The sequence below is a fragment of the Syngnathus typhle genome, unplaced genomic scaffold (genome assembly GCF_033458585.1).
Source record: "Syngnathus typhle isolate RoL2023-S1 ecotype Sweden unplaced genomic scaffold, RoL_Styp_1.0 HiC_scaffold_178, whole genome shotgun sequence".
Classification (NCBI taxonomy): domain Eukaryota; kingdom Metazoa; phylum Chordata; class Actinopteri; order Syngnathiformes; family Syngnathidae; genus Syngnathus; species Syngnathus typhle.
In genome coordinates this window covers 50,266-122,354 of record NW_026872084.1, presented here as the reverse complement: position 1 = coordinate 122,354, position 72,089 = coordinate 50,266, and the positions used below count along the sequence as shown (strand labels likewise).

At 36.4% G+C, this 72,089-nt stretch overlaps 3 protein-coding genes across 4 annotated transcripts; 1 reads left to right on the top strand and 2 right to left on the bottom strand.

The window, feature by feature from the left end:
* Positions 1-23,741: 23,741 nt before the first annotated feature.
* LOC133148831 (cGMP-dependent protein kinase 1-like) lies at positions 23,742-29,506 on the bottom strand. The gene is given in 21 exon segments (XM_061271727.1): positions 23,742-24,102; positions 24,437-24,503; positions 24,575-24,637; positions 24,955-25,077; positions 25,163-25,326; positions 25,415-25,556; positions 25,687-25,776; positions 26,581-26,720; positions 26,789-26,885; positions 26,957-27,031; positions 27,091-27,092; positions 27,440-27,503; positions 27,588-27,682; positions 27,831-27,908; positions 27,994-28,057; positions 28,125-28,230; positions 28,356-28,469; positions 28,535-28,634; positions 28,731-28,797; positions 29,039-29,180; positions 29,284-29,506. Coding segments are annotated over 21 exon segments (2,115 nt in total). The 3' UTR covers positions 23,742-24,003.
* Positions 29,507-30,070: 564 nt separating this feature from the next.
* Positions 30,071-33,544, bottom strand: LOC133148828 (WD repeat domain phosphoinositide-interacting protein 4-like). Of its 2 annotated transcripts, none has more exons than XM_061271725.1 (10): positions 33,243-33,544; positions 33,073-33,177; positions 32,908-33,013; positions 32,731-32,825; positions 32,575-32,654; positions 32,290-32,498; positions 32,098-32,199; positions 31,855-32,000; positions 31,579-31,778; positions 30,071-30,186 (listed from the first exon to the last, which is right to left on the bottom strand). In XM_061271725.1, the coding sequence occupies exons 1-9, from the start codon at positions 33,370-33,372 to the stop codon at positions 31,669-31,671; spliced, it is 1,083 nt and encodes a 360-aa protein (XP_061127709.1). In that variant the 5' UTR covers positions 33,373-33,544; the 3' UTR covers positions 30,071-30,186; positions 31,579-31,668. The 2 variants fall into 2 exon arrangements, with proteins under 2 accessions (XP_061127709.1, XP_061127708.1); XM_061271724.1 differs by having other exon boundaries at positions 30,072-30,189.
* Positions 30,500-31,499, top strand: LOC133148829 (EKC/KEOPS complex subunit LAGE3-like). The gene is made up of 3 exons (XM_061271726.1): positions 30,500-30,616; positions 30,803-30,931; positions 31,007-31,499. The coding sequence occupies exons 1-3, from the start codon at positions 30,573-30,575 to the stop codon at positions 31,209-31,211; spliced, it is 378 nt and encodes a 125-aa protein (XP_061127710.1). The 5' UTR covers positions 30,500-30,572; the 3' UTR covers positions 31,212-31,499.
* Positions 33,545-72,089: the final 38,545 nt, after the last annotated feature.

Sequence of the window (72,089 nt, the reverse complement as noted above, 5' to 3'; positions counted from 1 at the left end):
ACCAGTAACGAATTGACTCTAATTGACCAGAATTAAATATTTTGTTTAAACCTAATGTGATGGCTAGTTTAACTATGAAAATAAATTGGAAAACGCAAATTTAAACTTAAACAATGTAACATTTCTAAAACGAAATTTCGAAAAACAAAAAAGATTTAGAAAACAAAAACGATTTAAAACTTCAACCAAGCTGAGGATATAAAAAGAATCCGCAAAGAAAAAAGTCTTTAGTGCGAAATTGGACTGCAAGCAAGACACATTGTTGCACCTCATAAAACAAAAAAATATATGTTATTTTCTTTTATTTCATGTGTGCCAGACCTGATGAAGGCTTACAATAGCTGAAACGTTGTCAGGGCACACATTGCATATTGGCCAAACTAAATCAAATTTGACACTTTATTAAAAACAACTTTATTGATTTTATTAAAAACAACTATATTAAAAAACAACTTTATTAAATATATAACAAAGGCAAATTCTGAATCCACAGCCATGGATCAGGGTTGGACGACGGTCCATTATGGCCGGCGCCGCCGCGTTGCCCGTCAGAACCGTGAGCTGGGGGCTGATTGGGGTCCTGGATGGATGGACCGTGCACCTACCTTCCCTCCCTCAAGGAGGGGGGTCTCTTACCACAAACCTAACCAGCCTGTGCCTCCTCCGGGTCCCTTCAGACCACCCGGCTCCGGATTCGATTCATATGCGACAGTGGTTCGCCAAGGCCGCGGGCAACCAAGTCAGGACCAACGTGGTCCCCCTCGAGCTGCAACCCGGACCTCCAAGTGGAGACCGGCAGAGGCCACATTTGGTTGCTTGGTCCGCAAAATCTTTAACTTGATTAAGGTCAACCACCACCTGAACAATGTAGACCCCCAGAGGTGGGCTACACAACCTCGGATGGTCACAAGGATGGAGGAGGTGCTGTCCACAATGATCAAGCCGGCATTCCTTGATGGGGGTGTTGTGCGGCAGATTGTGGACAATGCCAAGTCCTGGGGCAAGACCACCTGCCAGATCCTCAAACGCCATTACGAGCTCCACCTAGATGCCTGCCGGAACGACATGGAATTGGCACTCCAGAACCACAATCTGGAATGGGAGGCTGCTTTCCAAGTGGCGGTTGGTTGGGCCAAGCGAAATTTTCCGCGCATACTACCAAACACAATTTCGGTGGTGGAGTGTGACATTTTGGACTTTTTGCAAGACCGTGCTGACCTGCTGCGCTCCGCTCCCAAACCTAAGCCTGGCCCCAAACCTGTTCCTAACCCTAACCCTAACCCTCTCACACCTGTCGCCGATAAGGGGCCCCAGGTTCCGGAGCCAGGGGGGGAGGTTGAGATTCAGAGCCAAAAATTAACGCTGTCCCCACGCCCACAGAGGAAGATCACGGTGGTGGCCAGTAAGCCCAGCCGCTTCCCTCCCAACCAGGACCGCCCAAGAGGGGTGTCTGCACATGGGGATCGGGCTTTGTCCCCTGACCCCACCCCTGACCCTGCCCCCAACCCTAACCCTGTCCCCAACCCTAACCCAAACCCTAACCCTAACCCTTTCCCCAATCCCAGTCCCTATTTACGTCCCACCAGGAACAGACCTTCCATACAGTAGCACAATATACACAATTAGGACAAATGAGTATTAGTTAATTCGAACCCATATATTTGATACCTACCTGGACACTTACCTCCAATTGGAACCATGCGTCTGGTCCTCGGACCACGCCCACCTAAAAAACTGAGTGAAAAAAGAATAAAAAATAAATAAAAAATGAATCAATAACAAAATAAAAAAGGAATTAAACAAAGGTCACCAAACATTCTCATTCACATAATTATAAATTTGCAAAACCCCAATACACATATATCATCCACCTACCTGTGCACCACTTACCTGCAGTTGGAACCTCAATTTTGGATCCTGGACCACGCCCACTTGAAAAAACAAAAAACAAGAAAAATATAACACCTTAAAAACAAAAAAACAAAATTAGTATGTTAACATGTTTCATGCAATACCAGTAACGAATTGACTCTAATTGACCAGAATTAAATATTTTGTTTAAACCTAATGTGATGGCTAGTTTAACTATGAAAATAAATTGGAAAACGCAAATTTAAACTTAAACAATGTAACATTTCTAAAACGAAATTTCGAAAAACAAAAAAGATTTAGAAAACAAAAACGATTTAAAACTTCAACCAAGCTGAGGATATAAAAAGAATCCGCAAAGAAAAAAGTCTTTAGTGCGAAATTGGACTGCAAGCAAGACACATTGTTGCACCTCATAAAACAAAAAAATATATGTTATTTTCTTTTATTTCATGTGTGCCAGACCTGATGAAGGCTTACAATAGCTGAAACGTTGTCAGGGCACACATTGCATATTGGCCAAACTAAATCAAATTTGACACTTTATTAAAAACAACTTTATTGATTTTATTAAAAACAACTATATTAAAAAACAACTTTATTAAATATATAACAAAGGCAAATTCTGAATCCACAGCCATGGATCAGGGTTGGACGACGGTCCATTATGGCCGGCGCCGCCGCGTTGCCCGTCAGAACCGTGAGCTGGGGGCTGATTGGGGTCCTGGATGGATGGACCGTGCACCTACCTTCCCTCCCTCAAGGAGGGGGGTCTCTTACCACAAACCTAACCCTAACCCTAACCCTAACCCTAACCCTAACCCTAATATATGTATTTTTGGTTTTTCTCATTTGTTTTGTTTGTTAGTACCTGATGAAGACCGATTAAGGTCGAAACGTCGTATTTGATTCAGTTCATTTAAAAAGACATTTATTTGATTTATTTGTTGTTTTTGGCACATAAGACTGGGTTTGGACTATTAATTGTTTTTGGGGGGTTTAAATAAATAAGGGAATAAATAAGGGGATTGAATTGGATTTCATTGGCATATTTCGGCAAATAAATAAATTTAACAATACATTCAAATTTTGATAATAAATAGACTAAAAGACAACAATGTCGGAGTGGACGGTGGTTAGTCGTGGTCGGAGGGGACAACGTCTACCGCCCAATTTTTTGGACAGGGAGGGTAGGGGATCCTGGGACCGGGAGGTCCGTGCACCTCCTCGCTCCTTTTGGAGTGGGTCTCAAAACCCAAAACCTAACCCTAACCCTAACCCTAACCCTAACCCTAACCCTAACCCTAACCCTAACCCTAACCCTAACCCCTAACCCCTAACCCTAACCCTAACCCTAACCCTAAACCCTAACCCTAACCCTAACCCTAGCAGCACTTTGAGCAAAACAACAGCACTTTGAGCAAAACCCTAACCCTAACCCTAACCCTAGCAGCACTTTGAGCAAAACAACAGCACTTTGAGCAAAACCCTAACCCTAACCCTAACCCTAGCAGCACTTTGAGCAAAACAACAGCACTTTGAGCAAAACCCTAACCCTAACCCTAACCCTAGCAGCACTTTGAGCAAAACAACAGCACTTTGAGCAAAACCCTAACCCTAACCCTAACCCTAGCAGCACTTTGAGCAAAACAACAGCACTTTGAGCAAAACCCTAACCCTAACCCTAACCCTAGCAGCACTTTGAGCAAAACAACAGCACTTTGAGCAAAACCCTAACCCTAACCCTAACCCTAGCAGCACTTTGAGCAAAACAACAGCACTTTGAGCAAAACCCTAACCCTAACCCTAACCCTAGCAGCACTTTGAGCAAAACAACAGCACTTTGAGCAAAACCCTAACCCTAACCCTAACCCTAGCAGCACTTTGAGCAAAACAACAGCACTTTGAGCAAAACCCTAACCCTAACCCTAACCCTAGCAGCACTTTGAGCAAAACAACAGCACTTTGAGCAAAACCCTAACCCTAACCCTAACCCTAGCAGCACTTTGAGCAAAACAACAGCACTTTGAGCAAAACCCTAACCCTAACCCTAACCCTAGCAGCACTTTGAGCAAAACAACAGCACTTTGAGCAAAACCCTAACCCTAACCCTAACCCTAGCAGCACTTTGAGCAAAACAACAGCACTTTGAGCAAAACCCTAACCCTAACCCTAACCCTAGCAGCACTTTGAGCAAAACAACAGCACTTTGAGCAAAACCCTAACCCTAACCCTAACCCTAGCAGCACTTTGAGCAAAACAACAGCACTTTGAGCAAAACCCTAACCCTAACCCTAACCCTAGCAGCACTTTGAGCAAAACAACAGCACTTTGAGCAAAACCCTAACCCTAACCCTAACCCTAGCAGCACTTTGAGCAAAACAACAGCACTTTGAGCAAAACCCTAACCCTAACCCTAACCCTAGCAGCACTTTGAGCAAAACAACAGCACTTTGAGCAAAACCCTAACCCTAACCCTAACCCTAGCAGCACTTTGAGCAAAACAACAGCACTTTGAGCAAAACCCTAACCCTAACCCTAGCAGCACTTTGAGCAAAACAACAGCACTTTGAGCAAAACCCTAACCCTAACCCTAGCAGCACTTTGAGCAAAACAACAGCACTTTGAGCAAAACCCTAACCCTAACCCTAGCAGCACTTTGAGCAAAACAACAGCACTTTGAGCAAAACCCTAACCCTAACCCTAACCCTAGCAGCACTTTGAGCAAAACAACAGCACTTTGAGCAAAACCCTAACCCTAACCCTAACCCTAGCAGCACTTTGAGCAAAACAACAGCACTTTGAGCAAAACCCTAACCCTAACCCTAACCCTAGCAGCACTTTGAGCAAAACAACAGCACTTTGAGCAAAACCCTAACCCTAACCCTAACCCTAGCAGCACTTTGAGCAAAACAACAGCACTTTGAGCAAAACCCTAACCCTAACCCTAACCCTAGCAGCACTTTGAGCAAAACAACAGCACTTTGAGCAAAACCCTAACCCTAACCCTAACCCTAGCAGCACTTTGAGCAAAACAACAGCACTTTGAGCAAAACCCTAACCCTAACCCTAACCCTAGCAGCACTTTGAGCAAAACAACAGCACTTTGAGCAAAACCCTAACCCTAACCCTAACCCTAGCAGCACTTTGAGCAAAACAACAGCACTTTGAGCAAAACCCTAACCCTAACCCTAACCCTAGCAGCACTTTGAGCAAAACAACAGCACTTTGAGCAAAACCCTAACCCTAACCCTAACCCTAGCAGCACTTTGAGCAAAACAACAGCACTTTGAGCAAAACCCTAACCCTAACCCTAACCCTAGCAGCACTTTGAGCAAAACAACAGCACTTTGAGCAAAACCCTAACCCTAACCCTAACCCTAGCAGCACTTTGAGCAAAACAACAGCACTTTGAGCAAAACCCTAACCCTAACCCTAACCCTAGCAGCACTTTGAGCAAAACAACAGCACTTTGAGCAAAACCCTAACCCTAACCCTAACCCTAGCAGCACTTTGAGCAAAACAACAGCACTTTGAGCAAAACCCTAACCCTAACCCTAACCCTAGCAGCACTTTGAGCAAAACAACAGCACTTTGAGCAAAACCCTAACCCTAACCCTAACCCTAGCAGCACTTTGAGCAAAACAACAGCACTTTGAGCAAAACCCTAACCCTAACCCTAACCCTAGCAGCACTTTGCATGAGCAAAACAACAGCACTTTGCATGAGCAAAACAACAGCACTTTGCATGAGCAAAACAACAGCACTTTGCATGAGCAAAACAACAGCACTTTGCATGAGCAAAACAACAGCACTTTGCATGAGCAAAACAACAGCACTTTGCATGAGCAAAACAACAGCACTTTGCATGAGCAAAACAACAGCACTTTGCATGAGCAAAACAACAGCACTTTGCATGAGCAAAACAACAGCACTTTGCATGAGCAAAACAACAGCACTTTGCATGAGCAAAACAACAGCACTTTGCATGAGCAAAACAACAGCACTTTGCATGAGCAAAACAACAGCACTTTGCATGAGCAAAACAACAGCACTTTGCATGAGCAAAACAACAGCACTTTGCATGAGCAAAACAACAGCACTTTGCATGAGCAAAACAACAGCACTTTGCATGAGCAAAACAACAGCACTTTGCATGAGCAAAACAACAGCACTTTGCATGAGCAAAACAACAGCACTTTGCATGAGCAAAACAACAGCACTTTGCATGAGCAAAACAACAGCACTTTGCATGAGCAAAACAACAGCACTTTGCATGAGCAAAACAACAGCACTTTGCATGAGCAAAACAACAGCACTTTGCATGAGCAAAACAACAGCACTTTGCATGAGCAAAACAACAGCACTTTGCATGAGCAAAACAACAGCACTTTGCATGAGCAAAACAACAGCACTTTGCATGAGCAAAACAACAGCACTTTGCATGAGCAAAACAACAGCACTTTGCATGAGCAAAACAACAGCACTTTGCATGAGCAAAACAACAGCACTTTGCATGAGCAAAACAACAGCACTTTGCATGAGCAAAACAACAGCACTTTGCATGAGCAAAACAACAGCACTTTGCATGAGCAAAACAACAGCACTTTGCATGAGCAAAACAACAGCACTTTGCATGAGCAAAACAACAGCACTTTGCATGAGCAAAACAACAGCACTTTGCATGAGCAAAACAACAGCACTTTGCATGAGCAAAACAACAGCACTTTGCATGAGCAAAACAACAGCACTTTGCATGAGCAAAACAACAGCACTTTGCATGAGCAAAACAACAGCACTTTGCATGAGCAAAACAACAGCACTTTGCATGAGCAAAACAACAGCACTTTGCATGAGCAAAACAACAGCACTTTGCATGAGCAAAACAACAGCACTTTGCATGAGCAAAACAACAGCACTTTGCATGAGCAAAACAACAGCACTTTGCATGAGCAAAACAACAGCACTTTGCATGAGCAAAACAACAGCACTTTGCATGAGCAAAACAACAGCACTTTGCATGAGCAAAACAACAGCACTTTGCATGAGCAAAACAACAGCACTTTGCATGAGCAAAACAACAGCACTTTGCATGAGCAAAACAACAGCACTTTGCATGAGCAAAACAACAGCACTTTGCATGAGCAAAACAACAGCACTTTGCATGAGCAAAACAACAGCACTTTGCATGAGCAAAACAACAGCACTTTGCATGAGCAAAACAACAGCACTTTGCATGAGCAAAACAACAGCACTTTGCATGAGCAAAACAACAGCACTTTGCATGAGCAAAACAACAGCACTTTGCATGAGCAAAACAACAGCACTTTGCATGAGCAAAACAACAGCACTTTGCATGAGCAAAACAACAGCACTTTGCATGAGCAAAACAACAGCACTTTGCATGAGCAAAACAACAGCACTTTGCATGAGCAAAACAACAGCACTTTGCATGAGCAAAACAACAGCACTTTGCATGAGCAAAACAACAGCACTTTGCATGAGCAAAACAACAGCACTTTGCATGAGCAAAACAACAGCACTTTGCATGAGCAAAACAACAGCACTTTGCATGAGCAAAACAACAGCACTTTGCATGAGCAAAACAACAGCACTTTGCATGAGCAAAACAACAGCACTTTGCATGAGCAAAACAACAGCACTTTGCATGAGCAAAACAACAGCACTTTGCATGAGCAAAACAACAGCACTTTGCATGAGCAAAACAACAGCACTTTGCATGAGCAAAACAACAGCACTTTGCATGAGCAAAACAACAGCACTTTGCATGAGCAAAACAACAGCACTTTGCATGAGCAAAACAACAGCACTTTGCATGAGCAAAACAACAGCACTTTGCATGAGCAAAACAACAGCACTTCGCATGAGCAAAACAACAGCACTTCGCATGAGCAAAACAACAGCACTTCGCATGAGCAAAACAACAGCACTTCGCATGAGCAAAACAACAGCACTTCGCATGAGCAAAACAACAGCACTTCGCATGAGCAAAACAACAGCACTTCGCATGAGCAAAACAACAGCACTTCGCATGAGCAAAACAACAGCACTTCGCATGAGCAAAACAACAGCACTTCGCATGAGCAAAACAACAGCACTTCGCATGAGCAAAACAACAGCACTTCGCATGAGCAAAACAACAGCACTTCGCATGAGCAAAACAACAGCACTTCGCATGAGCAAAACAACAGCACTTTGCATGAGCAAAACAACAGCACTTCGCATGAGCAAAACAACAGCACTTCGCATGAGCAAAACAACAGCACTTCGCATGAGCAAAACAGCAGCACTTGTGGCACATAGAAAATAAACAGCAGCACTTGTGACAAGAAAATAAACAACCGCACTTGTGGCACGTAGAAAATAAACAACCGCACTTGTGTAGAAAATAAACAACAGCACTTGTGTTGAAAATAAACAACAGCACTTGTGGCACTTGTGTAGAAAATAAACAACAGCACTTGTGGCACTTGTGTAGAAAATAACCAACAGCACTTTTTGCACTTGTATAGAAAATAAATTACAGCACTTGTGGCACTTCTGTAGAAAATAAGCAACATCATTTGTGTAGAAAATAAACAACAGCACTTGTGGCACTTGTGTAGAAAATAAACAACTGCACTTGTGTAGAAAATAAATGACAGCACTCGTGGCACTTGTGTAGAAAATAAACGACAGCACTTGTGGCACTTGTGTAGAAAATAAACAACAGCACTTGTGTAAAAAATAAACAACAGCACTTGTGGCACTTGTGTAGAAAATAAACAACAGCACTTGTGGCACTTGTGTAGAAAATAAACAACAGCACTTGTGTAGAAAATAAACAACAGCACTTGTGTAGAAAATAAACAGCACTTGTGTAGAAAATAAACAACAGCACTTGTGTGGAAAATAAACAACAGCACTTGTGTGGAAAATAAACAACAGCACTTGTGTGGAAAATAAACAACAGCACTTGTGTGGAAAATAAACAACAGCACTTGTGTGGAAAATAAACAACAGCACTTGTGTGGAAAATAAACAACAGCACTTGTGTAGAAAATAAACAACAGCACTTGTGGCACTTGTGTAGAAAATAAACAACAGCACTTGTGGCACTTGTGTAGAAAATAAACAACAGCACTTGTGGCACTTGTGTAGAAAATAAACAACAGCACTTGTGGCACTTGTGTAGAAAATAATCAACAGCACTTGTGGCACTTGTGTAGAAAATAATCAACAGCACTTGTGGCACTTGTGTAGAAAATAAACAACAGCACTTGTGGCACTTGTGTAGAAAATAAACATCAGCACTTGTGGCACTTGTGTAGAAAATAAACATCAGCACTTGTGGCACTTGTGTAGAAAATAAACAACAGCACTTGTGGCACATAGAAAATAAACAACAGCACTTGTGGCACATAGAAAATAAACAACAGCACTCGTGTAGAAAATAAACAACAGCACTCGTGTAGACAATAAACAACAGCACTCGTGTAGACAATAAACAACAGCACTCGTGTAGACAATAAACAACAGCACTCGTGTAGACAATAAACAACAGCACTCGTGTAGACAATAAACAACAGCACTCGTGTAGACAATAAACAACAGCACTCGTGTAGACAATAAACAACAGCACTCGTGTAGACAATAAACAACAGCACTCGTGTAGAAAATAAACAACAGCACTCGTGTAGAAAATAAACAACAGCACTCGTGTAGAAAATAAACAACAGCACTCGTGTAGAAAATAAACAACAGCACTCGTGTAGAAAATAAACAACAGCACTCGTGTAGAAAATAAACAACAGCACTCGTGTAGAAAATAAACAACAGCACTCGTATAGAAAATAAACTACAGCACTCGTATAGAAAATAAACTACAGCACTCGTGGCACATTGGAAAAAAAACAGCACTCGTGGCACATTGGAAAAACAACAGCACTTGTGGCACATTGGAAAAACAACAGCACTTGTGGCACATTGGAAAAACAACAGCACTTGTGGCACATTGGAAAAACAACAGCACTTGTGGCACATTGAAAAAAAACAACAGCACTTGTGGCACATTGAAAAAAAACAACACAACAGCACTTTTGGCACATTGAAAAAAAACAACACAACAGCACTTTTGGCACATTGAAAAAAAACAACACAACAGCACTTTTGGCACATTGAAAAAAAACAACACAACAGCACTTTTGGCACATTGAAAAAAAACAACACAACAGCACTTTTGGCACATTGAAAAAAAACAACACAACAGCACTTTTGGCACATTGAAAAAAAACAACACAACAGCACTTTTGGCACATTGAAAAAAAACAACACAACAGCACTTTTGGCACATTGAAAAAAAACAAAACAACAGCACTTTTGGCACATTGAAAAAAAACAAAACAACAGCACTTTTGGCACATTGAAAAAAAACAAACACATTACTTTTGGCACATTGAAAAAAAACAAACACATTACTTTTGGCACATTGAAAAAAAACAAACACATTACTTTTGGCACATTGAAAAAAATTAACACATTACTTTTGGCACATTGAAAAAAAACAAACACATTACTTTTGGCACATTGAAAAAAAACAAACACATTACTTTTGGCACATTGAAAAAAAACAAACACATTACTTTTGGCACATTGAAAAAAAACAAACACATTACTTTTGGCACATTGAAAAAAAACAAACACATTACTTTTGGCACATTGAAAAACAACACATTACTTTTGGCACATTGAAAAACAACCAGCACTTTTGGTACATTGAAAAACCAACCAGCACTTTTGGCACATTGAAAAACCAACCAGCACTTTTGGCACATTGAAAAACCAACCAGCACTTTTGGCACATTGAAAAACCAACCAGCACTTTTGGCACATTGAAAAACAGCAGCACTTTTGGCACATTGAAAAACAGCAGCACTTTTGGCACATTGAAAAACAGCAGCACTTTTGGCACATTGAAAAACAGCAGCACTTTTGGCACATTGAAAACAGCACTTTTGGCACATTGAAGAAAAAAAACAACAGCACTTTTGGCACATTGAAGAAAAAAAACAACAGCACTACTTTTGGCACTTGTGTAGGAAATAAACAGCACTTTTGGCACATTGAAAAAAACAACACAACAGCACTTTTGGCACATTGAAAAAAACAACACAACAGCACTTTTGGCACATTGAAAAAAACAACACAACAGCACTTTTGGCACATTGAAAAAAACAACACAACAGCACTTTTGGCACATTGAAAAAAACAACACAACAGCACTTTTGGCACATTGAAAAAAACAACACAACAGCACTTTTGGCACATTGAAAAAAACAACACAACAGCACTTTTGGCACATTGAAAAAAAACAACACAACAGCACTTTTGGCACATTGAAAAAAAACAAAACAACAGCACTTTTGGCACATTGAAAAAAAACAAAACAACAGCACTTTTGGCACATTGAAAAAAAACAAAACAACAGCACTTTTGGCACATTGAAAAAAAACAAACACATTACTTTTGGCACATTGAAAAAAAACAAACACATTACTTTTGGCACATTGAAAAAAAACAAACACATTACTTTTGGCACATTGAAAAAAATTAACACATTACTTTTGGCACATTGAAAAAAATTAACACATTACTTTTGGCACATTGAAAAAAAACAAACACATTACTTTTGGCACATTGAAAAAAAACAAACACATTACTTTTGGCACATTGAAAAAAAACACATTACTTTTGGCACATTGAAAAGAAAAAAAACACATTACTTTTGGCACATTGAAAAAAAAAAAACACATTACTTTTGGCACATTGAAAAAAAAAACACATTACTTTTGGCACATTGAAAAACAACCAGCACTTTTGGTACATTGAAAAACCAACCAGCACTTTTGGCACATTGAAAAACCAACCAGCACTTTTGGCACATTGAAAAACCAACCAGCACTTTTGGCACATTGAAAAACAGCAGCACTTTTGGCACATTGAAAAACAGCAGCACTTTTGGCACATTGAAAAACAGCAGCACTTTTGGCACATTGAAAAACAGCAGCACTTTTGGCACATTGAAAAACAGCAGCACTTTTGGCACATTGAAAAACAGCAGCACTTTTGGCACATTGAAAACAGCACTTTTGGCACATTGAAGAAAAAAAACAACAGCACTACTTTTGGCACTTGTGTAGGAAATAAACAGCACTTTTGGCACATTGAAAAAAACAACACAACAGCACTTTTGGCACATTGAAAAAAACAACACAACAGCACTTTTGGCACATTGAAAAAAACAACACAACAGCACTTTTGGCACATTGAAAAAAACAACACAACAGCACTTTTGGCACATTGAAAAAAACAACACAACAGCACTTTTGGCACATTGAAAAAAACAACACAACAGCACTTTTGGCACATTGAAAAAAACAACACAACAGCACTTTTGGCACATTGAAAAAAACAACACAACAGCACTTTTGGCACATTGAAAAAAACAACACAACAGCACTTTTGGCACATTGAAAAAAACAACACAACAGCACTTTTGGCACATTGAAAAAAACAACACAACAGCACTTTTGGCACATTGAAAAAAACAACACAACAGCACTTTTGGCACATTGAAAAAAACAACACAACAGCACTTTTGGCACATTGAAAAAAACAACACAACAGCACTTTTGGCACATTGAAAAAAACAACACAACAGCACTTTTGGCACATTGAAAAAAACAACACAACAGCACTTTTGGCACATTGAAAAAAACAACACAACAGCACTTTTGGCACATTGAAAAAAACAACACAACAGCACTTTTGGCACATTGAAAAAAACAACACAACAGCACTTTTGGCACATTGAAAAAAACAACAGCACTTTTGGCACATTGAAAAAAACAACAGCACTTTTGGCACATTGAAAAAAACAACAGCACTTTTGGCACATTGAAAAAAACAACAGCACTTTTGGCACATTGAAAAAAACAACAGCACTTTTGGCACATTGAAAAAAACAACAGCACTTTTGGCACATTGAAAAAAACAACAGCACTTTTGGCACATTGAAAAACCAACAGCACTTTTGGCACATTGAAAAACCAACAGCACTTTTGGCACATAGGGGAAAAAAACCAACAGCACTTTTGGCACATAGGGGAAAAAAACCAACAGCACTTTTGGCACATAGGGGAAAAAAACCAACAGCACTTTTGGCACATAGGGAAAAAAACCAACAGCACTTTTGGCACATAGGGAAAAAAACCACAGCACTTTTGGCACATAGGGAAAAAAACAACAGCACTTTTGGCACATAGGGAAAAAAACAACAGCACTTTTGGCACATGGGGAAAAAAACAACAGCACTTTTGGCACATGGGGAAAAAAACAACAGCACTTTTGGCACATGGGGAATAAAACAACAGCACTTTTGGCACATAGGGAATAAAACAACAGCACTTTTGGCACATAGGGAAAAAAACAACAGCACTTTTGGCACATAGGGAAAAAAACAACAGCACTTTTGGCACATAGGGAAAAAAACAACAGCACTTTTGGCACATAGGGAAAAAAACAACAGCACTTTTGGCACATAGGGAAAAAAACAACAGCACTTTTGGCACATAGGGAAAAAAACAGCACTTTTGGCACATAGGACAAAAAACAACACTTTTGGCACATAGGACAAAAAACAACACAGCAAATGAAGTAACATGAGATCTATTCTCATCTACACATAGCACACACAGACTGTGTTAATACTAGGTATAAACAGAAAATCTCCTGCACAAAATGCCCAGTTTACTTGTTTGAAAAGGTGTGTGAACAAGTAATCTATCTAATTTAAGACAATTGTAGTTATCTCTAACAATGTGTTACTTTAGCTATTGTTGTCTTTCCCGTGAATAAAAAGGAAGGAAGGACTCACCGGAGACGTCTTCGCCAACGTGCAAACGTTGTACTTTGTATTTGTATCCTTCAAACATACAGGCAACGAACACTGTGGAACCTAAATGGAATGAAAGAAAACTTTATCATTTGGCCTCAACCAATAATCGCAGATACGGCACCAATGGCACCAATGCGCCTTTAGCTTGCTATGTGCTAAAGGTGCTTTTTATAGCGCACCTTTAGCAACATAGCAAAATAGCGCACCTTTAGCAACATAGCAAAATAGCGCATCTTTAGCAACATAGCACATAGCAAAATAGCACCTTTAGCAACATAGCACATAGCAAAATAGCACCTTTAGCACAAAGCAACATAGCGCACCTTTAGCAACATAGCGCACCTTTAGCAACATAGCGTACATAGCAACATAGCGCACATAGCAAAATAGTACACATAGCAACATAGCGCAGAGCAACATAGCGCAGAGCAACATAGCAAAATAGCGCACATAGCAACATAGCGCACATAGTAACATAGCAAAATAGCCCACATAGCAACATGGCGCACATAGCAACCACCAACACCGCATCACTGACAAAGAAAGCCCAGCGCCGCCTGTACCTCCTGCGGAAACTCAGGCGAGCGAGCGCTCCTCCGGCCGTCATGACTACATTTTACTGCGGCACCATTGGGAGCGTCCTCTCCAGCTGTGTTGCTGTTTGGGGTGGCGGCTGCACTGATAGTGAACACGGCTGGTAAGATTATTGGTGCTTCGCTCCCCTCTTTGAAGGACATTTACACCTCCCATCTCACCCGCAAGGCGACCACGATTGTGAATGATGTGAGTCACCCCGCTCACTCTTTGTTCGAGCTTCTGCTTTCTGGGAAGAGGTACAGAAAAAGCACAAGAGCACAGCGCGCAAGGCAGCACACAGCGCGCAAGGCAGCACACAGCGCGCAAGGCAGCACACAGCGCGCAAGGCAGCACACAGCGCGCAAGGCAGCACACAGCGCGCAAGGCAGCACACAGCGCGCAAGGCAGCACACAGCGCGCAAGGCAGCACACAGCGCGCAAGGCAGCACACAGCGCGCAAGGCAGCACACAGCGCGCAAGGCAGCACACAGCGCGCAAGGCAGCACACAGCGCGCAAGGCAGCACACAGCGCGCAAGGCAGCACACAGCGCGCAAGGCAGCACACAGCGCGCAAGGCAGCACACAGCGCGCAAGGCAGCACACAGCGCGCAAGGCAGCACACAGCGCGCAAGGCAGCACACAGCGCGCAAGGCAGCACACAGCGCGCAAGGCAGCACACAGCGCGCAAGGCAGCACACAGCGCGCAAGGCAGCACACAGCGCGCAAGGCAGCACACAGCGCGCAAGGCAGCACACAGCGCGCAAGGCAGCACACAGCGCGCAAGGCAGCACACAGCGCGCAAGGCAGCACACAGCGCGCAAGGCAACACACAGCGCGCAAGGCAACATAGCAAAACAGCACCTTTAGCACATAGCAAAACAGCACCTGTAGCACATAGCAAAACAGCACCTTTAGCATTTTTAACACATAGCAAATTAGCACCTTTAGCACATAGCAAATTAGCCCCTTTACCACATAGTAAATTAGCACCTTTAGCCCCTTTAGCACATAGTAAATTAGCACCTCTGGCACCTTTAGCACCTAGCAAAATGGCACCTCTGGCACCTTTGGCACCTAGCAAAATGGCACCTCTGGCACCTTTGGCACCTAGCAAAATGGCACCTCTGGCACCTTTGGCACCTAGCAAAATGGCACCTCTGGCACCTTTGGCACCTAGCAAAATGGCACCTCTGGCACCTAGCAAAATGGCACCTCTGGCACCTTTAGCACCTAGCAAAATGGCACCTTTGGCACCTTTGGCACCTAGCAAAATGGCACCTTTGGCACCTTTGGCACCTAGCAAAATGGCACCTCTGGCACCTTTGGCACCTAGCAAAATGGCACCTCTGGCACCTTTGGCACCTAGCAAAATGGCACCTCTGGCACCTTTGGCACCTAGCAAAATGGCACCTTTGGCACCTAGCAAAATGGCACCTCTGGCACCTTTGGCACCTAGCAAAATGGCACCTCTGGCACCTTTGGCACCTAGCAAAATGGCACCTCTGGCACCTTTGGCACCTAGCAAAATGGCACCTCTGGCACCTTTGGCACCTAGCAAAATGGCACCTCTGGCACCTTTGGCACCTAGCAAAATGGCACCTCTGGCACCTTTGGCACCTAGCAAAATGGCACCTCTGGCACCTTTGGCACCTAGCAAAATGGCACCTCTGGCACCTTTGGCACCTAGCAAAATGGCACCTCTGGCACCTTTGGCACCTAGCAAAATGGCACCTCTGGCACCTTTGGCACCTAGCAAAATGGCACCTCTGGCACCTTTGGCACCTAGCAAAATGGCACCTCTGGCACCTTTGGCACCTAGCAAAATGGCACCTCTGGCACCTTTGGCACCTAGCAAAATGGCACCTCTGGCACCTTTGGCACCTAGCAAAATGGCACCTCTGGCACCTTTGGCACCTAGCAAAATGGCACCTCTGGCACCTTTGGCACCTAGCAAAATGGCACCTCTGGCACCTTTGGCACCTAGCAAAATGGCACCTCTGGCACCTTTGGCACCTAGCAAAATGGCACCTCTGGCACCTTTGGCACCTAGCAAAATGGCACCTCTGGCACCTCTGGCACCTCTGGCACCTCTGGCACCTCTGGCACCTCTGGCACCTCTGGCACCTCTGGCACCTCTGGCACCTCTGGCACCTCTGGCACCTCTGGCACCTCTGGCACCTCTGGCACCTCTGGCACCTCTGGCACCTCTGGCACCTCTGGCACCTCTGGCACCTCTGGCACCTCTGGCACCTCTGGCACCTCTGGCACCTCTGGCACCTCTGGCACCTCTGGCACCTCTGGCACCTCTGGCACCTCTGGCACCTCTGGCACCTCTGGCACCTCTGGCACCTCTGGCACCTCTGGCACCTCTGGCACCTCTGGCACCTCTGGCACCTCTGGCACCTTTGGCACCTTTGGCACCTTTGGCACCTTTGGCACCTTTGGCACATAGCAAAATAGCACCTTTGGCACTTTTAGCACGTAGCACCTTTGGCACCTTTAGCACATAGCACCTTTGGCACCTTTAGCACATAGCACCTTTGGCACCTTTAGCACATAGCAAAATAGCACTTTTAGCACATAGCACCTTTAGCACATAGCAAAATAGCACTTTTAGCACATAGCACCTTTAGCACATAGTAAAATAGCACCTTCGGCACATAGCAAAATAGCACCTTCGGCACATAGCAAAATAGCACTTTATAGCACATAGCACAATAGCACCTTCAGCACATTGCACAATAGCACCTTCAGCACCTAGCACAATAGCACTTTTAGCACCTTTAGCATCTAGCACAATAGCATTTTTAGCATCTTTAGCACAATAGCATTTTTAGCATCTTTAGCACAATAGCATTCTTAGCATCTTTAGCACATAGCACAATAGCACTTTTAGCACATAGCACAATAGCACTTTTAGCACATGGCACAATAGCACCTTTAGCACATAGCACAATAGCACCTTTAGCACATAGCACAATAGCACCTTTAGCACAATAGCACCTTTAGCACCTTTTGCACATATGCACCTTTAGCACAATTGCACTTTTAGCACCTAACCACATCAGACCTTAGCACCTAACCACATCAGACCTTAGCACCTAACCACATCAGACCTTAGCACCTAACCACATCAGACCTTAGCACCTAACCACATCAGACCTTAGCACCTAGCCTCTTAGCACCTAGCCTCTTAGCACCTAGCCTCTTAGCACCTAGCCTCTTAGCACCTAGCCTCTTAGCACCTAGCCTCTTAGCACCTATCCTCTTAGCACCTAGCCTCTTAGCACCTAGCCTCTTAGCACCTAGCCTCTCGCACTTTACTTGTTTGAAAAGCAGTGGGAAGTAAGACTTATTTCATTTATTTAAAGGGAAGAAGACGTCTTTATTTAATGGGAAGAATGGATTTGCTGGGATTCCAAATTTCCAAAATGGTTGAATGAAGTAATTTCAAATGTGATTTCTGATAAATACTAGGTGTGAACACAAAAACTACTGCACAGGATGGCCAGTTTAATTGTTTGAAAAGGACTGTGCAGAAGAGAGACTTATTTCATTTATTTAATGGGAAGGAATAAGACTTATTTAGTTTGTTTAATCTATTTTTGTTCCCAGGCAAAATTGGATTTGCAGCAATTGCAAATTTCAACAAAGCACAGTGCCAAGCCTTGACTTGAGACCTGATAGGACGTATTAAACGCTTGGATAAATTGATAGAAGTTGGTCGTATGAGCGAATGGAGTAACATGAGATCTATTCTCATCTACACATAGCACACACAACTTTGGATATTTTGAATGAATGAGTGAGTGAGTGAGTGAGTGAGTGAGTGAGTGAGTGAGTGAGTGAGTGAGTGAGTGAGTGAGTGAGTGAGTGAGTGAGTGAGTGAGTGAGTGAGTGAGTGAGTGAGTGAGTGAGTGAGTGAGTGAGTGAATGAATGAATCTTATTTGTTCATTTAAATGATGACTGTATAAATACTAGGTATAAACAGAAAATCTGCACAAAATGGCCAGTTTACTTGTTCGAAAAGGTGTGGGAACAAGTAATCTATCCAATTTAAGACAAATGTAGTTACCTCTAACAATGTGTTACTTTAGCTATTGTTGTCTGTGACTTTCCCATGAATAAAAAGGAAGGAAGGACTCACCGGAGACGTCTTCGCCAACGTGCAAACGTTGTACTTTGTATCCTTCAAACATACTGGCAACGAACAGCGTGGAACCTAAAGGAATGAAAGAAAACTTTATCATTTGGCCTCAACCAACATTCACAGATACAACACAATGTGACGTGCGAGGTTAGGGTTAAAGATTGAGGGAGGGGCCCTCGTTTTAAACTACTTTTTTGAAAAGGAGTGGGGAATAGCAAGACTTATTAATTTATTTAATGGGAAGAAGTAAGACTTATTTAGTTTATTTAATTTATTTTTGTTCCCTGGCAAAATTGCATTTGCTGCAATTGCAAATTTCAACAAAGTATGGTGCCAAATCGTGACTTGAGACCTTATAGGATGTATTAAATGCTTAGTTTAATTGATAGACGTTGGTAATAAGAGCGAGTGGAGTCACGGTGGTTGAATGGATGAATGAATGTTGAAAGTAATTTAAATTATGACTTTGTATAAATACTAGGTATTAACAAAACATCTACTGTGCAAAATGGGCAATTTACTTGTTTGAGAAGGAGTGGCAAGAAGAGAAGTAAAACTTATTTAATCTGTTTGTTCCCAGGCAAAATTGGATGTGCTGCAATTCCAGATGTTACCACATGATGGTGCCAGATTTTGACTTCAGCTCTGATAGGCCATATTAAACACTTAGTTGAATTGATAGAAGTTGGTAATAAGACCGAGTGGAGTAACATGAATGTTCTGAATTAGACAGTTTGAATATGCTTTTGAATATTTTTAGGTAAACAGTTTAGGTTCGCTTTGAGCATCATTTGAGTAGTCTGATAATCAACCAAATCTTTGAATTGAAGAATTTAGGATTTAAGAAATAGCTTGTTATCATGTTCAAGGTAATCAGATTTGTTGACAATTCGAATGGCCTTCTTTTAAAAACTATTCTGGATTACTACTTTGGGTCTTTCTTGAATGGATGAATGAATGTTGAAAGTAATTTAAATTATGACTTTGTATAAATACTAGGTATTAACAGAACACCTACTGCGCAAAATGGGCAATTTACTTGTTTGAGAATGAGTGGCAAGAAGAGAACTAAGACTTATTTAATATGTTTGTTCCCAGGCAAAATTGGATGTGCTGCAATTCCAGATTCCACCACATGATGGTGCCAGATTTTGACTTCAGCCCTGATAGGCCATATTAAACACTTAGTTGAATTGATAGAAGTTGGTAATAAGACCGAGTGAAGTAACATGAATGTTCTGAATTAGACATAGTTTGTATATGCTTTTGAATATTTTTAGGTAAACAGTTTAGCTTCGCTTTGAGCATCATTTGAGCAGTCTGATAATCAACCAAATCTTTGAATTGAAGAATTTAGGATTTAAGAAATAGCTTGTTATCATGTTCAAGGTAATCAGATTTGTTGACAATTCGAATGGCCTTCTTTTAAAAACTATTCTGGATTACTACTTTGGATCTTTCTTGAATGGATGAATGAATGTTGAAAGTAATTTAAATTATGACTTTGTATAAATACTAGGTATTAACAGAACATCTACTGCGCAAAATGGGCAATTTACTTGTTTGAGAAGGAGTGACAAGAAGAGAAGTAAGCTTTATTTAATCCGTTTGTTCCCAGGCAAAATTGGATGTGCTGCAATTCCACATTTCACCACATGATGATGCCAAATTTTGACTTCAGCCCTGATAGGCCATATTAAACACTTAGTTGAATTGATAGAAGTTTTTTGAATATTTTTGGGGTAAACAGTTTAGCTTCGCTTTGAGCATCATTTGAGCAGTCTGATAATTGACCAAATCTTTGAATTGAAGAATTTGGGATTTAAGAAATAGCTTGTTATTATGTTCAGGGTAACCAGATTTGTATATAATTATAATGGCCTTCTTTTGAAAACTATTCTGAATTACAATTTTGAATCTTTTCTTGTATTACTTTGCAACAATATACTCGGTGACAGATTACACAGTATAATCACATATGTTCATTTGAGAGTGCCCACACTCAATTTACTTATGGTTATGTGTTACATTAATTACTGTTAGACATGAAATAGTGTTGAACATAAATGGAGGAAGAAAGGGGTACTCACGGTTGTGATCAATGAAGCAAGCCTCCAATTGATTTGTATAGTCATTCTTCTTACATTCTTTTTCTTCTTCTTACAGTGGAAAACATACAGCAAACAACGTTGAACCTAATGGAATAAAATTAAACGTTAACATTAAACCTCAACCAACATACGCAGATACAACGCAACTACGTTTCAAATAGGGTTAGCTACTCAGCTACACATAGCTATTACACTGGACGCTAGCTACATCGACAACTTTAGTCAAACTACACAAGAGTAAATCTCTTTAAACACTACGGCCATCTGCTCCTGGTTCGGCCCTCCGATCCAAATTTAGAACCCGGTTCGGCCGGCGAGTCAAAAAGTTTGCCCACCCCTGCTCTAGACGGTCCAGTTGCAAGCAGAAATTAAAGATATTTCTGTGGATAATCGCCGAGTTTGTATTCGCGCCCACGAATTATAATCTCGGCGGGAGTAGCGCCAATTGAAGTCACATAGGCGTCACATGACTGCAACGTAATATTATCTAAAACGGTAAATTAGAGTTAAATAAAGTTCACTTTTTTATTCAACGCGATCATTTACAACCGTTGACCAGGGAGAATCGTCGAAATTCGGCCTCTGTGGTAGGCCGCAGACGCAGAGTTCGACGTAGCCGGCGCACTCACTCGCTTTTCAGGGCAACAAAAGTACTTCTTTTTAAAACCAATGAGTTGTATTTACCGTGTACGCTCTAGACGGTCCAGTTGCAAGCAGGAAATAAAAATATTTCTCTTGTTAGTCGTCGCTGTGTCGCGTTTCTCGGCATTGCCGCCTTCCTACGTCCAGCTGCAAGCCGCGTCCTCGGATTTGAATTTTGGCGGAAGCTCCACCCACCAACGTCACGTCCGCGTCACATGACTGCGGCGTAATATTATCTAAAACGGTAAATTAGAGTTAAATAAAGTTCTCTTTTTTAATCAACGCGATCATTTACAACCGTTGACCAGGGAGAATCGTCGAAATTCGGCGTCTGTGGCTGAAAGCAGACGCCGAACTCGACGTCCCCCCCCAACCGCCACACTCACTCGCTTTTCAGGGCTACAAAAGTACTTCTTTTTAAAAACAATGGGTTGTATTTACCGTGTGCGCTCTGGACGGTACAGTTGCAAGCAGAAAAAAAAAATATTTCTCTTGTTAGTCGTCGCTGTGTCTCGTTGCTCGGCATTGCCGTCTTCCTGTCGCGAGCCGCGCGCTCGGATTTGAATTTTGGCGGAAGCTCCGCCCATCGACATCATGTCCGCGTCATGTGACCACAACATGGCTGACATCCTATAGCAACCGCTGTTTTGTTTAGTAGACTTACAGTTGTTATGCGTTGAAATAATGGCGCAAACTCAAAATAGATTTAAATACATTAAAAAAGTCTTCCTATTTAATGACCAGCTCAGTGGCAAGATCCGCCCTTCAACGTCACGTGACCACGGTGTGGCAGACGTCATGACATGAAAAATGATGAATCATAACACACACGACATGTCATATTGTACCAATACATCAGAATGATGAGTTAAAAGTTAAATTCCCAATGATCGTCACACACACATCTGGGTGTGGTGAAATTTGTCCTCTGCATTTAACCCATCCCCGTGTGATCTTAATCCATCCCCGGGGGAGAGGGGAGCAGTGAGCAGCAGCGGTGCCGTGCTCGGGAATCATTTGGTGATCTAACCCCCCAATTCCAACCCTTAATGCTGAGTGCCAAGCAGGGAGGCAGTAGGTCCCATTTTTATAGTCTTTGGTATGACTCGGCCGGGGTTTGAACCCACAACCTTCCGTCCGTCTCAGGGCGGACACTCTACCACTAGGCCACTGAGCTGGTCAAATAAGATGATCCTTTATTATTCCCTCAATGGGGAAACTCCTGTGTAAGCAGCAGTACACTTAACATATACACACACACACGCATGTGGAGAAGGGGGTAAAAGATTTTAAAAAGTAAAAGATATATATAATTAAAAAAAATATGGACAGTATATACACAATATAAATAAATATTAGATAGAAAAATAGTGCAAAGGAAGAAAAAAAACTGTGCAAAAAATAAAGCAGGTAAAAAGAGTATGAGGTAGACAGATATTGCACGTTAATATTCTTTGTGTGTCTTGACATGTGAAGAGATTGACAATAAAGCTGACTTTTGACTTTTTTGACTTTTTGATTATTGCACGTAATTATTGTCCGTTAGCTACAGTGATAAGCCTGGTTGTCCAGTCTGATGGCAGCAGGGAGGAAGGACCTGCGTGCGATGCCTCTCGGTGGGTCATCGTGGGTGACGAAGCCGGTCACTGATGGAGCTCTCCAGGGCTCTGACAGTCTCATGAAGGGGGTGGGAGATGTTGTCCATGATGGAGGACAGCTTAGCCACCCTCCTCCTCTCCCCTACCACCTCCACACGGTCCAGACTGCAGCCCAGGACAGAGCCGGCTTTTTTCACCGCCTTGTCCAGCCTCTTTGTTTGCTACTTGGCACTATGATCATTTAGTAACTGCGTAGCTAAATTCCCTTGTCTCCTAAACATACGCATGGGTCACTGTTTATCTTGGAAATTGGCCGCACATTGCTGCAGGCCGCATTTTGTGTGTGTCGCTGGAATTACCAAAGCCGTGTGTTATTATTTAATAAATGCACCCTGTGTTCTATTTCCTGTCTTACAGTCTTAAGTCACCGAAGCGGAATCCAAATGTGAGAGACCTCCTCTGCTTGCGGTTGGAAGTCACGTTATGAAGACGTCACAGCTTGGCTTTGGCCAATTGATCCCTCAGCTCCAGCCAGGCGAGGGTGGAATAGCTGCAACTGATACTGAGTCCGACGTCAGCGCCACATATACTCCCTGAGTCGACAGCGGCGGAGGCCGAAGATTTCGATGCATTTAATGATTTGGAGTGACGCGGATGTTTTGATCAACGTGTTATTTATGTTATATTTATTTGAATAACTGTTAATTTTACGTCAGTTCCTCGTTTGTGTTTATGTAACGTTACAATACCGTATGCGTATCGTTTAGGCTGTTGTTGCCTATTCGTGTCTGTTCTTGATGTTGGATTTTATCGAATTAAGTTCCGCCAAACATGCGACTTACGTTTTTTTTCTTTTTTATTATGCATTTTATGGCTGTTGTTGCGACTTGTACTCCTGAGCGACGGAAAACACTGTAGTTAGCAATCAGTAGACCAGCTTAAAAAAAATGTATGTTGATGTAACAGAACATATGTCTATACACGCGGTTGAAATGAAAGAGTGGGTTGTTAACACAAATGAACATTGAAATATTAAACATTTCTTTGTAGTTATGGACCTTGTGCGTTCTCCATTGAGCCTCTGACCTGGCCAAGCTGTTTCAGAACTCCAGGTCCCAGCCTGACTCGTCATCAGGGGGAGGGCCCTCGGTGTCCAGGGGGAAGTCATCAAAGTTGCTGTTGTCCAACGGGCCGTCCACCTGATGGCAAAAGCGTACAGCGCCGCAGAGCAAAACACCTTCAGCGGCGGGCGGTTTGTCACGCTCGGCATGCCGCGTCTTTGACGACGTCACAGTTGCTCAGCTGTGATTGGGTTAACTGAACAACCGTGACATCATTTTTCTGCAAGCAGCAGCAAAATGCACAAAGCCCTCCGATGGATCAAAGATTTGGCTGTCGCGTCATATTCTTCGAGCTGACTGCCTCTCGGAGCTCACGTGCAATCTTGGCTGGGGCTACCGTGGCGAGCCCTGCAGACGGCAAAGCGCTTCCAGCCCACGCAACCGAGGTGCCTCTAAAGGGGCGCCAACTCACCCTTGGCATAAAGGGACAGTCCAAGGTTCCCTGGCGGAGGCCATCCCAGTTGAAGCCCTCGAACCACCTGATTGCAGGAAGAAGAGGAGGGACAATGAGGGCGCGGACGACCGCCGGCCTGCACGTTATGTTACTCACTTGTGCTTCTGAATGTCCTTTACGCCGTTCTTCTGGTTCCCGAGACGTTCCGAGGGGTTGTCCCTGACACACACACACGCGCTTGCTTACGACGGCCATATTCAGCACTCGAATTCTATCATCTCCTCTACGTCTGCTCCCTTCTCGCCCAAACAGCTCTGACGTGAGCCGACTGTGAACGAGCCGCAGTCGACACCAACTGGCGCCCCGATGAGCAATTGGACGTCAATCCAAACGGAGCGCGGCGGGCGAGAAGAGCGCCCTAAGTGTGCCTTCTGTGAGCGCACAATTTGGGGCCGCTGCGCAAACTGGCCCTCTTGCGACCCCACCTCTCTTAACTAAGAAGGGCAAATACTTGGTAGCCTTTGCTGGGCCACAACCTGCAGAGTCTCTTGATGAGGTTTGCGGCACTCTTGGTGATCTTTTTGGGGAATTCCACCATGTCGATCCCCCTCAAGATGATGTTGTACGTCTTCATGGGGTCCGAGCCGGAAAACGGCGGACTGCGGGACCGACCGGGAAGGGATCAACGCGCTGCCGAAGCCCGCACGATCACGCCAATGCGCACAAGACCGCCCGCCCACCTACCTTCCGCTGAGAAGCTCAAAGACCAGGATCCCCAGGGACCAGCAGTCGGCCGAGCTGTCGTGACCTTTGTTGAGGATGATCTCGGGGGCCACGTACTCGGGGGTCCCGCAGAAGGTCCAGGTCTTCTTCCCCAAGCCCACCTTCTTAGCGAAGCCAAAATCCACCTAGCGGCCGGACGCACGCACGCACGCCCGCGCCGCGCCCTCCGTTAGCGTCACGCCGCCGCTGTTGACGAGCGCCTTGAAGACTCACCAACTTGGCGTAGCCTCTGTGGTCAAGGATGATATTCTCCGGCTTGAGGTCTCGGTAGATGATCCCTTTACAGTGGAGCTCCGCCAGAGCCTCGATAACGCACGCCGTGTAGAATCTTGTGGTCCCGTCGTCAAAGGAGCCCCTGGTGGCACAGAAAGGGACAGCACGCTTGCGACGTCGGCGTTTGGGCCCATCTTTGTGACTTTCAAAGAACGCGGCCGGCGGTGCCTTCGCACACAGCGACAACGTGCTCATCCCGACCCGACACCCACCTGTCTCTTAAGAGCGTCCACAGCTCTCCGCCAAGACAAACCTCTAGCAGCATATACAAGTATTTGGGGTCCCGGAAGGTGCGGTACAACCTGCGGACAGGGACGCATTACTGTGCTTCAGAACAGCTGGCGGCGGCCACTTATGAGTAGGGGTGTGACGATGCATCGATATAATGCTCTACGATTTGTTGGCATCGATGCTAAACGTAAACATCGATCTATACCGCCCGTTTTTGACCTCAGACATTAGACGCGACTTTATTTTGAAATCCAGTTCATTGTTGCTTGCTTCCTCTTTCCGGGAGCAGCGCGCGGCGTGTTGTGTTGTGAGCAGAGCAGGCACGTGAAAGGGGAGCCGACAACTACGCGGCTCCTGGGCTGGTGCTATGGCTAGTGTCCAAGAAGACAAGGACATTCGTTCCCCTTTGGGCTTCAAGTCATTCATTTGGAAGCACTTTGTAATTTCCTAAATAAAGAGTTTGCAGTACCTTGTTGATTTTGCGTATGAATTGTTATAAATCAGGATATTGTTCTATATTTATCGTAGAGCACTATATCGTGATGTATCGTGAATGAATCACAGCAGGCTTTAAGATATGAATTGTTATAAATCAGGATATTGTTCTATATCGATCGTAGAGCACTATACCGTGATGTATCGTGAATGAATCACAGCAGGCTTTAAGATATCGGCAAATATCGTATCGTGGTTCTTTGTATCGATATATCGTATCGTGACAAAACCCGCGATTTACACCCCTACTTATGAGGGGAAAAGAAACAATGGGCTTGAGGCCGCTGGCACGCGGGCACCTCAAACCTGCGTTTGGCACCCCACGAGCTGGACTTGTACTTTGCCTGCTTTGGACATGAACGGAGGGACTAAACAGTGACCTGATGATGAAGGGGCTGTTGACTTCCATCATGATGCGGCGTTCCGACAGGATGTGCTCCTGCTGCCTGGTGTCCAGAATGTGGCGCTTCTTCAACACTTTGAGGGCGAAGGAGCGCCCGGCGTCTCTCTTGAGCTGCACCTGAAGGCGACGCGGCCACACCTCACCACGCGTCGGCACCACGGCCGCCGGCGCGGGGACCCACCCACCAGCTCCACGCGGCTGAAGCCACCCATGCCCAAGGTGCAGACCACGGCAAGGTCGTCGAGCGTCACGCCGGAGAAGAAGTCGTCCTCAGCCGGGCACCTGCGCACGTGCGTTAGTGCATCGTTGCCTCGACGTCAATAGAGAGTTCGTCGGCGATGTACACCACTTACTTGGCTTTGACGTGCTCGTCGTCTCCCTGCTGGCGGTCCACTTCCTCTAAGCCGCCGATCAGCTGCTTGAAGGACCTGCGGAACAAAGGAGAGTGCCGTGAGGCAGCATGAACCCGACTGAGGAGCGGCCTCACTCCTTCAGAGGATGTGGAAAACACACAAGGACGCCAAAGACTCTGTTTTTTAGGACTCTAAATATTCTTTTGATTTTGCTTTGTGTCGAGCAAGTTTCTGCAAGTTTCTGCCGCATTTGCTTCCGTGAAGGCATGACAGTGGCTGCTGGGATAAACAATGACTACTCAGCCATGCACGATGTTTGCCTTGTCTGATGTGAAAGGATGGAACGTGGGAGGGGGAGGGGGGGGGTTGTAGCCTTTGCATTGCCTGTCTGGAAGAGGGGAATAATGACAGCTGGAGGGAAATGTTCATCTCGGATTCCCAGCCCTGGCCACCCCGGCTTCAAACCAAACCACCAATGCTCACTCTGTCTACCACCAGACAGGTGACGGCGCCCTCTGCTGTCACGCTGGCCGTACGCACATCTTCCCTACGAGACAGGAAAGGCAGCACGTTAAATGGATGGCGGGAAGGCACGGGCGACGGCGACGTGAACGGCGTAGCGCGCTTTCACCCTTTCAGCGCTTGCTCGCCAAACCAGTCGCCTTAGAACAGCGTCTTCACCGGCACCTGCTGACCACTGGGGGCGGTCTGCTGCCACACCGTCACCTGCACATGCTCACAAGTGAGATTTTGCACGAAGGAAGCCAAAAGTCATACCTTGTGAGGCCGTGCAAAGTAAAAGTGAGCAGACTTTGCCCAATCCACTTTGGCAGCGCACCTTACGGGCAGGCACGGAACGAGTAGAAAAGCTCACCTGCCCTTCACTGATAATGAAGAAGGTGTCTCCCGTGGCGCCCTGCCGGATGATGTAGTCGCCATTGCTATAGTGAGTCTGATGTGCGCAGACACACACACACACACACACACGGGGGGTCAGATGACCAGAGAGTGACACGTGCAGGCGGGTCTGGACTCACCTCCTCCAGAACATCAGCCAGCTTGCTGAGAACGTCCTCTGGAAGGGCCTGGAAGGACGGAACGCTAGCGACAGGGAGACGCCACGTCATTTGGACGTCAGGCTGCTGCCATGTCACGACGTCAAGGTTACCTGCGCAGGAAGTCCGTGTACTGGGAATGCTTGATGAGGCCGGTCCTCATCATAATGGTCTGAAAGCCCTGGCGATCAATGGCCCACAACTTGATGTCGGTCAGAGCTGCACACACGCACATGTGCATGCGCGCACACGCACGCACGCACACGCACACACACACGCTGGAAGATGACGCCTGGACTCCGGTCCTAGCTTCAGGGGGCGCTGTCGTGTGCACTGTGGTGTACCCGTCACTGTAGCCGTGCGCGTGCAGTTGTACAAGATGGCGAGCTCGCCAAAGACTTTGCCGGGGCCGATGGTGCACAGCTTTTTGCCTTCTTTGCTCACCTCCACCATGCCCTCTGTGGACGGACGCAAAAGGGAAAACGGGAGCCGTGGCTCGGAAGCAAAAGCTGCAGTGACCCACCCTCCAGAACAAAGACGCTAGATCCGTCGTCGCCCTCCTGGATGACGCAGCAGCCTTTGTCCAGGCTGGTGGGCCGCATGCAGTCCAAGATGGTGAGGATCTGGAAACGGGGCGGACGTCAAAGCGTGAGCAAAACAGACGCCAAGTGGGGGGTGAGGGTGGAGGTGTGGTGGGGGGGGGGTTGGGGTCTTCTCACCTGTCCATGTTCCAGATGCTTCATGAAGTCATTGTCCATCAGCGCTCTCTGGATCAGCTCGCTGGACCTGCACGCAAACACACCCTGGCTCCAATGGGGCAGGCACCTTTCTCAGGGCCGGCCTTCTCGGTCTCCCACGACCCCGACCGAGAGGCAGCCTCGGCTTGAGGTAGGAAGCGTCGCCTCTGCGCAACACACACTCCTCACGGCTCTTTTTTTTTTTCACAGCGGAAAGGAATGGTCCGAACCGCAGATGTAACGATTGAAAAGAGTCTGCAAAACACAGAACAAAAATAACATAAGTTCACTCTTTGCTCTTGCAGTAGCTGGTGAGCGTGACGTCGGTGAGTCGGGCAGGATCCAGAGCGCTGGGTTCTGCCGATATGGCCTGTCTCTTGGTGCGCTGAGGCTCATCGAGTGACGGTGCTGGCATTGCTGGAGCGCCACCTGCTGGATGCAACAAAAAAAGGTGAAGAAAATGTTAAAAAAAAACATAACCTCCGCCCGGGCGGACCTCAACAGTTCAGTGACTCAGGAGAACGTTTTGTCACACCTGCGTCGGGTGTCTGTGCAGCGGCAGTATCGTCGGTGCCCGGCATCAAACTACGATGACGGTCCAGCTCGGCCCGCAAATGGCCAATCAGGAGATCTTTGGCATCCAGTTCTGACTCCAGCTCCTCAATCAGCGCGTCTCGCTCCGTCAGCTCCTCAATCTTCCGCTGCAACGCCACCTGCAGGTCACGCAGCATGCCGCCGCCTCTCTTTGTTGCCGCCATCAGCCGAGTGCTCGTGCCCTACAAGAAAGAGACTCTTTGTTGCCGCCATCAGCCTAGTGCCCGTGCCCTACAAGGAAGAGACTCGTGTGCAGTCAGACGCGCGCAGACGTGGTTGCACAGGTCAATCCACGGTTTCCATACAAAGGAGCTGATGAGGAGAGCTTAAGTGTGGCTCGGAATAAAACAACTTAGTGTAGGCGCAAAAATAATAATAATGCATTCAATTCATATAGTGTTTTTCAAGGATCCAAAGACGCTTCAATGCTCTGTCTGTTGGTTTTCATTCAGCCTGACCAATTCCGGCTTAAAAACAGCCCAGTTTGGTTCTAAATTGGACCAACCCAAGTACAGTGAAACCTTGGCTTACGAACATCTATGTATACTTGGCAACTTTTTGGGGTCTTGAGATGGTTTTCCCCCTCTGAGTCATTGTCTCCTTTTGTCCTCCCTCTATCGTTCACAGAGTCCTTTGACCATGTGTTGGTTGTTGGGTTTCACTTTCAAAGAGGACTAAGTAAAAAAAAAAAAGTTTTTTTAAAGAGGACGAAACAAACGCCTGCCTTACCTCCTTGTTGTGACTTCAGCACGCTTCTGGAATGAGGATTTGGAAGAATGTTCTGTCGGCGCGTCCTCGGATGAGCTACTCACACGTGCATGCGCACAGGTGACTTTGACAGCTCCTCCTCAGAAAAAAGAGAAAAAAAAGAGCAAAGAATCTGCCACAAATCTTTGCGTTGAAGAAACCGAAGAACTGTGAGCGAAACATTTAGCTTGTGTCAGAAGTCATCAAAGATACAAAGCGTGTATGATTTGGCAAAGGATAAACATATCAACCCACCCCGAACTATAGGCCTGGGACTGAGGTCCGCCACAAGCTCACACAACTTCATAGTACATACATTTGTGGTCGGTCACTCAACCGCGCAGAAGAAATAAATATCCTCCGAACCCGATGGTCGACTTTTGTGCGCTGTCTGCTCTACCGCTAGGGGGCGGCCGCGCGGGAGGGCGAGCAACGAGTGTGCTCCGATTACTCGGACGAAGAAGGCTTCCGCAGACAAATAACATGGCGGCGCCCGAGAGCGGCGAGCAAGCGAGCCAATTGGAATTGTATCCTTGGATTGCAGTGATGTTGAAGCGTCGAGAGTTCTCTTTGCAGTTTCAGCCAAACTAGCAATAAGGTTATCGCGTCTCCGACGTCTCTGGGCCTGATTCTCCGCGAGCGAGCTTGGCTTCTTTCCTGAGCGCTGACGTCGAGTCACTCGCACACGTTTCCTTGACCCTCCCCTTTTCTAGCTCGCTGCAAGTTCCCTTCCAGTCGGCGCGCCAGGCTGCTGTGGCTCTGCGCTCGCTGAGTCCCGACCGCGAGCCCCGGCGAGGAGGCGTCCGCAAGCGGCTGACGCTCGCCGGGAGTGTGCTCAGCGCGTGAGGAGCCTTCGCCCGGCCCCGCTGCCGTCGCCCGCACGCCCACCCGCCAGTGACCTCTTGTGACCTTTTCAGGAAGTGGCGTGCAGAGCAAGCTCGCGTCCTTCGCGTATCCGTCAACTCCTTCCTGGAGCACCTCGACCTGGTCTTGGAGACCATGCGTGCCTTTCCCGCCGACGTCGGACAGGATCCTCACAGCGTTCTTGGTCGTCCACCTTCGATGGACACGCGAGGGCCCGCCTTCATGGAAAACTTCAGCGAGCCGATGCTGCGTTCTTGATTTAAAGTTTTTAGCGTTAAGCATGTTTATCCTTTTTTTTCCTAAGTTGATTTCATCGCGCGCTTGATTACTGGCGTCAGCTATTGCCCAAAATGTCGCCACGAGCTGCTGTAGACGCAAGGCAGCCAAGCCAGCGCTCCGTTGGTTTTGCTCTGACCATTGTGCTCGTCTGCGTTGGGGCAGGGTATTTTTGGTTCTTATTTAAATGTTTTTCCCCTGATCTCACGTGTGCTTCATGTGTAAATGTACGTATCATTTTGCTTTGAATAAAAACAGAAGTCGCCTGCCTTTTTCTTTTTTTTTCTGGTTTGCTTCCTTTGTTCAGTTTGTGTCAAAGTACAAATGAAATCGCAGGGGTGTGATGGACCTGCCGAACCGCAAAAGGTGACACCTGGCTTCACTTGAAGTGTCCTGCCGTTTCTTCCTTGGGTCCTTCCCCGTTTCCTTCCGTCCTGGATCAAAAGTCGTCGTCGTTGCAAATGTCCAAGTAGACGTCAAAGGCTTCTCGGTTGCAGTTTCCGTCGGGCGTGAAGACGTACTTGTGGAAGGTGCCGTCCACGCAGATGGCTGCCATAGAGAGCAAAGGAAATGTTAGAGGCGAAATGTGGCCGGTGCGCAGCAAACGACGACCCCTCCCTCGGACCGATGACGGAGTTGACGTTCTTGGATGTGTTCTTCCCGAAGGCGCAGATGCAGGCGCACTCGGCGGGCACGGTGAAGCTGGCCAGCGACCACTGGCTGTCCACGTACTGGCCGATGACGGGGCCCACCTTGCCCACGCGCGCCAACCTGGCAGGCGCACACGCACGTTGAAGAGGGAGTGGGCGAGGGAGCGGGGCGGCGGCCTTACGCGGAGCGGCGGCCTTACGCGGAGCGGCGGTCTTACGCGGAGCGGCGGTTAAGTTTGGTGTCTTTCAGGGCGAAGATGTGGACCGTCCCTTTGTCACTGGATGCGCACAAGAAGGACGAGTCGTGACTGAAGTTGAGGCTGTGCAGGTGCGGGGAGGGGACATGGTCAGCGGTGAGCAAACCGACAATTCAAAAAAATAATAATAATAAGGGGGGGGGGCACGCTTACCAGTAGAGCGTGGCGGGGTCGGTGCCTCGCCGCAGCTCCACCAGTTTGTCGCGGCTGCTGGTGTCAAAGAGGCGTATGAGCGTCCCCTTGCGAGAGGCCGAGGCGGCCACGCTTCCCGGCTGGTTGAGCGCCAGGCAGGCGATCTCGCTCTGGTGCGCGTTGATGGTGAACGGCGCCGACGACGTCCCGGGCTTGCTGTTGGACAGGTCCTGGAGGGCGGGAGCGGACTAATGACGGCGACGCAGGCTCTCCCGCGTACGCTTGGAAGTGTGAGGGGCAATTTACCGCCAGCTGCAGACTTCCACATTTGTGTCCCGGGAAAACCAGCAGCTGCTTGTCCAGACTCGGACACAAGTCGCACAGACCTGGTGGAAAAGCAGACGCTAATAAAAGGAAGCCGCGCGACTGACTGGCCGAGCGCTCGCTGGCTCACTCGCTCACCTTTGGGGTTGTCGCGCGTATCAAACTCAAAGAGCTTGAGCGGCTTGTCGGGTAAGCTGTACACATAGATCCTGTTCTTCAACACCATGACGATCCTGGGAGGAGGCAGCCCGCCAATTTGTTTGCTTTCAACGTTTGCGCTCCTCTCGGCCAGTTTAGCGAGCCGCCGCCACTCACTTGTCGTGTCGCATCCGGACCGCCAGCACCGGCTTGGTGAAGGTGAACTCCAGGACCAGCTTGTCTTTGGCGTCTCGGGAATCGCACGCGTCATCCCAGATCAGCACTGAAAAGTCACACCGGTTGGCTTCATGGTCGTGCTCGCCCAATTCAAAAGGCACCCACCGGATATCTCAGAGAACTTGGGGCTGACTCCGCCCCCGACCACGGCCAGCAGGTTGGAGCGATGCAGCATGGAGCACGACGCCACGCTGCCCACCTGCTCGTGATCTGCAAAGCAGACGGCGGGCCATGTTAGCAGGCGCCCGGCCAGCGCCGAGCAGCAAGACGCTCACCCAAGTGGCCCTTCTCCATCAAAGGCTCCACATTGTAAATGCGCACACCAGACTCCATGGAGCAGCAGAAACAACCTAAAAGCAAAGCAACGACTGTCACATCTCCAATCCGGTCATGCATTTTCAACATGGCGTGTGGCGTTCAGGACTCTCGGCCTAAATTGTCAGTCTGTGGGAATGGCCCGTTGTCTACTTGGTTTCCAGTCCTTGCCCAAAGACAGCCGGGCTAGGCTACAGCGATACCTGTTCTGCGGATGGACGAGTAGGGGGCACACTGCAAACGATTTTGGAGCGATCTGGCAAAAAATGCCCGTCGCATGTTGATCAAATTTTATTTGAAACATTGCTCGTGCCTGCAAAGACTGGCTGGAAGCGCGTTACGATTTATAGACCAGAAATAGACGTCTAAAATAGGTTGATTTTTAGATCTAAAATAGGTTGATATATAAGACCTAAAATAGACGCCTAAATTAGGTTGATTTATAGACCCTTAGGTTGATTTATAGACCTAAAGTAGACGCTTAAAATAGGTTTATTTTTAGATCTAAAATAGGTTGATATATAGACCTAAAATAGACGATTTATAGACCAGAAATAGACGTCTAAAATAGGTTGATTTTTAGATCTAAAATAGGTTGATATATAGACCTAAAATAGACGCCTAAATTAGGTTGATTTATAGACCCTTAGGTTGATTTATAGACCTAAAGTAGACGTTTAAAATAGATCTAAAATAGGTTGATTTATAGACCAGAAATAGACGTCTAAAATAGGTTGATTTTTAGATCTAAAATAGGTTGATATATAGACCTAAAATAGACGCCTAAATTAGGTTGATTTATAGACCCTTAGGTTGATTTATAGACCTAAAGTAGACGTTTAAAATAGGTTTATTTTTAGATCTAAAATAGGTTGATATATAGACCTAAAATAGACGATTTATAGACCAGAAATAGACGTCTAAAATAGGTTGATTTTTAGATCTAAAATAGGTTGATATATAGACCTAAAATAGACGCCTAAATTAGGTTGAATTATAGACCCTTAGGTTGATTTATAGACCTAAAGTAGACGTTTAAAATAGGTTTATTTTTAGATCTAAAATAGGTTGATATATAGACCTAAAATAGACGATTTATAAACCAGAAATAGACGTCTAAAATAGGTTGATTTTTAGATCTAAAATAGGTTGATATATAGACCTAAAATAGACGCCTAAATTAGGTTGATTTATAGACCTAAAGTAGACGTTTAAAATAGATCTAAAATAGGTTGATTTATAGACCAAAAATAGACGTCTAAAATAGGTTGATTTTTAAACCAAAAATAGACGTCTGAAAAAGGTTGATTTTTAAACCAAAAATAGACGTCTAAAAAAGGTTGATTTTAAAACAAAAAATAGACGTCTAAAATAGGTTGATTTTTAAACCAAAAATAGACGTCTAAAATAGGTTGATTTTTAAACCAAATCTAGACGTCTAAAATAGGTTGATTTTTAAACCAGAAATAGACGTCTAAAATAGGTTGATTTTTAGATCTAAAATAGGTTGATATATAGACCTAAAATGGACACCTAAATTAGGTTGATTTATAGACCCTTAGGTTGATTTATAGACCTAAAGTAGACGTTTAAAATAGGTTTATTTATAGATCTAAAATAGGTTGATTTATAGACCAGAAATACACGTCTAAAATAGGTTGATTTTTTTAGATCTAAAATAGGTTGATATATAGACCTAAAATAGACCCCTAGATTGGGTTGATTTATAGACCTAACGTAGACGTTTAAAATAGGTTTATTTATAGATCTAAAATAGGTTGATTAATAGACCAGAAATAGACGTCTAAAATAGGTTGATTTTTAGATCTAAAATAGGTTGATATATAGACCTAAAATAGACGCCTAAATTAGGTTGATTTATAGACCCTTAGGTTGATTTATAGACCTAAAGTAGACGTTTAAAATAGGTTTAATTATAGATCTAAAATAGACCAGAAATAGACGTCTAAAATAGGTTGATTTTTAGATCTAAAATAGGTTGATATATAGACGTAAAATAGACGCCTAAATTAGGTTGATTTATAGACCCTTAGGTTGATTTATAGACCTAAAGTAGACGTTTAAAATAGATCTAAAATAGGTTGATTTATAGACCAGAAATAGACGTCTAAAATAGGTTGATTTTTAGATCTAAAATAGGTTGACATATAGACCTAAAATAGACGCCTAAATTAGGTTGATTTATAGACCCTTAGGTTGATTTATAGACCTAAAGTAGACGTTTAAAATAGGTTTATTTATAGATCTAAAATAGGTTGATTTATAGACCAGAAATAGACGTCTAAAATAGGTTGATTTTTAGATCTAAAATAGGTTGATATATAGACCTAAAATAGACGCCTAAATTAGGTTGATTTATAGACCCTTAGGTTGATTTATAGACCTAAAGTAGACGTTTAAAATAGGTTTAATTATAGATCTCAAATAGACCAGAAATAGACGTCTAAAATAGGTTGATTTTTAGATCTAAAATAGGTTGATATATAGACCTAAAATAGACGCCTAAATTAGGTTGATTTATAGACCATTAGGTTGATTTATAGACCTAAAGTAGACGTTTAAAATAGGTTTATTTTTAGATCTAAAATAGGTTGATATATAGACCTAAAATAGACGATTTATAGACCAGAAACAGACGTCTAAAATAGGTTGATTTTTAGATCTAAAATAGGTTGATATATAGACCTAAAATAGACGCCTAAATTAGGTTGATTTATAGACCCTTAGGTTGATTTATAGACCTAAAGTAGACGTTTAAAATAGGTTTATTTATAGATCTAAAATAGACCAGAAATAGACGTCTAAAATAGGTTGATTTTTAGATCTAAAATAGGTTGATATATAGACCTAAAATAGACGCCTAAATTAGGTTGATTTATAGACCCTTAGGTTGATTTATAGACCTAAAGTAGACGTTTAAAATAGGTTTAATTATAGATCTCAAATAGACCAGAAATAGACGTCTAAAATAGGTTGATTTTTAGATCTAAAATAGGTTGATATATAGACCTAAAATAGACGATTTATAGACCAGAAATAGACGTCTAAAATAGGTTGATTTTTAGATCTAAAATAGGTTGATATATAGACCTAAAATAGACGCCTCAATTAGGTTGATTTATAGACCCTTAGGTTGATTTACAGACCTAAAGTAGACGTTTAAAATAGGTTTATTTTTAGATCTAAAATAGGTTGATATATAGACCTAAAATAGACGATTTATAAACCAGAAATAGACGTCTAAAATAGGTTGATTTTTAGATCTAAAATAGGTTGATATATAGACCTGAAATAGACGCCTAAATTAGGTTGATTTATAGACCTAAAGTAGACGTTTAAAATAGATCTAAAATAGGTTGATTTATAGACCAGAAATAGACGTCTAAAATAGGTTGATTTTTAGATCTAAAATAGGTTGATATATAGACCTAAAATAGACGCCTAAATTAGGTTGATTTATAGACCCTTAGGTTGATTTATAGACCTAAAGTAGACGTTTAAAATAGGTTTAATTATAGATCTCAAATAGATGTCTAAAATAGGTTTATTTTTAGATCTAAAATAGGTTGATATATAGACCTAAAATAGACGATTTATAGACCAGAAATAGACGTCTAAAATAGGTTGATTTTTTAGATCTAAAATAGGTTGATATATAGACCTAAAATAGACGCCTAGATTAGGTTGATTTATAGACCCTTAGGTTGATTTATAGACCTAACGTAGACGTTTAAAATAGGTTTATTTATAGATCTAAAATAGGTTGATTTATAGACCAGAAATAGATGTCTAAAATAGGTTGATTTTTAGATCTAAAATAGGTTGATATATAGACCTAAAATAGACGCCTAAATTAGGTTGATTTATAGACCCTTAGGTTGATGTATAGACCTAAAGTAGACGTTTAAAATAGATCTAAAATAGGTTGATTTATAGACCAGAAATAGACGTCTAAAATAGGTTGATTTTTAGATCTAAAATAGGTTGATATATAGACCTAAAATAGACGCCTAAGTTAGGTTGATTTATAGACCTAAAGTAGACGTTTAAAATAGCTTTAATTATAGATCTCAAATAGACCAGAAATAGACGTCTAAAATAGGTTGATTTTTAAATCTAAAATAGGTTGATATATAGACCTAAAATAGACGATCTATAGACCAGAAATAGACGTCTAAAATAGGTTGATTTTTAGATCTAAAATAGGTTGATATATAGACCTAAAATACATGCCTAAATTAGGTTGATTTATAGACCCTTAGGTTGATTTATAGGCCTAAAGTAGACGTTTAAAATAGGTTGATTTTTAGATCTAAAATAGGTTGATATATAGACCTAAAATAGACGATTTATAGACCAGAAATAGACGTCTAATATAGGTTGATTTTTAGATCTAAAATAGGTTGATATATAGACCTAAAATAGACGCCTAAATTAGGTTGATTTATAGACCTAAAGTAGACGTTTAAAATAGATCTAAAATAGGTTGATTTATAGACCAGAAATAGACGTCTAAAATAGGTTGATTTTCAGATCTAAAATAGGTTGATATATAGACCTAAAATAGACGCCTAAATTAGGTTGATTTATAGACCCTTAGGTTGATTTATAGACCTAAAGTAGACGTTTAAAATAGATCTAAAATAGGTTGATTTATAGACCAGAAATAGACGTCTAAAATAGGTTGATTTTTTAGATCTAAAATAGGTTGATATATAGACCTAAAATAGACACCTAGATTAGGTTGATTTATAGACCCTTAGGTTGATTTATAGACCTAACGTAGACGTTTAAAATAGGTTTATTTATAGATCTAAAATAGGTTGATTTATAGACCAGAAATAGACGTCTAAAATAGGATGATTTTTAGATCTAAAATAGGTTGATATATAGACCTAAAATAGACGCCTAAATTAGGTTGATTTATAGACCCTTAGGTTGATTTATAGACCTAAAGTAGACGTTTAAAATAGATCTAAAATAGGTTGATTTATAGACCAGAAATAGACGTCTAAAATAGGTTGATTTTTAGATCTAAAATAGGTTGATATATAGACCTAAAATAGACGCCTAAATTAGGTTGATTTATAGACCCTTAGGTTGATTTATAGACCTAAAGTAGACGTTTAAAATAGATCTAAAATAGGTTGATTTATAGACCAGAAATAGACGTCTAAAATAGGTTGATATATAGACCTAAAATAGACGCCTAACTTAGGTTGATTTATAGACCCTTAGGTTGATTTATAGACCTAAAGTAGACGTTTAAAATAGGTTTATTTATAGATCTAAAATAGACCAGAAATAGACGTCTAAAATAGGTTGATTTTTAGATCTAAAATAGGTTGATATATAGACCTAAAATAGACGCCTAAATTAGGTTGATTTATAGACCCTTAGGTTGATTTATAGACCTAAAGTAGACGTTTAAAATAGATCTAAAATAGGTTGATTTATAGACCAGAAATAGACGTCTAAAATAGGTTGATTTTTAGATCTAAAATAGGTTGATATATAGACCTAAAATAGACGCCTAAATTAGGTTGATTCATAGACCCTTAGGTTGATTAATAGACCTAAAGTAGACGTTTAAAATAGGTTTAATTATAGATCTAAAATAGACCAGAAATAGACGTCTAAAATAGGTTGATTTCTAGATCTAAAATAGGTTGATATATAGACCTAAAATGGACACCTAAATTAGGTTGATTTATAGACCCTTAGGTTGATTTATAGACCTAAAGTAGACGTTTAAAATAGGTTTATTTATAGATCTAAAATAGGTTGATTTTATAGATTTAAAATAGGTTGATATATAGACCTAAAATAGACGCCTATATTAGGTTGATTTATAGACCCTTAGGTTGATTTATAGACCTAACGTAGACGTTTAAAATAGGTTTATTTATAGATCTAAAATAGGTTGATTAATAGACCAGAAATAGACGTCTAAAATAGGTTGATTTTTAGATCTAAAATAGGTTGATATATAGACCTAAAATAGACGCCTAAATTAGGTTGATTTATAGACCCTTAGGTTGATTAATAGACCTAAAGTAGACGTTTAAAATAGGTTTAATTATAGATCTAAAATAGACCAGAAATAGACGTCTAAAATAGGTTGATTTTTAGATCTAAAATAGGTTGATATATAGACCTAAAATACATGCCTAAATTAGGTTGATTTATAGACCCTTAGGTTGATTTATAGGCCTAAAGTAGACGTTTAAAATAGGTTGATTTTTAGATCTAAAATAGGTTGATATATAGACCTAAAATAGACGATTTATAGACCAGAAATAGACGTCTAATATAGGTTGATTTTTAGATCTAAAATAGGTTGATATATAGACCTAAAATAGACGCCTAAATTAGGTTGATTTATAGACCTAAAGTAGACGTTTAAAATAGATCTAAAATAGGTTGATTTATAGACCAGAAATAGACGTCTAAAATAGGTTGATTTTCAGATCTAAAATAGGTTGATATATAGACCTAAAATAGACGCCTAAATTAGGTTGATTTATAGACCCTTAGGTTGATTTATAGACCTAAAGTAGACGTTTAAAATAGATCTAAAATAGGTTGATTTATAGACCAGAAATAGACGTCTAAAATAGGTTGATTTTTTAGATCTAAAATAGGTTGATATATAGACCTAAAATAGACACCTAGATTAGGTTGATTTATAGACCCTTAGGTTGATTTATAGACCTAACGTAGACGTTTAAAATAGGTTTATTTATAGATCTAAAATAGGTTGATTTATAGACCAGAAATAGACGTCTAAAATAGGATGATTTTTAGATCTAAAATAGGTTGATATATAGACCTAAAATAGACGCCTAAATTAGGTTGATTTATAGACCCTTAGGTTGATTTATAGACCTAAAGTAGACGTTTAAAATAGATCTAAAATAGGTTGATTTATAGACCAGAAATAGACGTCTAAAATAGGTTGATTTTTAGATCTAAAATAGGTTGATATATAGACCTAAAATAGACGCCTAAATTAGGTTGATTTATAGACCCTTAGGTTGATTTATAGACCTAAAGTAGACGTTTAAAATAGATCTAAAATAGGTTGATTTATAGACCAGAAATAGACGTCTAAAATAGGTTGATATATAGACCTAAAATAGACGCCTAAATTAGGTTGATTTATAGACCCTTAGGTTGATTTATAGACCTAAAGTAGACGTTTAAAATAGGTTTATTTATAGATCTAAAATAGACCAGAAATAGACGTCTAAAATAGGTTGATTTTTAGATCTAAAATAGGTTGATATATAGACCTAAAATAGACGCCTAAATTAGGTTGATTTATAGACCCTTAGGTTGATTTATAGACCTAAAGTAGACGTTTAAAATAGATCTAAAATAGGTTGATTTATAGACCAGAAATAGACGTCTAAAATAGGTTGATTTTTAGATCTAAAATAGGTTGATATATAGACCTAAAATAGACGCCTAAATTAGGTTGATTCATAGACCCTTAGGTTGATTAATAGACCTAAAGTAGACGTTTAAAATAGGTTTAATTATAGATCTAAAATAGACCAGAAATAGACGTCTAAAATAGGTTGATTTTTAGATCTAAAATAGGTTGATATATAGACCTAAAATGGACACCTAAATTAGGTTGATTTATAGACCCTTAGGTTGATTTATAGACCTAAAGTAGACGTTTAAAATAGGTTTATTTATAGATCTAAAATAGGTTGATTTTATAGATTTAAAATAGGTTGATATATAGACCTAAAATAGACGCCTATATTAGGTTGATTTATAGACCCTTAGGTTGATTTATAGACCTAACGTAGACGTTTAAAATAGGTTTATTTATAGATCTAAAATAGGTTGATTAATAGACCAGAAATAGACGTCTAAAATAGGTTGATTTTTAGATCTAAAATAGGTTGATATATAGACCTAAAATAGACGCCTAAATTAGGTTGATTTATAGACCCTTAGGTTGATTTATAGACCTAAAGTAGACGTTTAAAATAGGTTTAATTATAGATCTCAAATAGACCAGAAATAGACGTCTAAAATAGGTTGATTTTTAGATCTAAAATAGGTTGATATATAGACGTAAAATAGACGCCTAAATTAGGTTGATTTATAGACCCTTAGGTTGATTTATGGACCTAAAGTAGACGTTTAAAATAGATCTAAAATAGGTTGATTTATAGACCAGAAATAGACGTCTAAAATAGGTTGATTTTTAGATCTAAAATAGGTTGATATATAGACCTAAAATAGACGCCTAAATTAGGTTGATTTATAGACCCTTAGGTTGATTTATAGACCTAAAGTAGACGTTTAAAATAGGTTTATTTATAGATCTAAAATAGGTTGATTTATAGACCAGAAATAGACGTCTAAAATAGGTTGATTTTTAGATCTAAAATAGGTTGATATATAGACCTAAAATAGACGCCTAAATTAGGTTGATTTATAGACCCTTAGGTTGATTTATAGACCTAAAGTAGACGTTTAAAATAGGTTTAATTATAGATCTCAAATAGACCAGAAATAGACGTCTAAAATAGGTTGATTTTTAGATCTAAAATAGGTTGATATATAGACCTAAAATAGACGATTTATAGACCAGAAATAGACGTCTAAAATAGGTTGATTTTTAGATCTAAAATAGGTTGATATATAAACCTAAAATAGACGCCTAAATTAGGTTGATTTATAGACCCTTAGGTTGATTTATAGACCTAAAGTAGACGTTTAAAATAGGTTTATTTTTAGATCTAAAATAGGTTGATATATAGACCTAAAATAGACGATTTATAGACCAGAAATAGACGTCTAAAATAGGTTGATTTTTAGATCTAAAATAGGTTGATATATAGACCTAAAATAGACGCCTAAATTAGGTTGAATTATAGACCCTTAGGTTGATTTATAGACCTAAAGTAGACGTTTAAAATAGGTTTATTTTTAGATCTAAAATAGGTTGATATATAGACCTAAAATAGACGATTTATAAACCAGAAATAGACGTCTAAAATAGGTTGATTTTTAGATCTAAAATAGGTTGATATATAGACCTAAAATAGACGCCTAAATTAGGTTGATTTATAGACCTAAAGTAGACGTTTAAAATAGATCTAAAATAGGTTGATTTATAGACCAAAAATAGACGTCTAAAATAGGTTGATTTTTAAACCAAAAATAGACGTCTGAAAAAGGTTGATTTTTAAACCAAAAATAGACGTCTAAAATAGGTTGATTTTTTTTTAACCAAAAATAGACGTCTAAAATAGGTTGATTTTTAAACCAAATCTAGACGTCTAAAATAGGTTGATTTTTAAACCAGAAATAGACGTCTAAAATAGGTTGATTTTTAGATCTAAAATAGGTTGATATATAGACCTAAAATGGACACCTAAATTAGGTTGATTTATAGACCCTTAGGTTGATTTATAGACCTAAAGTAGACGTTTAAAATAGGTTTATTTATAGATCTAAAATAGGTTGATTTATAGACCAGAAATATACGTCTAAAATAGGTTGATTTTTTTAGATCTAAAATAGGTTGATATATAGACCTAAAATAGACCCCTAGATTAGGTTGATTTATAGACCCTTGGGTTGATTTATAGACCTAACGTAGACGTTTAAAATAGGTTTATTTATAGATCTAAAATAGGTTGATTAATAGACCAGAAATAGACGTCTAAAATAGGTTGATTTTTAGATCTAAAATAGGTTGATATATAGACCTAAAATAGACGCCTAAATTAGGTTGATTTATAGACCCTTAGGTTGATTTATAGACCTAAAGTAGACGTTTAAAATAGGTTTATTTATAGATCTAAAATAGGTTGATTTATAGACCAGAAATAGACGTCTATAATAGGTTGATTTTTAGATCTAAAATAGGTTGATATATAGACCTAAAATAAACGCCTAAATTAGGTTGATTTATAGACCCTTAGGTTGATTTATAGACCTAAAGTAGACGTTTAAAATAGATCTAAAATAGGTTGATTTATAGACCAGAAATAGACGTCTAAAATAGGTTGATTTTTAGATCTAAAATAGGTTGATATATAGACCTAAAATAGACGATTTATAGACCAGAAATAGACGTCTAAAATAGGTTGATTTTTAGATCTAAAATAGGTCGATATATAGACCTAAAATAGACGCCTAAATTAGGTTGATTTATAGACCCTTAGGTTGATTTATAGACCTAAAGTAGACGTTTAAAATAGATCTAAAATAGGTTGATTTATAGACCAGAAATAGACGTCTAAAATAGGTTGATTTTCAGATCTAAAATAGGTTGATATATAGACCTAAAATAGACGCCTAAATTAGGTTGATTTATAGACCCTTAGGTTGATTTATAGACCTAAAGTAGACGTTTAAAATAGATCTAAAATAGGTTGATTTATAGACCAGAAATAGACGTCTAAAATAGGTTGATTTTTTAGATCTAAAATAGGTTGATATATAGACCTAAAATAGACACCTAGATTAGGTTGATTTATAGACCCTTAGGTTGATTTATAGACCTAACGTAGACGTTTAAAATAGGTTTATTTATAGATCCAAAATAGGTTGATTTATAGACCAGAAATAGACGTCTAAAATAGGATGATTTTTAGATCTAAAATAGGTTGATATATAGACCTAAAATAGACGCCTAAATTAGGTTGATTTATAGACCCTTAGGTTGATTTATAGACCTAAAGTAGACGTTTAAAATAGATCTAAAATAGGTTGATTTATAGACCAGAAATAGACGTCTAAAATAGGTTGATTTTTAGATCTAAAATAGGTTGATATATAGACCTAAAATAGACGCCTAAATTAGGTTGATTTATAGACCCTTAGGTTGATTTATAGACCTAAAGTAGACGTTTAAAATAGATCTAAAATAGGTTGATTTATAGACCAGAAATAGACGTCTAAAATAGGTTGATATATAGACCTAAAATAGACGCCTAAATTAGGTTGATTTATAGACCCTTAGGTTGATTTATAGACCTAAAGTAGACGTTTAAAATAGGTTTATTTATAGATCTAAAATAGACCAGAAATAGACGTCTAAAATAGGTTGATTTTTAGATCTAAAATAGGTTGATATATAGACCTAAAATAGACGCCTAAATTAGGTTGATTTATAGACCCTTAGGTTGATTTATAGACCTAAAGTAGACGTTTAAAATAGATCTAAAATAGGTTGATTTATAGACCAGAAATAGACGTCTAAAATAGGTTGATTTTTAGATCTAAAATAGGTTGATATATAGACCTAAAATAGACGCCTAAATTAGGTTGATTCATAGACCCTTAGGTTGATTAATAGACCTAAAGTAGACGTTTAAAATAGGTTTAATTATAGATCTAAAATAGACCAGAAATAGACGTCTAAAATAGGTTGATTTTTAGATCTAAAATAGGTTGATATATAGACCTAAAATGGACACCTAAATTAGGTTGATTTATAGACCCTTAGGTTGATTTATAGACCTAAAGTAGACGTTTAAAATAGGTTTATTTATAGATCTAAAATAGGTTGATTTTATAGATTTAAAATAGGTTGATATATAGACCTAAAATAGACGCCTATATTAGGTTGATTTATAGACCCTTAGGTTGATTTATAGACCTAACGTAGACGTTTAAAATAGGTTTATTTATAGATCTAAAATAGGTTGATTAATAGACCAGAAATAGACGTCTAAAATAGGTTGATTTTTAGATGTAAAATAGGTTGATATATAGACCTAAAATAGACGCCTAAATTAGGTTGATTTATAGACCCTTAGGTTGATTTATAGACCTAAAGTAGACGTTTAAAATAGGTTTAATTATAGATCTAAAATAGACCAGAAATAGACGTCTAAAATAGGTTGATTTTTAGATCTAAAATAGGTTGATATATAGACGTAAAATAGACGCCTAAATTAGGTTGATTTATAGACCCTTAGGTTGATTTATGGACCTAAAGTAGACGTTTAAAATAGATCTAAAATAGGTTGATTTATAGACCAGAAATAGACGTCTAAAATAGGTTGATTTTTAGATCTAAAATAGGTTGATATATAGACCTAAAATAGACGCCTAAATTAGGTTGATTTATAGACCCTTAGGTTGATTTATAGACCTAAAGTAGACGTTTAAAATAGGTTTATTTATAGATCTAAAATAGGTTGATTTATAGACCAGAAATAGACGTCTAAAATAGGTTGATTTTTAGATCTAAAATAGGTTGATATATAGACCTAAAATAGACGCCTAAATTAGGTTGATTTATAGACCCTTAGGTTGATTTATAGACCTAAAGTAGACGTTTAAAATAGGTTTAATTATAGATCTCAAATAGACCAGAAATAGACGTCTAAAATAGGTTGATTTTTAGATCTAAAATAGGTTGATATTTAGACCTAAAATAGACGATTTATAGACCAGAAATAGACGTCTAAAATAGGTTGATTTTTAGATCTAAAATAGGTTGATATATAGACCTAAAATAGACGCCTAAATTAGGTTGATTTATAGACCCTTAGGTTGATTTATAGACCTAAAGTAGACGTTTAAAATAGGTTTATTTTTAGATCTAAAATAGGTTGATATATAGACCTAAAATAGACGATTTATAGACCAGAAATAGACGTCTAAAATAGGTTGATTTTTAGATCTAAAAAAGGTTGATATATAGACCTAAAATAGACGCCTAAATTAGGTTGAATTATAGACCCTTAGGTTGATTTATAGACCTAAAGTAGACGTTTAAAATAGGTTTATTTTTAGATCTAAAATAGGTTGATATATAGACCTAAAATAGACGATTTATAAACCAGAAATAGACGTCTAAAATAGGTTGATTTTTAGATCTAAAATAGGTTGATATATAGACCTAAAATAGACGCCTAAATTAGGTTGATTTATAGACCTAAAGTAGACGTTTAAAATAGATCTAAAATAGGTTGATTTATAGACCAAAAATAGACGTCTAAAATAGGTTGATTTTTAAACCAAAAATAGACGTCTGAAAAAGGTTGATTTTTAAACCAAAAATAGACGTCTAAAAAAGGTTGATTTTAAAACCAAAAATAGACGTCTAAAATAGGTTGATTTTTAAACCAAAAATAGACTTCTAAAATAGGTTGATTTTTAAACCAAATCTAGACGTCTAAAATAGGTTGATTTTTAAACCAGAAATAGACGTCTAAAATAGGTTGATTTTTAGATCTAAAATAGGTTGATATATAGACCTAAAATGGACACCTAAATTAGGTTGATTTATAGACCCTTAGGTTGATTTATAGACCTAAAGTAGACGTTTAAAATAGGTTTATTTATAGATCTAAAATAGGTTGATTTATAGACCAGAAATACACGTCTAAAATAGGTTGATTTTTTTAGATCTAAAATAGGTTGATATATAGACCTAAAATAGACCCCTAGATTGGGTTGATTTATAGACCTAACGTAGACGTTTAAAATAGGTTTATTTATAGATCTAAAATAGGTTGATTAATAGACCAGAAATAGACGTCTAAAATAGGTTGATTTTTAGATCTAAAATAGGTTGATATATAGACCTAAAATAGACGCCTAAATTAGGTTGATTTATAGACCCTTAGGTTGATTTATAGACCTAAAGTAGACGTTTAAAATAGGTTTAATTATAGATCTAAAATAGACCAGAAATAGACGTCTAAAATAGGTTGATTTTTAGATCTAAAATAGGTTGATATATAGACGTAAAATAGACGCCTAAATTAGGTTGATTTATAGACCCTTAGGTTGATTTATAGACCTAAAGTAGACGTTTAAAATAGATCTAAAATAGGTTGATTTATAGACCAGAAATAGACGTCTAAAATAGGTTGATTTTTAGATCTAAAATAGGTTGATATATAGACCTAAAATAGACGCCTAAATTAGGTTGATTTATAGACCCTTAGGTTGATTTATAGACCTAAAGTAGACGTTTAAAATAGGTTTATTTATAGATCTAAAATAGGTTGATTTATAGACCAGAAATAGACGTCTAGAATAGGTTGATTTTTAGATCTAAAATAGGTTGATATATAGACCTAAAATAGACGCCTAAATTAGGTTGATTTATAGACCCTTAGGTTGATTTATAGACCTAAAGTAGACGTTTAAAATAGGTTTAATTATAGATCTCAAATAGACCAGAAATAGACGTCTAAAATAGGTTGATTTTTAGATCTAAAATAGGTTGATATATAGACCTAAAATAGACGCCTAAATTAGGTTGATTTATAGACCATTAGGTTGATTTATAGACCTAAAGTAGACGTTTAAAATAGGTTTATTTTTAGATCTAAAATAGGTTGATATATAGACCTAAAATAGACGATTTATAGACCAGAAACAGACGTCTAAAATAGGTTGATTTTTAGATCTAAAATAGGTTGATATATAGACCTAAAATAGACGCCTAAATTAGGTTGATTTATAGACCCTTAGGTTGATTTATAGACCTAAAGTAGACGTTTAAAATAGGTTTATTTATAGATCTAAAATAGACCAGAAATAGACGTCTAAAATAGGTTGATTTTTAGATCTAAAATAGGTTGATATATAGACCTAAAATAGACGCCTAAATTAGGTTGATTTATAGACCCTTAGGTTGATTTATAGACCTAAAGTAGACGTTTAAAATAGGTTTAATTATAGATCTCAAATAGACCAGAAATAGACGTCTAAAATAGGTTGATTTTTAGATCTAAAATAGGTTGATATATAGACCTAAAATAGACGATTTATAGACCAGAAATAGACGTCTAAAATAGGTTGATTTTTAGATCTAAAATAGGTTGATATATAGACCTAAAATAGACGCCTCAATTAGGTTGATTTATAGACCCTTAGGTTGATTTACAGACCTAAAGTAGACGTTTAAAATAGGTTTATTTTTAGATCTAAAATAGGTTGATATATAGACCTAAAATAGACGATTTATAAACCAGAAATAGACGTCTAAAATAGGTTGATTTTTAGATCTAAAATAGGTTGATATATAGACCTGAAATAGACGCCTAAATTAGGTTGATTTATAGACCTAAAGTAGACGTTTAAAATAGATCTAAAATAGGTTGATTTATAGACCAGAAATAGACGTCTAAAATAGGTTGATTTTTAGATCTAAAATAGGTTGATATATAGACCTAAAATAGACGCCTAAATTAGGTTGATTTATAGACCCTTAGGTTGATTTATAGACCTAAAGTAGACGTTTAAAATAGGTTTAATTATAGATCTCAAATAGATGTCTAAAATAGGTTTATTTTTAGATCTAAAATAGGTTGATATATAGACCTAAAATAGACGATTTATAGACCAGAAATAGACGTCTAAAATAGGTTGATTTTTTAGATCTAAAATAGGTTGATATATAGACCTAAAATAGACGCCTAGATTAGGTTGATTTATAGACCCTTAGGTTGATTTATAGACCTAACGTAGACGTTTAAAATAGGTTTATTTATAGATCTAAAATAGGTTGATTTATAGACCAGAAATAGATGTCTAAAATAGGTTGATTTTTAGATCTAAAATAGGTTGATATATAGACCTAAAATAGACGCCTAAATTAGGTTGATTTATAGACCCTTAGGTTGATGTATAGACCTAAAGTAGACGTTTAAAATAGATCTAAAATAGGTTGATTTATAGACCAGAAATAGACGTCTAAAATAGGTTGATTTTTAGATCTAAAATAGGTTGATATATAGACCTAAAATAGACGCCTAAGTTAGGTTGATTTATAGACCTAAAGTAGACGTTTAAAATAGCTTTAATTATAGATCTCAAATAGACCAGAAATAGACGTCTAAAATAGGTTGATTTTTAAATCTAAAATAGGTTGATATATAGACCTAAAATAGACGATCTATAGACCAGAAATAGACGTCTAAAATAGGTTGATTTTTAGATCTAAAATAGGTTGATATATAGACCTAAAATACATGCCTAAATTAGGTTGATTTATAGACCCTTAGGTTGATTTATAGGCCTAAAGTAGACGTTTAAAATAGGTTGATTTTTAGATCTAAAATAGGTTGATATATAGACCTAAAATAGACGATTTATAGACCAGAAATAGACGTCTAATATAGGTTGATTTTTAGATCTAAAATAGGTTGATATATAGACCTAAAATAGACGCCTAAATTAGGTTGATTTATAGACCTAAAGTAGACGTTTAAAATAGATCTAAAATAGGTTGATTTATAGACCAGAAATAGACGTCTAAAATAGGTTGATTTTCAGATCTAAAATAGGTTGATATATAGACCTAAAATAGACGCCTAAATTAGGTTGATTTATAGACCCTTAGGTTGATTTATAGACCTAAAGTAGACGTTTAAAATAGATCTAAAATAGGTTGATTTATAGACCAGAAATAGACGTCTAAAATAGGTTGATTTTTTAGATCTAAAATAGGTTGATATATAGACCTAAAATAGACACCTAGATTAGGTTGATTTATAGACCCTTAGGTTGATTTATAGACCTAACGTAGACGTTTAAAATAGGTTTATTTATAGATCTAAAATAGGTTGATTTATAGACCAGAAATAGACGTCTAAAATAGGATGATTTTTAGATCTAAAATAGGTTGATATATAGACCTAAAATAGACGCCTAAATTAGGTTGATTTATAGACCCTTAGGTTGATTTATAGACCTAAAGTAGACGTTTAAAATAGATCTAAAATAGGTTGATTTATAGACCAGAAATAGACGTCTAAAATAGGTTGATTTTTAGATCTAAAATAGGTTGATATATAGACCTAAAATAGACGCCTAAATTAGGTTGATTTATAGACCCTTAGGTTGATTTATAGACCTAAAGTAGACGTTTAAAATAGATCTAAAATAGGTTGATTTATAGACCAGAAATAGACGTCTAAAATAGGTTGATATATAGACCTAAAATAGACGCCTAAATTAGGTTGATTTATAGACCCTTAGGTTGATTTATAGACCTAAAGTAGACGTTTAAAATAGGTTTATTTATAGATCTAAAATAGACCAGAAATAGACGTCTAAAATAGGTTGATTTTTAGATCTAAAATAGGTTGATATATAGACCTAAAATAGACGCCTAAATTAGGTTGATTTATAGACCCTTAGGTTGATTTATAGACCTAAAGTAGACGTTTAAAATAGATCTAAAATAGGTTGATTTATAGACCAGAAATAGACGTCTAAAATAGGTTGATTTTTAGATCTAAAATAGGTTGATATATAGACCTAAAATAGACGCCTAAATTAGGTTGATTCATAGACCCTTAGGTTGATTAATAGACCTAAAGTAGACGTTTAAAATAGGTTTAATTATAGATCTAAAATAGACCAGAAATAGACGTCTAAAATAGGTTGATTTTTAGATCTAAAATAGGTTGATATATAGACCTAAAATGGACACCTAAATTAGGTTGATTTATAGACCCTTAGGTTGATTTATAGACCTAAAGTAGACGTTTAAAATAGGTTTATTTATAGATCTAAAATAGGTTGATTTTATAGATTTAAAATAGGTTGATATATAGACCTAAAATAGACGCCTATATTAGGTTGATTTATAGACCCTTAGGTTGATTTATAGACCTAACGTAGACGTTTAAAATAGGTTTATTTATAGATCTAAAATAGGTTGATTAATAGACCAGAAATAGACGTCTAAAATAGGTTGATTTTTAGATCTAAAATAGGTTGATATATAGACCTAAAATAGACGCCTAAATTAGGTTGATTTATAGACCCTTAGGTTGATTTATAGACCTAAAGTAGACGTTTAAAATAGGTTTAATTATAGATCTCAAATAGACCAGAAATAGACGTCTAAAATAGGTTGATTTTTAGATCTAAAATAGGTTGATATATAGACGTAAAATAGACGCCTAAATTAGGTTGATTTATAGACCCTTAGGTTGATTTATGGACCTAAAGTAGACGTTTAAAATAGATCTAAAATAGGTTGATTTATAGACCAGAAATAGACGTCTAAAATAGGTTGATTTTTAGATCTAAAATAGGTTGATATATAGACCTAAAATAGACGCCTAAATTAGGTTGATTTATAGACCCTTAGGTTGATTTATAGACCTAAAGTAGACGTTTAAAATAGGTTTATTTATAGATCTAAAATAGGTTGATTTATAGACCAGAAATAGACGTCTAAAATAGGTTGATTTTTAGATCTAAAATAGGTTGATATATAGACCTAAAATAGACGCCTAAATTAGGTTGATTTATAGACCCTTAGGTTGATTTATAGACCTAAAGTAGACGTTTAAAATAGGTTTAATTATAGATCTCAAATAGACCAGAAATAGACGTCTAAAATAGGTTGATTTTTAGATCTAAAATAGGTTGATATATAGACCTAAAATAGACGATTTATAGACCAGAAATAGACGTCTAAAATAGGTTGATTTTTAGATCTAAAATAGGTTGATATATAAACCTAAAATAGACGCCTAAATTAGGTTGATTTATAGACCCTTAGGTTGATTTATAGACCTAAAGTAGACGTTTAAAATAGGTTTATTTTTAGATCTAAAATAGGTTGATATATAGACCTAAAATAGACGATTTATAGACCAGAAATAGACGTCTAAAATAGGTTGATTTTTAGATCTAAAATAGGTTGATATATAGACCTAAAATAGACGCCTAAATTAGGTTGAATTATAGACCCTTAGGTTGATTTATAGACCTAAAGTAGACGTTTAAAATAGGTTTATTTTTAGATCTAAAATAGGTTGATATATAGACCTAAAATAGACGATTTATAAACCAGAAATAGACGTCTAAAATAGGTTGATTTTTAGATCTAAAATAGGTTGATATATAGACCTAAAATAGACGCCTAAATTAGGTTGATTTATAGACCTAAAGTAGACGTTTAAAATAGATCTAAAATAGGTTGATTTATAGACCAAAAATAGACGTCTAAAATAGGTTGATTTTTAAACCAAAAATAGACGTCTGAAAAAGGTTGATTTTTAAACCAAAAATAGACGTCTAAAATAGGTTGATTTTTTTTTAACCAAAAATAGACGTCTAAAATAGGTTGATTTTTAAACCAAATCTAGACGTCTAAAATAGGTTGATTTTTAAACCAGAAATAGACGTCTAAAATAGGTTGATTTTTAGATCTAAAATAGGTTGATATATAGACCTAAAATGGACACCTAAATTAGGTTGATTTATAGACCCTTAGGTTGATTTATAGACCTAAAGTAGACGTTTAAAATAGGTTTATTTATAGATCTAAAATAGGTTGATTTATAGACCAGAAATATACGTCTAAAATAGGTTGATTTTTTTAGATCTAAAATAGGTTGATATATAGACCTAAAATAGACCCCTAGATTAGGTTGATTTATAGACCCTTGGGTTGATTTATAGACCTAACGTAGACGTTTAAAATAGGTTTATTTATAGATCTAAAATAGGTTGATTAATAGACCAGAAATAGACGTCTAAAATAGGTTGATTTTTAGATCTAAAATAGGTTGATATATAGACCTAAAATAGACGCCTAAATTAGGTTGATTTATAGACCCTTAGGTTGATTTATAGACCTAAAGTAGACGTTTAAAATAGGTTTATTTATAGATCTAAAATAGGTTGATTTATAGACCAGAAATAGACGTCTATAATAGGTTGATTTTTAGATCTAAAATAGGTTGATATATAGACCTAAAATAAACGCCTAAATTAGGTTGATTTATAGACCCTTAGGTTGATTTATAGACCTAAAGTAGACGTTTAAAATAGATCTAAAATAGGTTGATTTATAGACCAGAAATAGACGTCTAAAATAGGTTGATTTTTAGATCTAAAATAGGTTGATATATAGACCTAAAATAGACGATTTATAGACCAGAAATAGACGTCTAAAATAGGTTGATTTTTAGATCTAAAATAGGTCGATATATAGACCTAAAATAGACGCCTAAATTAGGTTGATTTATAGACCCTTAGGTTGATTTATAGACCTAAAGTAGACGTTTAAAATAGATCTAAAATAGGTTGATTTATAGACCAGAAATAGACGTCTAAAATAGGTTGATTTTCAGATCTAAAATAGGTTGATATATAGACCTAAAATAGACGCCTAAATTAGGTTGATTTATAGACCCTTAGGTTGATTTATAGACCTAAAGTAGACGTTTAAAATAGATCTAAAATAGGTTGATTTATAGACCAGAAATAGACGTCTAAAATAGGTTGATTTTTTAGATCTAAAATAGGTTGATATATAGACCTAAAATAGACACCTAGATTAGGTTGATTTATAGACCCTTAGGTTGATTTATAGACCTAACGTAGACGTTTAAAATAGGTTTATTTATAGATCCAAAATAGGTTGATTTATAGACCAGAAATAGACGTCTAAAATAGGATGATTTTTAGATCTAAAATAGGTTGATATATAGACCTAAAATAGACGCCTAAATTAGGTTGATTTATAGACCCTTAGGTTGATTTATAGACCTAAAGTAGACGTTTAAAATAGATCTAAAATAGGTTGATTTATAGACCAGAAATAGACGTCTAAAATAGGTTGATTTTTAGATCTAAAATAGGTTGATATATAGACCTAAAATAGACGCCTAAATTAGGTTGATTTATAGACCCTTAGGTTGATTTATAGACCTAAAGTAGACGTTTAAAATAGATCTAAAATAGGTTGATTTATAGACCAGAAATAGACGTCTAAAATAGGTTGATATATAGACCTAAAATAGACGCCTAAATTAGGTTGATTTATAGACCCTTAGGTTGATTTATAGACCTAAAGTAGACGTTTAAAATAGGTTTATTTATAGATCTAAAATAGACCAGAAATAGACGTCTAAAATAGGTTGATTTTTAGATCTAAAATAGGTTGATATATAGACCTAAAATAGACGCCTAAATTAGGTTGATTTATAGACCCTTAGGTTGATTTATAGACCTAAAGTAGACGTTTAAAATAGATCTAAAATAGGTTGATTTATAGACCAGAAATAGACGTCTAAAATAGGTTGATTTTTAGATCTAAAATAGGTTGATATATAGACCTAAAATAGACGCCTAAATTAGGTTGATTCATAGACCCTTAGGTTGATTAATAGACCTAAAGTAGACGTTTAAAATAGGTTTAATTATAGATCTAAAATAGACCAGAAATAGACGTCTAAAATAGGTTGATTTTTAGATCTAAAATAGGTTGATATATAGACCTAAAATGGACACCTAAATTAGGTTGATTTATAGACCCTTAGGTTGATTTATAGACCTAAAGTAGACGTTTAAAATAGGTTTATTTATAGATCTAAAATAGGTTGATTTTATAGATTTAAAATAGGTTGATATATAGACCTAAAATAGACGCCTATATTAGGTTGATTTATAGACCCTTAGGTTGATTTATAGACCTAACGTAGACGTTTAAAATAGGTTTATTTATAGATCTAAAATAGGTTGATTAATAGACCAGAAATAGACGTCTAAAATAGGTTGATTTTTAGATGTAAAATAGGTTGATATATAGACCTAAAATAGACGCCTAAATTAGGTTGATTTATAGACCCTTAGGTTGATTTATAGACCTAAAGTAGACGTTTAAAATAGGTTTAATTATAGATCTAAAATAGACCAGAAATAGACGTCTAAAATAGGTTGATTTTTAGATCTAAAATAGGTTGATATATAGACGTAAAATAGACGCCTAAATTAGGTTGATTTATAGACCCTTAGGTTGATTTATGGACCTAAAGTAGACGTTTAAAATAGATCTAAAATAGGTTGATTTATAGACCAGAAATAGACGTCTAAAATAGGTTGATTTTTAGATCTAAAATAGGTTGATATATAGACCTAAAATAGACGCCTAAATTAGGTTGATTTATAGACCCTTAGGTTGATTTATAGACCTAAAGTAGACGTTTAAAATAGGTTTATTTATAGATCTAAAATAGGTTGATTTATAGACCAGAAATAGACGTCTAAAATAGGTTGATTTTTAGATCTAAAATAGGTTGATATATAGACCTAAAATAGACGCCTAAATTAGGTTGATTTATAGACCCTTAGGTTGATTTATAGACCTAAAGTAGACGTTTAAAATAGGTTTAATTATAGATCTCAAATAGACCAGAAATAGACGTCTAAAATAGGTTGATTTTTAGATCTAAAATAGGTTGATATATAGACCTAAAATAGACGATTTATAGACCAGAAATAGACGTCTAAAATAGGTTGATTTTTAGATCTAAAATAGGTTGATATATAGACCTAAAATAGACGCCTAAATTAGGTTGATTTATAGACCCTTAGGTTGATTTATAGACCTAAAGTAGACGTTTAAAATAGGTTTATTTTTAGATCTAAAATAGGTTGATATATAGACCTAAAATAGACGATTTATAGACCAGAAATAGACGTCTAAAATAGGTTGATTTTTAGATCTAAAATAGGTTGATATATAGACCTAAAATAGACGCCTAAATTAGGTTGAATTATAGACCCTTAGGTTGATTTATAGACCTAAAGTAGACGTTTAAAATAGGTTTATTTTTAGATCTAAAATAGGTTGATATATAGACCTAAAATAGACGATTTATAAACCAGAAATAGACGTCTAAAATAGGTTGATTTTTAGATCTAAAATAGGTTGATATATAGACCTAAAATAGACGCCTAAATTAGGTTGATTTATAGACCTAAAGTAGACGTTTAAAATAGATCTAAAACAGGTTGATTTATAGACCAAAAATAGACGTCTAAAATAGGTTGATTTTTAAACCAAAAATAGACGTCTGAAAAAGGTTGATTTTTAAACCAAAAATAGACGTCTAAAATAGGTTGATTTTTAAACCAAAAATAGACGTCTAAAATAGGTTGATTTTTAAACCAAAAATAGACGTCTAAAATAGGTTGATTTTTAAACCAAATCTAGACGTCTAAAATAGGTTGATTTTTAAACAAGAAATAGACGTCTAAAATAGGTTGATTTTTAGATCTAAAATAGGTTGATATATAGACCTAAAATGGACACCTAATTTAGGTTGATTTATAGACCCTTAGGTTGATTTATAGACCTAAAGTAGACGTTTAAAATAGGTTTATTTATAGATCTAAAATAGGTTGATTTATAGACCAGAAATACACGTCTAAAATAGGTTGATTTTTTTAGATCTAAAATAGGTTGATATATAGACCTAAAATAGACCCCTAGATTGGGTTGATTTATAGACCTAACGTAGACGTTTAAAATAGGTTTATTTATAGATCTAAAATAGGTTGATTAATAGACCAGAAATAGACGTCTAAAATAGGTTGATTTTTAGATCTAAAATAGGTTGATATATAGACCTAAAATAGACGCCTAAATTAGGTTGATTTATAGACCCTTAGGTTGATTTATAGACCTAAAGTAGACGTTTAAAATAGGTTTAATTATAGATCTAAAATAGACCAGAAATAGACGTCTAAAATAGGTTGATTTTTAGATCTAAAATAGGTTGATATATAGACCTAAAATAGACGCCTAAATTAGGTTGATTTATAGACCCTTAGGTTGATTTATAGACCTAAAGTAGACGTTTAAAATAGATCTAAAATAGGTTGATTTATAGACCAGAAATAGACGTCTAAAATAGGTTGATTTTTAGATCTAAAATAGGTTGATATATAGACCTAAAATAGACGCCTAAATTAGGTTGATTTATAGACCCTTAGGTTGATTTATAGACCTAAAGTAGACGTTTAAAATAGGTTTATTTATAGATCTAAAATAGGTTGATTTATAGACCAGAAATAGACGTCTAAAATAGGTTGATTTTTAGATCTAAAATAGGTTGATATATAGACCTAAAATAGACGCCTAAATTAGGTTGATTTATAGACCCTTAGGTTGATTTATAGACCTAAAGTAGACGTTTAAAATAGGTTTAATTATAGATCTCAAATAGACCAGAAATAGACGTCTAAAATAGGTTGATTTTTAGATCTAAAATAGGTTGATATATAGACCTAAAATAGACGCCTAAATTAGGTTGATTTATAGACCATTAGGTTGATTTATAGACCTAAAGTAGACGTTTAAAATAGGTTTATTTTTAGATCTAAAATAGGTTGATATATAGACCTAAAATAGACGATTTATAGACCAGAAACAGACGTCTAAAATAGGTTGATTTTTAGATCTAAAATAGGTTGATATATAGACCTAAAATAGACGCCTAAATTAGGTTGATTTATAGACCCTTAGGTTGATTTATAGACCTAAAGTAGACGTTTAAAATAGGTTTATTTATAGATCTAAAATAGACCAGAAATAGACGTCTAAAATAGGTTGATTTTTAGATCTAAAATAGGTTGATATATAGACCTAAAATAGACGCCTAAATTAGGTTGATTTATAGACCCTTAGGTTGATTTATAGACCTAAAGTAGACGTTTAAAATAGGTTTAATTATAGATCTCAAATAGACCAGAAATAGACGTCTAAAATAGGTTGATTTTTAGATCTAAAATAGGTTGATATATAGACCTAAAATAGACGATTTATAGACCAGAAATAGACGTCTAAAATAGGTTGATTTTTAGATCTAAAATAGGTTGATATATAGACCTAAAATAGACGCCTCAATTAGGTTGATTTATAGACCCTTAGGTTGATTTATAGACCTAAAGTAGACGTTTAAAATAGGTTTATTTTTAGATCTAAAATAGGTTGATATATAGACCTAAAATAGACGATTTATAGACCAGAAATAGACATCTAAAATAGGTTGATTTTTAGATCTAAAATAGGTTGATATATAGACCTAAAATAGACGCCTAAATTAGGTTGAATTATAGACCCTTAGGTTGATTTACAGACCTAAAGTAGACGTTTAAAATAGGTTTATTTTTAGATCTAAAATAGGTTGATATATAGACCTAAAATAGACGATTTATAAACCAGAAATAGACGTCTAAAATAGGTTGATTTTTAGATCTAAAATAGGTTGATATATAGACCTGAAATAGACGCCTAAATTAGGTTGATTTATAGACCTAAAGTAGACGTTTAAAATAGATCTAAAATAGGTTGATTTATAGACCAGAAATAGACGTCTAAAATAGGTTGATTTTTAGATCTAAAATAGGTTGATATATAGACCTAAAATAGACGCCTAAATTAGGTTGATTTATAGACCCTTAGGTTGATTTATAGACCTAAAGTAGACGTTTAAAATAGGTTTAATTATAGATCTCAAATAGATGTCTAAAATAGGTTTATTTTTAGATCTAAAATAGGTTGATATATAGACCTAAAATAGACGATTTATAGACCAGAAATAGACGTCTAAAATAGGTTGATTTTTTAGATCTAAAATAGGTTGATATATAGACCTAAAATAGACGCCTAGATTAGGTTGATTTATAGACCCTTAGGTTGATTTATAGACCTAACGTAGACGTTTAAAATAGGTTTATTTATAGATCTAAAATAGGTTGATTTATAGACCAGAAATAGATGTCTAAAATAGGTTGATTTTTAGATCTAAAATAGGTTGATATATAGACCTAAAATAGACGCCTAAATTAGGTTGATTTATAGACCCTTAGGTTGATGTATAGACCTAAAGTAGACGTTTAAAATAGATCTAAAATAGGTTGATTTATAGACCAGAAATAGACGTCTAAAATAGGTTGATTTTTAGATCTAAAATAGGTTGATATATAGACCTAAAATAGACGCCTAAGTTAGGTTGATTTATAGACCTAAAGTAGACGTTTAAAATAGCTTTAATTATAGATCTCAAATAGACCAGAAATAGACGTCTAAAATAGGTTGATTTTTAAATCTAAAATAGGTTGATATATAGACCTAAAATAGACGATCTATAGACCAGAAATAGACGTCTAAAATAGGTTGATTTTTAGATCTAAAATAGGTTGATATATAGACCTAAAATACATGCCTAAATTAGGTTGATTTATAGACCCTTAGGTTGATTTATAGGCCTAAAGTAGACGTTTAAAATAGGTTGATTTTTAGATCTAAAATAGGTTGATATATAGACCTAAAATAGACGATTTATAGACCAGAAATAGACGTCTAATATAGGTTGATTTTTAGATCTAAAATAGGTTGATATATAGACCTAAAATAGACGCCTAAATTAGGTTGATTTATAGACCTAAAGTAGACGTTTAAAATAGATCTAAAATAGGTTGATTTATAGACCAGAAATAGACGTCTAAAATAGGTTGATTTTCAGATCTAAAATAGGTTGATATATAGACCTAAAATAGACGCCTAAATTAGGTTGATTTATAGACCCTTAGGTTGATTTATAGACCTAAAGTAGACGTTTAAAATAGATCTAAAATAGGTTGATTTATAGACCAGAAATAGACGTCTAAAATAGGTTGATTTTTTAGATCTAAAATAGGTTGATATATAGACCTAAAATAGACACCTAGATTAGGTTGATTTATAGACCCTTAGGTTGATTTATAGACCTAACGTAGACGTTTAAAATAGGTTTATTTATAGATCTAAAATAGGTTGATTTATAGACCAGAAATAGACGTCTAAAATAGGATGATTTTTAGATCTAAAATAGGTTGATATATAGACCTAAAATAGACGCCTAAATTAGGTTGATTTATAGACCCTTAGGTTGATTTATAGACCTAAAGTAGACGTTTAAAATAGATCTAAAATAGGTTGATTTATAGACCAGAAATAGACGTCTAAAATAGGTTGATTTTTAGATCTAAAATAGGTTGATATATAGACCTAAAATAGACGCCTAAATTAGGTTGATTTATAGACCCTTAGGTTGATTTATAGACCTAAAGTAGACGTTTAAAATAGATCTAAAATAGGTTGATTTATAGACCAGAAATAGACGTCTAAAATAGGTTGATATATAGACCTAAAATAGACGCCTAAATTAGGTTGATTTATAGACCCTTAGGTTGATTTATAGACCTAAAGTAGACGTTTAAAATAGGTTTATTTATAGATCTAAAATAGACCAGAAATAGACGTCTAAAATAGGTTGATTTTTAGATCTAAAATAGGTTGATATATAGACCTAAAATAGACGCCTAAATTAGGTTGATTTATAGACCCTTAGGTTGATTTATAGACCTAAAGTAGACGTTTAAAATAGATCTAAAATAGGTTGATTTATAGACCAGAAATAGACGTCTAAAATAGGTTGATTTTTAGATCTAAAATAGGTTGATATATAGACCTAAAATAGACGCCTAAATTAGGTTGATTCATAGACCCTTAGGTTGATTAATAGACCTAAAGTAGACGTTTAAAATAGGTTTAATTATAGATCTAAAATAGACCAGAAATAGACGTCTAAAATAGGTTGATTTTTAGATCTAAAATAGGTTGATATATAGACCTAAAATGGACACCTAAATTAGGTTGATTTATAGACCCTTAGGTTGATTTATAGACCTAAAGTAGACGTTTAAAATAGGTTTATTTATAGATCTAAAATAGGTTGATTTTATAGATTTAAAATAGGTTGATATATAGACCTAAAATAGACGCCTATATTAGGTTGATTTATAGACCCTTAGGTTGATTTATAGACCTAACGTAGACGTTTAAAATAGGTTTATTTATAGATCTAAAATAGGTTGATTAATAGACCAGAAATAGACGTCTAAAATAGGTTGATTTTCAGATCTAAAATAGGTTGATATATAGACCTAAAATAGACGCCTAAATTAGGTTGATTTATAGACCCTTAGGTTGATTTATAGACCTAAAGTAGACGTTTAAAATAGATCTAAAATAGGTTGATTTATAGACCAGAAATAGACGTCTAAAATAGGTTGATTTTTTAGATCTAAAATAGGTTGATATATAGACCTAAAATAGACACCTAGATTAGGTTGATTTATAGACCCTTAGGTTGATTTATAGACCTAACGTAGACGTTTAAAATAGGTTTATTTATAGATCCAAAATAGGTTGATTTATAGACCAGAAATAGACGTCTAAAATAGGATGATTTTTAGATCTAAAATAGGTTGATATATAGACCTAAAATAGACGCCTAAATTAGGTTGATTTATAGACCCTTAGGTTGATTTATAGACCTAAAGTAGACGTTTAAAATAGATCTAAAATAGGTTGATTTATAGACCAGAAATAGACGTCTAAAATAGGTTGATATATAGACCTAAAATAGACGCCTAAATTAGGTTGATTTATAGACCCTTAGGTTGATTTATAGACCTAAAGTAGACGTTTAAAATAGGTTTATTTATAGATCTAAAATAGACCAGAAATAGACGTCTAAAATAGGTTGATTTTTAGATCTAAAATAGGTTGATATATAGACCTAAAATAGACGCCTAAATTAGGTTGATTTATAGACCCTTAGGTTGATTTATAGACCTAAAGTAGACGTTTAAAATAGATCTAAAATAGGTTGATTTATAGACCAGAAATAGACGTCTAAAATAGGTTGATTTTTAGATCTAAAATAGGTTGATATATAGACCTAAAATAGACGCCTAAATTAGGTTGATTCATAGACCCTTAGGTTGATTAATAGACCTAAAGTAGACGTTTAAAATAGGTTTAATTATAGATCTAAAATAGACCAGAAATAGACGTCTAAAATAGGTTGATTTTTAGATCTAAAATAGGTTGATATATAGACCTAAAATGGACACCTAAATTAGGTTGATTTATAGACCCTTAGGTTGATTTATAGACCTAAAGTAGACGTTTAAAATAGGTTTATTTATAGATCTAAAATAGGTTGATTTTATAGATTTAAAATAGGTTGATATATAGACCTAAAATAGACGCCTATATTAGGTTGATTTATAGACCCTTAGGTTGATTTATAGACCTAACGTAGACGTTTAAAATAGGTTTATTTATAGATCTAAAATAGGTTGATTAATAGACCAGAAATAGACGTCTAAAATAGGTTGATTTTTAGATGTAAAATAGGTTGATATATAGACCTAAAATAGACGCCTAAATTAGGTTGATTTATAGACCCTTAGGTTGATTTATAGACCTAAAGTAGACGTTTAAAATAGGTTTAATTATAGATCTAAAATAGACCAGAAATAGACGTCTAAAATAGGTTGATTTTTAGATCTAAAATAGGTTGATATATAGACGTAAAATAGACGCCTAAATTAGGTTGATTTATAGACCCTTAGGTTGATTTATGGACCTAAAGTAGACGTTTAAAATAGATCTAAAATAGGTTGATTTATAGACCAGAAATAGACGTCTAAAATAGGTTGATTTTTAGATCTAAAATAGGTTGATATATAGACCTAAAATAGACGCCTAAATTAGGTTGATTTATAGACCCTTAGGTTGATTTATAGACCTAAAGTAGACGTTTAAAATAGGTTTATTTATAGATCTAAAATAGGTTGATTTATAGACCAGAAATAGACGTCTAACATAGGTTGATTTTTAGATCTAAAATAGGTTGATATATAGACCTAAAATAGACGCCTAAATTAGGTTGATTTATAGACCCTTAGGTTGATTTATAGACCTAAAGTAGACGTTTAAAATAGGTTTAATTATAGATCTCAAATAGACCAGAAATAGACGTCTAAAATAGGTTGATTTTTAGATCTAAAATAGGTTGATATATAGACCTAAAATAGACGATTTATAGACCAGAAATAGACGTCTAAAATAGGTTGATTTTTAGATCTAAAATAGGTTGATATATAGACCTAAAATAGACGCCTAAATTAGGTTGATTTATAGACCCTTAGGTTGATTTATAGACCTAAAGTAGACGTTTAAAATAGGTTTATTTTTAGATCTAAAATAGGTTGATATATAGACCTAAAATAGACGATTTATAGACCAGAAATAGACGTCTAAAATAGGTTGATTTTTAGATCTAAAATAGGTTGATATATAGACCTAAAATAGACGCCTAAATTAGGTTGAATTATAGACCCTTAGGTTGATTTATAGACCTAAAGTAGACGTTTAAAATAGGTTTATTTTTAGATCTAAAATAGGTTGATATATAGACCTAAAATAGACGATTTATAAACCAGAAATAGACGTCTAAAATAGGTTGATTTTTAGATCTAAAATAGGTTGATATATAGACCTAAAATAGACGCCTAAATTAGGTTGATTTATAGACCTAAAGTAGACGTTTAAAATAGATCTAAAACAGGTTGATTTATAGACCAAAAATAGACGTCTAAAATAGGTTGATTTTTAAACCAAAAATAGACGTCTGAAAAAGGTTGATTTTTAAACCAAAAATAGACGTCTAAAATAGGTTGATTTTTAAACCAAAAATAGACGTCTAAAATAGGTTGATTTTTAAACCAAAAATAGACGTCTAAAATAGGTTGATTTTTAAACCAAATCTAGACGTCTAAAATAGGTTGATTTTTAAACAAGAAATAGACGTCTAAAATAGGTTGATTTTTAGATCTAAAATAGGTTGATATATAGACCTAAAATGGACACCTAATTTAGGTTGATTTATAGACCCTTAGGTTGATTTATAGACCTAAAGTAGACGTTTAAAATAGGTTTATTTATAGATCTAAAATAGGTTGATTTATAGACCAGAAATACACGTCTAAAATAGGTTGATTTTTTTAGATCTAAAATAGGTTGATATATAGACCTAAAATAGACCCCTAGATTGGGTTGATTTATAGACCTAACGTAGACGTTTAAAATAGGTTTATTTATAGATCTAAAATAGGTTGATTAATAGACCAGAAATAGACGTCTAAAATAGGTTGATTTTTAGATCTAAAATAGGTTGATATATAGACCTAAAATAGACGCCTAAATTAGGTTGATTTATAGACCCTTAGGTTGATTTATAGACCTAAAGTAGACGTTTAAAATAGGTTTAATTATAGATCTAAAATAGACCAGAAATAGACGTCTAAAATAGGTTGATTTTTAGATCTAAAATAGGTTGATATATAGACCTAAAATAGACGCCTAAATTAGGTTGATTTATAGACCCTTAGGTTGATTTATAGACCTAAAGTAGACGTTTAAAATAGATCTAAAATAGGTTGATTTATAGACCAGAAATAGACGTCTAAAATAGGTTGATTTTTAGATCTAAAATAGGTTGATATATAGACCTAAAATAGACGCCTAAATTAGGTTGATTTATAGACCCTTAGGTTGATTTATAGACCTAAAGTAGACGTTTAAAATAGGTTTATTTATAGATCTAAAATAGGTTGATTTATAGACCAGAAATAGACGTCTAAAATAGGTTGATTTTTAGATCTAAAATAGGTTGATATATAGACCTAAAATAGACGCCTAAATTAGGTTGATTTATAGACCCTTAGGTTGATTTATAGACCTAAAGTAGACGTTTAAAATAGGTTTAATTATAGATCTCAAATAGACCAGAAATAGACGTCTAAAATAGGTTGATTTTTAGATCTAAAATAGGTTGATATATAGACCTAAAATAGACGCCTAAATTAGGTTGATTTATAGACCATTAGGTTGATTTATAGACCTAAAGTAGACGTTTAAAATAGGTTTATTTTTAGATCTAAAATAGGTTGATATATAGACCTAAAATAGACGATTTATAGACCAGAAACAGACGTCTAAAATAGGTTGATTTTTAGATCTAAAATAGGTTGATATATAGACCTAAAATAGACGCCTAAATTAGGTTGATTTATAGACCCTTAGGTTGATTTATAGACCTAAAGTAGACGTTTAAAATAGGTTTATTTATAGATCTAAAATAGACCAGAAATAGACGTCTAAAATAGGTTGATTTTTAGATCTAAAATAGGTTGATATATAGACCTAAAATAGACGCCTAAATTAGGTTGATTTATAGACCCTTAGGTTGATTTATAGACCTAAAGTAGACGTTTAAAATAGGTTTAATTATAGATCTCAAATAGACCAGAAATAGACGTCTAAAATAGGTTGATTTTTAGATCTAAAATAGGTTGATATATAGACCTAAAATAGACGATTTATAGACCAGAAATAGACGTCTAAAATAGGTTGATTTTTAGATCTAAAATAGGTTGATATATAGACCTAAAATAGACGCCTCAATTAGGTTGATTTATAGACCCTTAGGTTGATTTATAGACCTAAAGTAGACGTTTAAAATAGGTTTATTTTTAGATCTAAAATAGGTTGATATATAGACCTAAAATAGACGATTTATAGACCAGAAATAGACATCTAAAATAGGTTGATTTTTAGATCTAAAATAGGTTGATATATAGACCTAAAATAGACGCCTAAATTAGGTTGAATTATAGACCCTTAGGTTGATTTACAGACCTAAAGTAGACGTTTAAAATAGGTTTATTTTTAGATCTAAAATAGGTTGATATATAGACCTAAAATAGACGATTTATAAACCAGAAATAGACGTCTAAAATAGGTTGATTTTTAGATCTAAAATAGGTTGATATATAGACCTGAAATAGACGCCTAAATTAGGTTGATTTATAGACCTAAAGTAGACGTTTAAAATAGATCTAAAATAGGTTGATTTATAGACCAGAAATAGACGTCTAAAATAGGTTGATTTTTAGATCTAAAATAGGTTGATATATAGACCTAAAATAGACGCCTAAATTAGGTTGATTTATAGACCCTTAGGTTGATTTATAGACCTAAAGTAGACGTTTAAAATAGGTTTAATTATAGATCTCAAATAGATGTCTAAAATAGGTTTATTTTTAGATCTAAAATAGGTTGATATATAGACCTAAAATAGACGATTTATAGACCAGAAATAGACGTCTAAAATAGGTTGATTTTTTAGATCTAAAATAGGTTGATATATAGACCTAAAATAGACGCCTAGATTAGGTTGATTTATAGACCCTTAGGTTGATTTATAGACCTAACGTAGACGTTTAAAATAGGTTTATTTATAGATCTAAAATAGGTTGATTTATAGACCAGAAATAGATGTCTAAAATAGGTTGATTTTTAGATCTAAAATAGGTTGATATATAGACCTAAAATAGACGCCTAAATTAGGTTGATTTATAGACCCTTAGGTTGATGTATAGACCTAAAGTAGACGTTTAAAATAGATCTAAAATAGGTTGATTTATAGACCAGAAATAGACGTCTAAAATAGGTTGATTTTTAGATCTAAAATAGGTTGATATATAGACCTAAAATAGACGCCTAAGTTAGGTTGATTTATAGACCTAAAGTAGACGTTTAAAATAGCTTTAATTATAGATCTCAAATAGACCAGAAATAGACGTCTAAAATAGGTTGATTTTTAAATCTAAAATAGGTTGATATATAGACCTAAAATAGACGATCTATAGACCAGAAATAGACGTCTAAAATAGGTTGATTTTTAGATCTAAAATAGGTTGATATATAGACCTAAAATACATGCCTAAATTAGGTTGATTTATAGACCCTTAGGTTGATTTATAGGCCTAAAGTAGACGTTTAAAATAGGTTGATTTTTAGATCTAAAATAGGTTGATATATAGACCTAAAATAGACGATTTATAGACCAGAAATAGACGTCTAATATAGGTTGATTTTTAGATCTAAAATAGGTTGATATATAGACCTAAAATAGACGCCTAAATTAGGTTGATTTATAGACCTAAAGTAGACGTTTAAAATAGATCTAAAATAGGTTGATTTATAGACCAGAAATAGACGTCTAAAATAGGTTGATTTTCAGATCTAAAATAGGTTGATATATAGACCTAAAATAGACGCCTAAATTAGGTTGATTTATAGACCCTTAGGTTGATTTATAGACCTAAAGTAGACGTTTAAAATAGATCTAAAATAGGTTGATTTATAGACCAGAAATAGACGTCTAAAATAGGTTGATTTTTTAGATCTAAAATAGGTTGATATATAGACCTAAAATAGACACCTAGATTAGGTTGATTTATAGACCCTTAGGTTGATTTATAGACCTAACGTAGACGTTTAAAATAGGTTTATTTATAGATCTAAAATAGGTTGATTTATAGACCAGAAATAGACGTCTAAAATAGGATGATTTTTAGATCTAAAATAGGTTGATATATAGACCTAAAATAGACGCCTAAATTAGGTTGATTTATAGACCCTTAGGTTGATTTATAGACCTAAAGTAGACGTTTAAAATAGATCTAAAATAGGTTGATTTATAGACCAGAAATAGACGTCTAAAATAGGTTGATTTTTAGATCTAAAATAGGTTGATATATAGACCTAAAATAGACGCCTAAATTAGGTTGATTTATAGACCCTTAGGTTGATTTATAGACCTAAAGTAGACGTTTAAAATAGATCTAAAATAGGTTGATTTATAGACCAGAAATAGACGTCTAAAATAGGTTGATATATAGACCTAAAATAGACGCCTAACTTAGGTTGATTTATAGACCCTTAGGTTGATTTATAGACCTAAAGTAGACGTTTAAAATAGGTTTATTTATAGATCTAAAATAGACCAGAAATAGACGTCTAAAATAGGTTGATTTTCAGATCTAAAATAGGTTGATATATAGACCTAAAATAGACGCCTAAATTAGGTTGATTTATAGACCCTTAGGTTGATTTATAGACCTAAAGTAGACGTTTAAAATAGATCTAAAATAGGTTGATTTATAGACCAGAAATAGACGTCTAAAATAGGTTGATTTTTTAGATCTAAAATAGGTTGATATATAGACCTAAAATAGACACCTAGATTAGGTTGATTTATAGACCCTTAGGTTGATTTATAGACCTAACGTAGACGTTTAAAATAGGTTTATTTATAGATCTAAAATAGGTTGATTTATAGACCAGAAATAGACGTCTAAAATAGGATGATTTTTAGATCTAAAATAGGTTGATATATAGACCTAAAATAGACGCCTAAATTAGGTTGATTTATAGACCCTTAGGTTGATTTATAGACCTAAAGTAGACGTTTAAAATAGATCTAAAATAGGTTGATTTATAGACCAGAAATAGACGTCTAAAATAGGTTGATTTTTAGATCTAAAATAGGTTGATATATAGACCTAAAATAGACGCCTAAATTAGGTTGATTTATAGACCCTTAGGTTGATTTATAGACCTAAAGTAGACGTTTAAAATAGATCTAAAATAGGTTGATTTATAGACCAGAAATAGACGTCTAAAATAGGTTGATATATAGACCTAAAATAGACGCCTAAATTAGGTTGATTTATAGACCCTTAGGTTGATTTATAGACCTAAAGTAGACGTTTAAAATAGGTTTATTTATAGATCTAAAATAGACCAGAAATAGACGTCTAAAATAGGTTGATTTTTAGATCTAAAATAGGTTGATATATAGACCTAAAATAGACGCCTAAATTAGGTTGATTTATAGACCCTTAGGTTGATTTATAGACCTAAAGTAGACGTTTAAAATAGATCTAAAATAGGTTGATTTATAGACCAGAAATAGACGTCTAAAATAGGTTGATTTTTAGATCTAAAATAGGTTGATATATAGACCTAAAATAGACGCCTAAATTAGGTTGATTCATAGACCCTTAGGTTGATTAATAGACCTAAAGTAGACGTTTAAAATAGGTTTAATTATAGATCTAAAATAGACCAGAAATAGACGTCTAAAATAGGTTGATTTTTAGATCTAAAATAGGTTGATATATAGACCTAAAATGGACACCTAAATTAGGTTGATTTATAGACCCTTAGGTTGATTTATAGACCTAAAGTAGACGTTTAAAATAGGTTTATTTATAGATCTAAAATAGGTTGATTTTATAGATTTAAAATAGGTTGATATATAGACCTAAAATAGACGCCTATATTAGGTTGATTTATAGACCCTTAGGTTGATTTATAGACCTAACGTAGACGTTTAAAATAGGTTTATTTATAGATCTAAAATAGGTTGATTAATAGACCAGAAATAGACGTCTAAAATAGGTTGATTTTTAGATCTAAAATAGGTTGATATATAGACCTAAAATAGACGCCTAAATTAGGTTGATTTATAGACCCTTAGGTTGATTTATAGACCTAAAGTAGACGTTTAAAATAGGTTTAATTATAGATCTCAAATAGACCAGAAATAGACGTCTAAAATAGGTTGATTTTTAGATCTAAAATAGGTTGATATATAGACGTAAAATAGACGCCTAAATTAGGTTGATTTATAGACCCTTAGGTTGATTTATGGACCTAAAGTAGACGTTTAAAATAGATCTAAAATAGGTTGATTTATAGACCAGAAATAGACGTCTAAAATAGGTTGATTTTTAGATCTAAAATAGGTTGATATATAGACCTAAAATAGACGCCTAAATTAGGTTGATTTATAGACCCTTAGGTTGATTTATAGACCTAAAGTAGACGTTTAAAATAGGTTTATTTATAGATCTAAAATAGGTTGATTTATAGACCAGAAATAGACGTCTAAAATAGGTTGATTTTTAGATCTAAAATAGGTTGATATATAGACCTAAAATAGACGCCTAAATTAGGTTGATTTATAGACCCTTAGGTTGATTTATAGACCTAAAGTAGACGTTTAAAATAGGTTTAATTATAGATCTCAAATAGACCAGAAATAGACGTCTAAAATAGGTTGATTTTTAGATCTAAAATAGGTTGATATATAGACCTAAAATAGACGATTTATAGACCAGAAATAGACGTCTAAAATAGGTTGATTTTTAGATCTAAAATAGGTTGATATATAAACCTAAAATAGACGCCTAAATTAGGTTGATTTATAGACCCTTAGGTTGATTTATAGACCTAAAGTAGACGTTTAAAATAGGTTTATTTTTAGATCTAAAATAGGTTGATATATAGACCTAAAATAGACGATTTATAGACCAGAAATAGACGTCTAAAATAGGTTGATTTTTAGATCTAAAATAGGTTGATATATAGACCTAAAATAGACGCCTAAATTAGGTTGAATTATAGACCCTTAGGTTGATTTATAGACCTAAAGTAGACGTTTAAAATAGGTTTATTTTTAGATCTAAAATAGGTTGATATATAGACCTAAAATAGACGATTTATAAACCAGAAATAGACGTCTAAAATAGGTTGATTTTTAGATCTAAAATAGGTTGATATATAGACCTAAAATAGACGCCTAAATTAGGTTGATTTATAGACCTAAAGTAGACGTTTAAAATAGATCTAAAATAGGTTGATTTATAGACCAAAAATAGACGTCTAAAATAGGTTGATTTTTAAACCAAAAATAGACGTCTGAAAAAGGTTGATTTTTAAACCAAAAATAGACGTCTAAAATAGGTTGATTTTTTTTTAACCAAAAATAGACGTCTAAAATAGGTTGATTTTTAAACCAAATCTAGACGTCTAAAATAGGTTGATTTTTAAACCAGAAATAGACGTCTAAAATAGGTTGATTTTTAGATCTAAAATAGGTTGATATATAGACCTAAAATGGACACCTAAATTAGGTTGATTTATAGACCCTTAGGTTGATTTATAGACCTAAAGTAGACGTTTAAAATAGGTTTATTTATAGATCTAAAATAGGTTGATTTATAGACCAGAAATATACGTCTAAAATAGGTTGATTTTTTTAGATCTAAAATAGGTTGATATATAGACCTAAAATAGACCCCTAGATTAGGTTGATTTATAGACCCTTGGGTTGATTTATAGACCTAACGTAGACGTTTAAAATAGGTTTATTTATAGATCTAAAATAGGTTGATTAATAGACCAGAAATAGACGTCTAAAATAGGTTGATTTTTAGATCTAAAATAGGTTGATATATAGACCTAAAATAGACGCCTAAATTAGGTTGATTTATAGACCCTTAGGTTGATTTATAGACCTAAAGTAGACGTTTAAAATAGGTTTATTTATAGATCTAAAATAGGTTGATTTATAGACCAGAAATAGACGTCTATAATAGGTTGATTTTTAGATCTAAAATAGGTTGATATATAGACCTAAAATAAACGCCTAAATTAGGTTGATTTATAGACCCTTAGGTTGATTTATAGACCTAAAGTAGACGTTTAAAATAGATCTAAAATAGGTTGATTTATAGACCAGAAATAGACGTCTAAAATAGGTTGATTTTTAGATCTAAAATAGGTTGATATATAGACCTAAAATAGACGATTTATAGACCAGAAATAGACGTCTAAAATAGGTTGATTTTTAGATCTAAAATAGGTCGATATATAGACCTAAAATAGACGCCTAAATTAGGTTGATTTATAGACCCTTAGGTTGATTTATAGACCTAAAGTAGACGTTTAAAATAGATCTAAAATAGGTTGATTTATAGACCAGAAATAGACGTCTAAAATAGGTTGATTTTCAGATCTAAAATAGGTTGATATATAGACCTAAAATAGACGCCTAAATTAGGTTGATTTATAGACCCTTAGGTTGATTTATAGACCTAAAGTAGACGTTTAAAATAGATCTAAAATAGGTTGATTTATAGACCAGAAATAGACGTCTAAAATAGGTTGATTTTTTAGATCTAAAATAGGTTGATATATAGACCTAAAATAGACACCTAGATTAGGTTGATTTATAGACCCTTAGGTTGATTTATAGACCTAAAGTAGACGTTCAAAATAGGTTTATTTATAGATCTAAAATAGGTTGATTTATAGACCAGAAATAGACGTCTAAAATAGGTTGATTTTTTAGATCTAAAATAGGTTGATATATAGACCTAAAATAGACGCCTAGATTAGGTTGATTTATAGACCCTTAGGTTGATTTATA

What these genes read in the sequence shown, in the direction of transcription:
- LOC133148829 (XM_061271726.1), top strand. Translation starts at nt 30,573, where the DNA reads ATGGCGGCGCCCGAGAGCGGCGAGCAAGCGAGCCAATTGGAATT. An exon ending in CAAGCGAGCCAATTGGAATT is followed by an intron (nt 30,617 to 30,802) that starts GTATCCTTGGAT and finishes CCCCTTTTCTAG; the next exon opens with CTCGCTGCAAGTTCCCTTCC. An exon ending in GCCGGGAGTGTGCTCAGCGC is followed by an intron (nt 30,932 to 31,006) that starts GTGAGGAGCCTT and finishes TGACCTTTTCAG; the next exon opens with GAAGTGGCGTGCAGAGCAAG.
- LOC133148828 (XM_061271725.1), bottom strand. Translation starts at nt 33,372, where the DNA reads ATGTTGAAAATGCATGACCGGATTGGAGATGTGACAGTCGTTGCTTTG. An exon ending in GACCCCGCCACGCTCTACTG is followed by an intron (nt 32,200 to 32,289) that starts GTAAGCGTGCCC and finishes GCACCTGCACAG; the next exon opens with CCTCAACTTCAGTCACGACT. An exon ending in GAACGTCAACTCCGTCATCG is followed by an intron (nt 31,779 to 31,854) that starts GTCCGAGGGAGG and finishes TCTCTATGGCAG; the next exon opens with CCATCTGCGTGGACGGCACC.